At 40.8% G+C, this 72,089-nt stretch overlaps 1 protein-coding gene across 2 annotated transcripts; it reads left to right on the forward strand.

The window, feature by feature from the left end:
• The first annotated feature begins 8,536 nt into the window (after positions 1 to 8,536).
• Positions 8,537 to 44,546, forward strand: BTBD3 (BTB domain containing 3). Of its 2 annotated transcripts, XM_080813103.1 has the most exons (5): positions 8,537 to 8,679; positions 34,782 to 35,079; positions 35,597 to 35,687; positions 36,265 to 36,383; positions 40,057 to 44,546. In XM_080813103.1, the coding sequence occupies exons 2-5, from the start codon at positions 34,937 to 34,939 to the stop codon at positions 41,087 to 41,089; spliced, it is 1,386 nt and encodes a 461-aa protein (XP_080669229.1). In that variant the 5' UTR covers positions 8,537 to 8,679; positions 34,782 to 34,936; the 3' UTR covers positions 41,090 to 44,546. The 2 variants fall into 2 exon arrangements, with proteins under 2 accessions (XP_080669229.1, XP_080669228.1); XM_080813102.1 differs by lacking the exon at positions 8,537 to 8,679 and having other exon boundaries at positions 34,334 to 35,079.
• Positions 44,547 to 72,089: the final 27,543 nt, after the last annotated feature.

Raw genomic sequence — 72,089 nt, forward strand, 5'->3', positions numbered from 1 at the left:
AGACGTGGCCAAATGCCCATCAACAATCATATGGACGATTAAATTTTGAAATATTAATACAAAGGATACAATACAATGATAAGGATGAACAATCTACCACCATACTTCATAATCTGGATGGACCTCACAAACTTAATATTGAGCGAAAGAAGACACAAAAGATATATACCATATGATTCCACTTATGTAAAGTTCAAATCAGGCAAAATAAACGAATGGAATCAAAACAAAGGATAGTGTTATCCTGGGGTAAATGGGCAGTAGTGTCCATAATACGTCTGAAGTAGGCCTTTGGGATGAGGGTTTGAGTGATGGTTACATGCATATTTTAAAGTTGGGAAAATTTCCTGAGTTTCATACTAATGATTTGTATGCCTTTTTACATGTACTAGTTTGATAAAAATTTTAAATCTTGATATTAAGCATCGAGTCAAAGTAACATGATGTGATAAAAATTTAGTTTTGTTTGTTTGTTTACAAATAGCCAAAACGGTCTTCATAGCTTAATCAGTAAATTACCATCTCTGAGTTTTAGCTTCCTCCTTTTAAAAGGGGGGGGGGAATGTATCTGTTCTGTTCATAAGGTTGATTTAAAAATCAAGTGAGTTAGTGGGCATGAAAAGAAACTTTGTAAATGGTGAAACTGTGTACAAATGGAAGATATTCTTGTTGGAACAAAGCAAAACGAGGTTTTAATTCTAATTTTTAAATGATTTTACACTGTTAAAGAATAACTCCCTTTGACAAATGATAGTAATTTTAAGTGTTTTGGATCAAGTTTTAAAAAGCAGGTTTGTCAATTATATAATGGTCTTTAATGTACCCAGATTGTTGCTTTTGTTTCAGAAAACAGAAAATTACATGATAGCTTGTAAATGGCACATTCAATTTCACACACTGAGAATGTTTGAAAAGCGAAAGGTCCACATATAATGCAGGAACTCAAATTTAATGGCATCAAATGATACATAATTTGATTCGTTCAACTACATTTCCAGAAATTAATCACTGAGTGTCAGTATCCTTCCGTCCTTCATGACTTGGTTTGTCAAAAGAAAACTGCCCTTTTTGCCATAGCTCTACTAATGAGTAATAGTTGGTTCTCTGGATTTAGCATTTCAATCCTGCACTCAGCATCTGGCAACATTTTAGAAGGTCAGATTGCTACTCCCTTATTCAATTTAGTAAAGTTTCACAAAACAAAATGAGCTTCCTTTCTATGCCTCCCAACATGCTTAGCAACACCTTCAGAAATCAATGGAAACTTTGTCAGTGTAAAACTTGGGAGTAAAGATTAGAAAAGGAAATTGGAAGGCGTGACCTATAGCTTCTTTTCCCACTGATGTGGTTTCTCTAGGCCAGAATGTCTGAACAGGGTCCTAACTGAACTTTTAGGATGGCTAATTCTTTGTGGGGTGGAAGGGTATTGTTCTGTACGTGATAAGATGTTCAGCAGCATTCCTGACCTCTAACCACCTGATGCCAACAGTTCCCTCCCTCCCCCACATCGGTGACAAACAAAAACATCTCCAGCCACTGCCAAATATCTCCAAGGAGGGAAGTGGGGGGCAAATTTTCCTCCAGTGTGCTTCTGATGGATATCAACTAACACTGTAGTCTTCAGGTCCTCTCCAAGATGCCTAAACCTTTGTACAAGTTCTTCCAACCTCTCTAGAAACAGTCTAGAAGTAAAGTGCCCTGCACCAAGGGTGTGTAAATAGCCTGGTAGTTTGGCAAACCCATGTTGTCCCGTCGGCATAGCGGGTCACCGTCTGGTATGTAGATTTTTTTTTAAGGTCTATTTATTTACTTAAGAGGAAGAAGGAGAGACTCTCCAGCAGACTCCCCACTGAGTGCAGAGCCCGGTGGCCTGGGGCTCCCTCTCAGGATCCCGAGATCATGACCTGAGCCAAAACCAAGAATCCGATGCTCAACTGACTGGGCCACTCAGGAGCCCTTAGTATGTGTATCTTTAGAATATAACTTTATTGAGAGTATTGAATTCTGAGAGTATCAGAGAGGACAAGAAAATAGAAAACATGGGGAAAGAGGTATTAAAGGAAATGAAGATAAAATTCAGGTTTGCCTGGGAAGGGACTGTATGATGCCACTTTGTGTCCCTCTGTATGTGGTGCATACTGGTGCTACCCAGCTCTTATTTCCTTACATGTATTGGTTCAAATGCCTGGCTTACAACTGCCAGCAACTGATAGTTTTTGACTTTTTTCCTGGCCACAGAAACACCTTTAGTTTATAAGCAAGGGTAAATCAAAGTGTAGGGAATAGTTTCCCTGGGAGCAGCCCTCCATCTTGGATAGACTAGATGGGTGGGTAATGATTCCAGCTCTCGTGTCCCTTGATGAATGGTAGTTAGTGGATAATGATCCCAGCTCCCTGGACCCTTGACTGGAATATCCCTGAGGCATGTGCTCTGTGCTGGCTCCCAGAGTTTTCCTTGCATGATTGAACTCCAGCCTGTAACTTGGCTGCTTCCCCTTCATTGTTTTTACGTTCCCACTTCACCACCAGTGTTTCCTTGGATCACCTCCAAATAAACTACTTGCACTTGAATCCTGTTTGGAGGTTTGGTTCTAAGGAAAATCAGAGCAAGGAGGGGAGGGGGTGGGTGAGATACAGCTTTATGCTGTCATATTAAGTTCCAGGATATTCCAAATCCATAAAACTAACCTTGAGAGAATCAGAATCTATAAGGCCTCCCCTGGTCCAAGTTACTTTATTAGAAGGTATACGTTCTCCAGCTTTATGAGGAGTTATACAGTAATAACTGTTTTTAAAAGGGCAAACAGCACAACATAAGTATGTAGTGTTTTCTTAGGCTATTTTTTGTCATTTACTCATGTAGGCACAAAATGTTGCATGGCAATTCAAAGCTCTATGAACTGTAATTTACTCTTATAAGATTATAATCCAGTAACAAATAATTTATAATGCCTGTTTACAGGGAAAAAGAAAAAAGGTTTCCATAGGACTTTGAATCTCCACCAAAGAAGTAACCCCAGAGATGGAAACATAGTTGTTCCAGTTCTTAAAACATAGCTTAGTCATATACCTAATTGATGAAAAACGATGGCTTTCATCTCATGTCTAGGTTTATGAATCTCTCCATATATAACCCTTCAGCATATTTTCCTCAAAATTCAACCAGAAATGGTTTTATATGATGAACTGGGGAATGGTTTTACGTGATAAATTAAGGTATCCATTGTAAAGAAATGCAGTGGATAATGCTCGTGTTAAGAACAAATGTTAAATGGGTACTGAACAAGCAGGAAGTATTTACCAATATTATATGCATATGAACATTTTTACTTATTTAATCTTTCTGGAATATGGTTGAGAATTTAGACAAAATATAGAGCATTTAAAACCTTTTTTGGAAAAAAAAACTTTTTTGAACTCAAGATAATGTATAGTCCTTTAAACACATTATATCTGTTTACTGATTAATTGATCAAACATCCTATTTATTTACATTATTTATCCATACAATCAAATTTTAAAAAGAGGCTTCAAAAAAGTGTAAAAATGACTAAACCACAAAGAAAAGTTCTAAAAGACAGATGCTAATAAAACTTAGAGAAAGAAAGATTTCATTTACACCAGGTAGAAATATTCAACCCTGTAGCCAAGATAGATTAAAAAATTGTTGTAGAGTAAGAACTGGAAATGAAGAGAATAAAATATGATAGGACTAATCAAACAAAACACTAAACATGGCAGATTGAATGCACTAACGTCTGTATCCACATCCTTCGGGAGTGCCCTCCTGCACTGACTCTGGGCTTGCCCAGGTGGCTTGCTCTGGCCAATAAAACAGTGCCAACTTGATACAATCAGAGACTTGAAAATCTGTTCTAGCTGAGACCACCCTAGACCAACCAGCCTCAGGCACCCCATCCACTAAATGTGGTGCTTGAGAGAGCACGGACAAGATTAGCCAAGCCTGGCCCAGACACAGAACAGCCCAGACAGACCAGCAGACTTGATGGAAAAAACAAAGGTTGCTGTTTTAAAGCCAGTAAGTCTTAGAGTGGTTTGTCACTGAAAAAAGTTAGATGTACCAATATATTAGGTGCAGATGGTCAATAATTGCTGGAATAGAAAACAAGATGGGAAATACTTGTCATGAATGTGCATTAGCTCTTATATTTGCAATAGGATACTGGACACAAGAGTTAAACATATCAAATAAATGTAGGCATCATAGGAAAGTTTTAAGACCTGGTTGTCAGAGGTGGTTTCTCTATGAGGACATTCACTAAATAAACACAATGTAAAAAATCCAGACAACATATACAGAAGTGCTACTGAGACCTAGGCTGTCCCACTAAAGTAGAATATAAGGTATAGAAATAATTATTTTAATATTCATATGACTTAACAAAACCTTGCTTAATGTATGTGTTTACTTCCTTCAAAACTGGATATAATGCTCTGTAAGAGGTTCATTTTTAAAGGAAAAACTCCTCTGTAACAAAATACTGGATTTGTCATACTGTTTTTATACATTGCTTATACAAAACAATTTATATGCATTTAATTTTTATGATTATACTTAATTTGATATTTTAAATGTCACTCTGATATAAAGTTTAACATTCAATAATAAAGATATAATTAAAATGTGCAAAAGTCAGCTAATTAAAAAGTTGTGTCAATCAATCATATTTTGTCAGTGGGATAAAATATTAGAAGGAGGTAAAGCCTGTAAAGAATAACCAATATTGTGCCATGTTATTAAATTTTGATTTTTCATGATCAAACATACTTATAGGAAGAAACATTTATATTGCCAATCTCTCTACTGGGTGATCAACATTCTACTTGTGATACTGAGCAAACTGAATTCATTTGAATAGCATTACTAAAAAAATAATGGAGACTCTACATATGAATAGTGTAGAGCTAAATGTGTTTTAAGTCTAATTTTAAACCATTTAATGTTAGCACACTGGTTAAATTTTCAAGGCAACATTCCAGGGTTTGTAATTGGAAAAAAAAAAAAGATCTGGCCCAGGATGTATTTTAACTTATTTCACATCTCCTATTATCATTATTATTCATCAGATGATAATTAACATCCATGGCTGGAGGCCATTCCTTTTGATTTTTATTAAAACTCTTCCTTTTCTACTATAGGGTTTTCTTCAATCCCAGATTAATTTATTTCCCATTCACCATGGCAAAGTTCCTGAAATGAATATATTCACAAATTCTCAAAATAAAATATCCTGAGTATTAACAGTTACTAAAATGCTAGTTTATTTCCCCCAAATCACTTGCTTTTGTAAATGCTGGAGCTGGTTCACTGTCAACCATGGTGGAATATTTTGTTCTCAGCCAAAAGGAAAAAGGAGGGCACATTATGACAGCACTGGTTACAGGACAAACATGATGGTCATCTTTGTCCACCTGTGTAATGGTTTCCAACTCAAACATTCCTTGTCTTTTTATAAACCCAAACCCCCACCTTTTGTTATTTTCATTTTGGTTTTTATGTATTTTCCTAATAAATCGCCATTAGGTCAGGGAAAATTTATCTCAGTTTTTTTTTTTTTAACTCTAAAGTTACATTCTCCTTTAAAGATAACAGGCTTGATAATAAAGAGAAAATAAAGAAAACTGGAGCTTTTACATCTGAATGAATGGTAAATGTTTCCCCTACCCTGCCATCTCTTTTTCTGGTAGCTCAAAAGTGAGTCAGTGGAATGTTATTTTATTTGATATTTATCTGCTTTGCTCAAAACAGTTTTAAAAGATCCCTGCTTCTCTATGCAAAGTTGGGGGCCACAATGGAGACAGGTTTAAGAGATTGAGTCCGCAGCATCAAGTTCCTGAACAAAATGTAATTGGCCCAATCATTCACATTCTTCCAAAGGAACTTGCCACACCCTACCTTAAATTACAGTTATTCGTTTTTTCCTAGGCTCTTTGATAAATTCCCTGAGGGTAGGGATGTTGCCTAGTACATAGTAAGTGGCAATATTTGTAGATTAAATGGAATATTTTATCCATTTTTTGCATGCTCCCAGTAGCCACAGGCCTGCCCCAGAAGGAACTCAATAAATACACTGATCACTGATCTTTATCATGTACCTACTCTGAGACTGGGAATTATTTCAAAAGTAACCTCCTCTTTGGTTTCTCCTTCCAAGTAGCAAGTAGAGTGAATCAAACTGAGGCTTGAATTGGAATAAAAAGTTCAGATGTGAATTCCTATCTCTGCTTTGCATGTTTGGTGTTTTAAAAAGTACAGCTAAGGGGTGCCTGGGTGGCGCAGTCAGTGAAGCATCTGACTCTTGATTTCGGCCCAGGTCACAATCTCAGGGTCCAGAGACGGAGCCTGGGTTGGGCTCTGAGCTGGACAGGGAGCTCGCTTAAGATTTTCTCTCTTCGGATTCCCCTCCCTTCCCTACTCGTGCGTGTGTGCGCATGTGCGTGCAGATGCACGGGCGTTCTCCCTCTCTCAAATAAAGTAAAAGTAAAAGTAAAGTCTATCTTTACTTAATAGCTCATTTGGCATTTATTTGCAAATAATTAAAATATTCATATGTATCACCTTTTAGCATGTCTGAATTAGGAGGATCAAAATTTTCTGTTACTTCTTAAATTTATTAAATTTAATATTATTACTCAGTGAACTGAGAAAATGCTTTTCAGTGCCAATATCCACCTTTTCTCCTCTTTTGGTTTTGCCTTTGCTATTCATTCACAAACAACAGTAGTTGCCACTAATTCAGACCCTAACATATGCTGCCTGTTTACCTACTTTCATTTAATTTTTCATAACCTCTCAAGTTAAAGATTAGAATCTCCATGTTTCAGATTCAGATGGTAATTGACTTATGTAATTTTCATAAACTTGCAAAGTATACTAGTCATGGCTCTCCAGAAAAACAGAACCATTTGTCTGTCTACCTACCTACCTATCAAAAGAGAGAGAACTGAGAGACTTATTTCAAGGAACTGACTCACATGATTGTGGAGGCTGGCTCGGTGGAGACCCAAAGGAAGAATTGCAGTCTGCTGGCAGAATTCCTTCTTACTCAGGGAATGTCAGTACTTTTCTATTAGGGCCTTCAACTGATTGTATGATGCCTACTTACATTATGGAGGACAATATACTTCACTCAAAGGTCACTGACTGAAATGTTTTCCTTACTTTGGAAAAAATACCTTTTTGGAAACATCTAGGACATGTCTGATGAAATACCTCACGGCTGTGGCATAGCCAAATTGACATATTAAAATTAACCATCATGATTCCATTTTGCAGACGAGCACAGTAAGACTCAGAGATATTAGTCATTTGAACAATATCAGGCAGTTTGTTATGGAATATTTGGGCTTTAGAAAAGGGGTTTTGGTTTCCCAAAGCCCATGTGTCTATACACAAACACACACACAGTCTCTCAAATTTAAGTTTTTCAATTGTGGGCAAGTAAGGGCCCAACAAGGGCCCAATTCCAGTTAGAAGAAACATTTAGTGACTGCAGCTATGTATTTTAGAAGTCTAATTTATCCACTAATAAATACTTACCAAGGATGACGATCTAATCTAATGAAGTTGGTATCTTTAATAAACTGCCCTGTATATGCAAAAAGGCGGTAACAAAAGCTTAGGAATTCTCCTGTCCTTCACAATCTTTGAAAACTACTCCATGCTTTCTATGCCTGGTGCCAACACTGGAATTAGGGCCTTACCACTTCCTACTAATATACACACTGTACATCTCTAGTCTTTGTACTTCTAAATTCTGCATTTAATCAGACCTCACCTCTTCTCTCCCCACCATCTTTAGCGTTTTTCAATCACCCACTGAAAAAAGATAAGTTTGAGGTTAAGCATTAAAAAGTTTCCAGATGAGTTTCAGTGCCCTTTCAGCCATTCTATTTGCCCTTCATTATGAACAATACACTCTGGTTAAACTTGTCCCCATGGGATGTGCGTGTGTGTGTGTGTGTATGTATTTTTTGCAACTTAATTCCCTTGTGTTCACCTCTCTAGGTGAACTTCTGACGCCAGTTCTTATTCTTCCAGGCTTCTCAATGAAGTTTGCGGCATCACCCCAACCCAGCAGCAACTCTCCTTCCCCAAACCGCTTAAGAGTGTAGTATCTGTTCAAAGAGAAGGACGCAATCAGTGCAGGAAAAAGGAATTTCGAGCCAATGGTTCCTCATTATCGGAGAATGCCCTGTATCCTGAACAAAAGCTCTGCAAAAGTAGGTGCTCAATAAATGCTGAACACATTACTTGAAGGAACCAGAGAAAAAACCTGCAGTCTATGGGACAAGGGTGAACTTGCCTCTCCGGGAGGAGGAATCCTACCCCTCTTCCACTTTGCTCCCATTCCCAGTTCCAGGGTCACCGCCCTCTTCGCAACTGGACCCTAGGAAAGGACAGGTACTGCGCATGCCCCTTATCCAGGGCTGCCTCCGGGCGCGCGGCCTGCTTGGCCCCGCCCCCTCCTGGCGATCGGGCGCGCGCGCGCGCGGCCCCGCGGAGCGTGCCCTGCGTGCGGGTGCCCGCCAAAGCCCGCCGGGCGCTGGATCCCCGAGTGCCCGGGCCGGGGCCTGAGGAGTGGGCACCGGGCCGGGGCGTCGAGCGGCGAGCAGCGCAGGCGGCGGCTACGCCGCAGGTGACGAAGAGCGCGGACGGTGAGTGGAGGGCGCCGCGGGTGAGCTGGCGGGCGCCTCCGCGCGTGCGCAGCACCGGACCGCCCGGCCAGGGGCGCGCTCCCGACCCAGGGCCGAAGGTGCGGAGCGCTTCTGGGCCGGGACGGGGCCGCGGGGCAGGCACCCGGCCGGAGGTTGTGGGGGCGCCGGGATCCCCAGACTAGGCTGGAGAGACGCTGGCTGCACGAGCGGGCTTCCCGAGGGGTTTCAGGCGGGACGGTGCGGGGCCCGCGTGGGGGGTCCCGGCGCGGTGGCCCGAGGGGCAGGGCCAGCTGCAGCCAAGGGGCGCCGGGGAGGGGCGAAGCGAGCCCGGCCGGGCTCCAGCCGGCCGCACGGCCGCCCGCAGAGTGCGCGACCCGCGGACGTGGCGGAGGTCCAAGGAGGGGGCGCGGCTGGGGAGCATTGGCGCCGAGCAGGTGGCGGGGGCCGCGCCCCTGGGCCGGGGAGGCGCATGGTTGGAAACCGGAGCAAACTTCCCTGAGTAACTTTATTGAGGCGCTGCCAGCGGGGCCCGCATTGGGTTCTCCAGGGACGTACATCCCGGCCTTTCCCAGACCCGGTCGCCTCAGAACCTCGCCGAATGATGGTGGTCTTACGGGGGTTCTGTTTCCTTCTGGTGCTGGAGCTCGTCCTTCCAAGTTCTGACAGGCATTCGTGGCCCATTCGCTCGAAAAATCGGTGTAAAAGTTTGGGTCGGAAGGATGTTTGCTATCTTGGGAAGAAAAAGGTTATACTACCTAGTCCTTTTATCTCAAAGAAAGTACTGTTAGAGCATGCTGGGGATTCCTGTTTGTCAAGAAACCTATTGTCCTGTGTGTGCTTGGAGAAAGCCAGCTAATTCTATTATTAGCCTTAAAAAGACAAAGGGAGATAATTGTGCCTTTTTTCTTTCTTTTTTTTTTTTTTTTAAACACTCTACCACCTCGCCAAATCACGGACTATAGTAGTTTTCAAAATTGGCCGCAGAAGAGAATCATTGGAGAGTTTTAAAACTCTTCAGTTTAAATAGCACCCCAGACAAATTAAAACAATGTATATTTTAAAGATCCCTAGGTGTTTCTAATTTGCAACAGAGTTTGGGAAACTCTGGTTTAATAAAAGTGAAGATTTTAATTTTACGAAGTAGCATTCTGTTTGTAATTGAGATAAAAGTCTAGCTTCAATTTCCAGAGACAGGAACTGACAAAGGGTATTTTGTTTCCCACCGGGTAGGGAGGGAAGTGTCTAATGGTTCAAACTTAAGTTTTAACTATACTGTGACTCCAACGTCCAGGTCATTGTTCTCACTGCTGTTTTGAATTTCGTTTGGGGTTACGCAGCCCTCCTTCTCTGACCCTTGCAATAGCCAAGGAGTTTCATTGTCTTTTAAACTCTCAACCCCCCCCCCCTTTCTTGACCCTCTCCCCGTTCCCTTCTTTTAACCATCCCCCAACCTTTGGGAGAATTCCCCCCTCCCCCAGACTGTTCTCTGAAGGGTTACTGCGGGTTCCTATAGCAACGAGTCCTCCAGGGGAAGTGGGCGGGTCCTCCTACCTTTGGGTTTCAGAATAGGACTCTTCCTTTTCCGAAGAATTTGAATCACCCTTTTCAGTTCTTGGCCTCCGCTCAGGTAAGGGTGAGTTCATACAGTTCCAGTTTTTCTTTCTAAGTAATTACAGAATTACTAATGATGTTGTATGGGGTGATACAGCTCGCAGCTATGACGAATATTCATTATCCAAGTCTTTGCGCAGAGAACTTGTTTAACAAAGTTCTAAAATGTAGTGGAAACGGTGTTGTTTTTTTTTTTTTTAAACAGTTGTCTTTTGGGGGCACAGAAGCCTAAATATTGTATATTTAATTTCTCCAGAGTCCTAAAATATTTCAGAAATTTTAAAAGTGAAATACAATCCTACAGCCAAAAAAGTCTTCTGGTAATTTGTGGCCAAAAAAGAAGAAAGAAGTCATCATCAGCCTTAACTTGTTTTGTTCTTAGAAAGTGCTTTGCTTTGATTCTTCCCCAAAAGTTAAATGACTTGTAGTATTATACTTTAATAAAGGAAAGGTTGTTTTTTTTAATCTACAAATTCGCCCACTCCTTTCCTTCCCAATGTACACAACATCCAAAGATAATTTTTTAAAATGTTCACTCTCTTAGGCTCAAAACAGGTATTCTAATTCCAGTTTGGCTTGCAAGGAACTGTTGAAACAGCTCTGAACAAAGTAGTACAGAAATCTGTCATTTACATGTCTTAGGCTTTTGCTTTTTTAAACCTTAAAACTTAGCTGTTTAAATAATAATCAGAATTCAGTCCATCAATTCCAAAATGTTTTTAGTAGACCAGTGTTTCTGAGCATGCTTTGGAAGTTGAAGAGGTTTTCTCTTGCAACTGTCTCCTATCTTAGGTGCCAATTAAATATCCGTTAACTGGACTATCAAGCAAATTCTGAAAGGGTCATTTTTGTTCCCCATCTTACTCAAAATAATGATGGAAATCTTTCTCATTTGATGTACCTTGTAGTTCAACAGTAATGCTTTGCTGCTAAGATCATAAACTCTCACCTACTCTTTCCTTTTTTCATCACATTTCAAAATTGAGGCCTTCAAAGCACCTACATTTGAGAGAATTTGTTGGTTTTATGGCTTCTAAACATTTTGAAATAAAAAGAAATTGTCCCTGTTGTAGACATTTAGGGAATTACCCCCCCAAATTAAAATTAAAATCACATCATCAGAAATAAACTGTTCATGAGATGGTATGCTTCCACTTGTGCCTTATTTGTCTGAATATTTTAAAATTGGCAATTTTAATTTCAGCTGCAATTTTAAATACTGCCCCTTTTTTTTTAAATGATTTTATTTATTTATTTGACAGATAGAGATCACAAGTAGGCAGAGAGGCAGGCACAGAGAGAGAGAGAGAGAGAGGGGAGGTAGCAGGCTCCCCACTGAGCAGAGAGCCCCATGTGGGGCTCGATCCCAGGACCCTGGGAACATGACCTGAGCCGAAGGCAGAGGCCTTAACCCACTGAGCCACCAGGTGCCCCTACTGCCCTTTTTTTAATATACAAATCTTTGGATGTAAGACTTTTTTTTTTTTTTAAGATTTTTCTTCATTTATCCGACAGACAGAGATCACAAGTAGGCAGAGAGGTAGGCAGAGAGAGGGGGAAGCAGGCTCCCCACCGCACAGAGAGCCTGATGTGGGGCTCGATCCCAGGACCCGGAGACCACGGCCCGTGCCAAAGGCAGAGGCCCAACTCACTGAGCCACCCAGGTGCCCCTGGATGTAAGATTTTTAATGATGGATATGTCAAACTTTATTTAAGTAGTTTTCTGTTGTCTGACATATTTCATTTTTTTAGTGGTTGAAAAAATGGTATTAAATGCTGGTTGTAAATCCTACCTCAGCCACTTCAGATGTAAGTGGCCTTTATTAATTACCCAATTCTTTTATTTGGTTTGCTTTATCTGTGGAATCAGGGTAATAACGGTGCCTGTAACATAGAGTTTTGGAAAGATGGAATGAGCCAGATAGAGGAAGTCCTTCAACAGAATCTGGCAAAAGAATTAGTAGGCTCAGAAAGTTAAGAGCAGACTCACAGGCAGAGCTGGGATTAATGCCTATGCCTTAAAGTCGTGGTATCTCAGACTTGCTTGGGCTAGATTTATAGCAGAATTCCTAGGGCAGAGGTGAACTCTTTAGGACTCTTGAGGCATGTTGCCAAACTGCTTATGCCAAGACACATTGATTCCCTTATGCACCTAATGGTTTCCCCACTGTGGCGGCATTCCAGTGTTTAATCTTTCCTAATTTTCTATAAAAATGCGGTCTTAACTTACACTCTTTGATAACTAGTGAAATTAGTGATTTGCTTCTTGTTTTACCTTTGAAAGGTGTTTGTTCGGTACTTTGCCCCATTTACTCTTAACTGATGATATTAAAAATTTTGAATACCTGTTTCATATAAAGAGTATTATGCCTTTATCATATTTGCAGTGATTTATTTGTCTTTGTTATTTACTTTATGGTATTTTCCAAACGGCAAAATAGTTTTATGCAGTCAAGCTCTATCTTGTCTTTTATGATTTTTCCTTGTAAACATTTATGTTTGAAAAGTGTAAGGTGAGGTAAATGGAACAGAAATTTTGGAAATATATTAGATTTTTTTTTTAAAGATTTTTATTTATTTGCCAGAGAGAGAGAGAGAGAGAGAGTACACACAAGCAGGCAGAGAGGCAGGCAGAAGCAGCGAGAGAAGCAGGCTCCCCGCTGAGCAAGGAGCCCGATGCCTGACTCGATCCCAAGACCCTGGGATCATGACCTGAGCCGAAGGCAGCAGCTTAACCAACTGAGCCACCCAGGTGTCCCGGAAATATATTAGATTTTTACATTTAATTCTGTATTAATGTATGGATGTGAATTATCTTCTACCATCTCCTCACCAGCTGGTCAGTTCCACCAACAGCATCTGTTAAATAGTCCATCCTTTACTTGTTGGTTGTGGTTTTCCCTTTATTACATAGTAAGATATTGGCTAGCTTGGGTTTGCTTCTGTTTTAGGTCTTACTCAACTATGTGTTGATCTCTAAATTTAATGCCAATTCTTTTAAATTGTAGATTTAGAATACATAGAACCTGGTAGAGCAAGTCAGGATACTCCTTAGAAAAACAATTACATTCATCTGTCCTTGCAGATAAAGATAATTATTTTACTATCCTTAAATTAATACTTGCACATAGTTTAAGTCTAAGAGTACTAAAAGGCTTATTGTAAAATAAATGGTTCCTTGCCCCTCTCTCCCCTACCTCTCCCCCATTCCCCTGAGTCTCCCTCCCCAGTGGCAGCCTTTTGACTGTTTACTGTTTCTTCGGAATTGTTCACTGGGGCCTTTTGTAGGGTCTTTCCTCTTGGGCTGCTCAGAGAGTGTGGTCTTCCAGCATCCTGATCTGTGGAAAGGATCTAGCTGCCAGGTTCCCGGAGGCATCTGGCAGGAGTCTCAGCATTCTCTTTGTATAGAGTCATTTTGGGGGAAGGTTCCTGGGCTCTCACAGCCCAGAGACTTAACTGATTTACCTACTCTCCTATGAATCAGTCTCCAGTCTTACTGAGCTCTGGGACTGTCAGCCAGACCTTTGCAGCAAGTTAACTTGGAAGGGCATCCTGGGATGTAGGGCTCCATAAACAGCTTTTACTAACCTTATTTTAGCCTGACATCCTTTCTCCTCCAGTTTGTGAGTAAACTGGAGTACTTCTCAGTTTTCCTCACGTAAGGTATAGCATTTCATTCTTTTAGGTGGGCTAAGTTGCTGCTTGTCTTACCTGCTTTCCCCTTTCCTGGTTTTGTTGCAGTTTTCCATTACAGTAATGAGCATTCTTGTTCTTTGGCAAGGACTGTCATCTACATGTAGTCACTGTCTCTCTTAAGAGACCTAGAAGTTTATCTAGACCTTCTAGCTCTCCTAGAAGAGGTTTTGTTTTTTTGTTTTGTTTCATTTACGTCCTAACATGTCTTGTTAGGGTTCTTCTTTGGTATTTATGTTTTTGTTGCTGTTGTGATGGGTTCTTCAAATTGGCTACTGCTAGTATAAGATAGTCGTTGATTTTTGTATATTTATTTTACAACTGGCTTTTACTCTAAGAGCTTTTACTCTAAGAGCAGTTTATTCTCTTGCGTTTCCTAGTTATGTAATCAGTTGCCAATAATGACACTTGTTTCTACTTCTTTCTAATAATTATACCTTTTATTTTGGTTTTATGGCATGCTGTACTAATGTTAACATTCCTGAAACATGATAAAATGATTCTGGAAATAGGTGGTAATGTGCAAACTTGTGTTGTTCTTTATTTAATAGAAAAAACAGTAGTGTGATAGTGGCTTTTGGTTTGTCATAATTCTTCACTAGGATAAAATCTATATTTTATTTCCAATTTACCTAGAGGTTTTTTTGTTCTGTTTTGTTAAATGATATGAATTGAATTACTGATTCAGTTATTCAATTACTGACAAATTACTGATAGAATTTATCGATTATCACTTTCTTAACAGTATTTCTTAACAGATCAACCGATTTGAGTCCCAAATATTAAATTGTAGTAAATCCTTTCTTATGGGTAATTCTTTAGGAAAACATTCAGTTCATATGTAAATTGAAATGATAACATAATATTCAATCCATACATTTTCTAAACCTTTGTTTCTCATCTTCACCTATTGGCAGCATTGATATAGTTGGTTGTTCTCTTTTTTTACAGACATCACTTGATTTCAAGGACACCACATGCTGCTGCTTTTCTTTCTACGCTACTAGGCCACTGGTTTCACCTTTTCAGTCATTTTTTAAAATTTGCACTGGTTTTTTCTCACTAGCCTATTAATTTGGAATGCTTCAGGGCTCAGTTCCTGTAGGACTCTTGTCACAAACAGTTGTAAGACTTTAATAAAAAAGCATGTAGCTGCATAAGACTCCCATATGTGTATTTCCAGAAAGTGCTCTGAAACTTCTGAAGCACATGTCAACTACTTTTTTGAAATCTTGAATACATAAAAGATACCTCAGTTTTAACAGGATTAAAGCTGAGTTTTTATTTTTCTCTACAAACCTGCTCTTCTTCCAGCCTGGCCCATTTTGGTGGTTTGTAGGTTCATTTTTCAGGTTATTCAAACTAAAACCCTTGGAATCATCCTTATTCTCTTCTTTCCACATCAAGGCTGTCAGCAGATCTTGCTCCTGTATCTTCAAAATGTATCCACAATCCTGTTGTCTGCATAAATCCAGGATCTCCGCTCCTTTCCCCACCTCTATCTACTCCTCACCCCCTTGTCCAAGTTTACAGTGGCCCCTCTTTTTTCATTCCTTGGCTTCCTTTTAATATGTTATCAGCATAATAACCAGAGTAATCTTTTTAAAACAGGAGTCAGGTTAAATTAAAACCGTGCTGTGGCTTTCCACCTTACTCAGATTAAAGCCTGTTTTCTCATAAAGCTTCACAAAGCCCAATACAAATCTGCCTACCACTAACTCTGCCCTTTTTCCCACTTCTCTCCTTCTCCTTCCCTCCATTCCAGTCATCTTTACCTCCTTGTTGATCCAGAAATAGAATAGACTCTTTCCCACTTTGAGGTCTTTGTGTTGGGTTTTCCCTCTGCCTGTAATATTTTCTCCCCAAGTATATTCATGGCCAGTTTCCTCACCTCCTTCCAGACTTCACTAGAATATCACTTTGTCAGTGTGGTCTGCCCCATTTGTAAGTGCATGTTAAGCTCTGTATCTCTCTTACAGAGCTCTGCATTATTTTCTTTTTCTGTAGCATCTATTAACGTTCTAAAATACTACCTGACTGGTTAATTGATTGATGGTGAATTGTCTCTTTCTCCACCCCTGCTAGGCTGTAAGTTCTTTGTGGGCAAATATTTTATGTCTGTTCCATTAATTTGTCCCACGTGTCTGGTACGTAGGTGTTCAGTAAATATTTTTGAATGAATAAATGTAGTCTGCCTTATCTTTTTTTTTCTTTTTCAACAAATTTCTTATAAAGTAGTATAAACCTTGGCATCAGTGGGTCCAGCATTAATTATTTAACATCCCACCAGCAAGGGAGAAGTTCTAGAACGTGTGATTTACAGTGGATGTAATAATACGTAGACTGGATATGAGGATTAAGTCAGAGACTATAAAGTGCTAAATTGTGCCAGTGTGTGGGGACAAGTTGCTTAACTGTCAGAAAGGCCTAGCCCTCTGCCTTGATTCGCATTTGAATGATGTGAGTTAGGTTCTAGAACCTGCTCTCTGGATTTCAGCTTTTAACCAAGGGTACAGTGGCTTCACTTGGGAAACTTTTCAAAATCCTGTCTGAGCTCCCTGGTAAATACCAGTGATACACTGTTACTAAATTTTTTAACCACTCCCTCAAAGTGGAATGTAACCATTTGTTTTCTCTTTTTGTGCTTGCTTGCTGTTAAGGACATCCTCCATCTCTTATGTCCCCTTTAAACTTTTTTCCTCCGAGGTTGCAATAAGTTCTTTCATAAAGTGATTTTGAAAACACTCAGAGCCACAGTACATGTTCAATTATGTAATTGAACATGGTACTAAATCCACAAAATGCAGGCATCTCAGCTTCCCAGACTGCAGTCTGCTGCAGTCATTTTAGAGTTTTGCTTACACTGTGTCTAGAGTCTCCTCTTGTGTCCTTCAAATCCAGAGTATGGCAAAAACATCAGACTCCCTTCCCTTCTCTTTTGGTAGAGTAAGAGCTCTGTGTATGGTTTGTCCTGTTGTAGTTGCTGTGCAAATAAGTGATGTCAAATACAAGAAAAAGATGATTTTTTTTAAGAGATCATGTAAGCAACCAAAGAATAGACAATAAACCAAAATGTATGTAATTCTAGAAATGCGTAACCGCAACAGCTGTTACCTAAACACAAAATCTGTGAAATTTTTCTTAAGTTTGTGCTTTCTTTTCCTCGAGGCATGTCTAGTTCCTTATTTTTTACCCTCTGAATTTTTCTGTAGTAGTATATGAGCAAGAGCAATCCCCATATTCAGTTAGAGGGTGTAAGTGTTTTAGACATGATTACCGAACACATTTGGAATAGAATTTCTGAAGCATCACTGTTCTGAATGCATCTGCCTGAAAAATTTGATTTGCCTTTGAAACTCAGATTAGCATTATATCTGGATTTTGTTATTGTGAAGACTCATTCTTTTGCAAATATCACTGTTATAATTTATTTTATTTTGAACCCCAAACAGTGTTATTGGCCAAGTCAGAACAGAAAGCATTGACCTGTCTTTCTGCTGCCGAATCACAAAGTAACCCTTAGATTAGGCTATTTATTAATTGATAGCTCAGTTGGAGAATATACCTTGTTTTTATAGTTCTACACTTGGTTTGGGGACATAGATAGCAATTGTTTTCTTTGTAAAGTTTTTATTATTATTATTATTGTTATTATTACTTTTTTTTTTTTTTTAAGATTTTACTTATTTATTTGACAAACAGAGATCACAAGTAGGCAGAGAGGCAGGCAGAGGAAAGCAGGCTCCCCGCTCAGCAGAGAGCCTGATGCGGGGCTCGATCCCAGGACCCTGGGATCATGACCTGAGCCGAAGGCAGAGGCTTTAACCCACTGAGCCACCCAGGCGCCCCTTGTTATTATTTTTTAATTGCCACCTCTTTTTATATTCATCCAGTGTTTTTGGAAGTGGTAATCTTGCCTACCCAACACCAGCAAACATACCTGCTCTATAGTGAGGGACTAATTTTGGCCTTTAGGCATTATTACACTTTAGGCCTCTGGATAGACAAGGGATTACCAAGGTCCTACTTATTTTCATATCTCTGTTCATGGAAAATATAGTTTAAAAGTCAGGTATAGTAGTCGAACTACATTTAGATGTGTTACTGGGGGGCTTTTTGGGAAATGATCTACATTCCTAGAAAGTCTAGAAAATGGTAAATTTTTTTTTTAAAGATTTTATTTATTTATCCAACAGAGAGAGATCACAGGTAGGCAGAGAGGCAGGCAGAGAGAGAGAGAGGGAAGCAGGCTCCCCGCTGAACAGAAAGCCGGATGCGGGACTCGATCCCAGGAGCCTGAGACCATAACCTGAGCCAAAGGCAGTGGCTTAACCCACTGAGCCACCCAGGCGCCCCTAAAATGGTAAAATTTTTAATTAGTGTGATAGCAGGCTTCTCTTCCCGAAATAATAATATTGTCATCATTAAAAATCGTGAAAAGCTACTCAGAAGCACCTCTTGCTTAAGATTAAGTTCACGCTCCAAACAGCTGTTGCCAGCTGTTGCTTTCTCTTGTATAGCCCTTCCGCCAGGCCCTGTCCCCTCTTCCCACAGGCCGCATCCCCTCACCCCTATGTCCCCTCTCTCCCCATGTCCCCATGTCAGACACCCATTCTGGCAAGGGTGCATCCCAGAGCATCCCCGCCCTTTCCATGGTTTCTTCTCTCTCCCTTTCCTGGGGCCTTAGGAGATAGGGTAAGTAAGTACTAGAAACTGACACCTGTTTGTTGGAGAGTGGGCAGTCAGCAGTGGTAGTAAGTGTGTGGTCCAGTCATTTCTGGTCCCTTATGGTCGTTCTTCAGCAGACTCCCCACCCCTCCCCCACATGGGTTCAGCACACCTTTCAATATGTAGAATTATTTATGTGAATTAGTGGTTTTTCTAGTTAATGTAATACTGCTCAACAGTATTTCTGTGGGACCTACAGCCCATGCTTACCTGAGATTCTGGGTTACTTTATTACCTATTTTTTCTTGTCAGTGCCATGAAAGACTCCTCAAAATGCCAAATTTGATCCTGAACTCTTGCTAGCATACAGCTGCTGGCAGGTACTCAAAATCATCACAAGGCATTGATACATTCTACGAAGTGGGTGTTGGTTAGGGATGTTAATATATAATGGTGTCTGGCTTGAGTAATAGAAGAATCAGATGCTCAAGTTTGGGACAACCTGTATTTTGATTTTACTGTCTTTCTATAATAACATATAATTATTGGGTATAAAGTAATTATGAGGATTACAATTGTACCAACATACACAACCTCTAAAATCCTTTTATAAGTGAAGCTAAGAAAGTATTTGAACACCAGGTCTTCAGTAAAAGTTTTTTTTTTTTTTCTTTTTTAAAGATTTTATTTTTAAGTACTCTCTATACCCAACAAGGGGCTCAGACTCACAACCCTGACATCAGGAGTTGCATGCTCCACCAACGGAGCCAGCCAGATGCCCCAGTAAAGACTATTTTTAAATGAGAAATTACTGCTTGTAGATGAAGTATTTCCTTTGGACTTCAGCAAAGTCCTAACCTGAACTTTATTTCTAGCTAACTATTTTCTACTACTTAATATGTTACAAAGATTTTGGTTATTATATAGAACCAAATATATTGTACTGTGTGTACATAGTTCATAGGAATGTATTAAATTAGTGTGAGAGAGCCAGGTTTAACCAAATGTATGTCTCTAAATGAAGGGAGAAAGTGAACAGCAAATTCTCTTTATGTTGGCAGCCATGCTTACCTTGGGGGGACAGTAGAGGCTGCTACTTTTTCTTTTTGTATGTATGTTTGTATGTATGTATTTGTTTATGCTATGTGAGTCACCATACAGTACATCATTAGGTTTTGATGTAGTGTTCCATGATTCATTGTTTGCATAACACCCAGTGCTCCATGCAGTACGTGCCCTCCTTAATACCCATCACCAGGCTAACCCATCCCCTTACTCTCCCCATCTCTGAAACCCTCAGTTTGTTCCCCCAGAGTCCATAGTCTCTCATGGTTTGGAAATCAGAGGGGAAGATGAACCATGGGGCTGCTACTTCTAATTCTTCTAAGGAAATGTGGTATAAGAGAAAGCAGATTATCAGGGAGTAACATCTACATCTTTCTTAGTGCTAAAATTTATGTGAAATTTCTAAGGACAGTTGTCAACTCAAAATCTATTTAAATTTTTCTCTTATTTTAAGTCTTATGAGAAGGTAGCAACTGATAAATCTTTTACCTCATGCTCTGTTAATTTTGTGAGGTTGGGGCAAAGCTATTAAGGTGCCATACAGGGTCATAGAACAAATAGAATATTAGTTCTTTGACTGCTGTTGATTTTTGTGGCAGTTTGTCTTATTTTTCTTGTGTTCTCTATTCTACTTACCTAATGTGCAAAAAAATTTCTTTTTGGATTGAGTAGTTGAGAATTACGCTCTGGGAATTACTGTTTTCTAGAAGAATAAAACCAAAAGGCTGTCGTGTTAAAAGAACCTTTGTTAAAAACCCTTAAGGGCTGGGCACCTGGGTGGCTCAGTGGGTTGAGCCTCTGCCTTCGGCTCAGGTCATGATCTCAGGGTCCCTCAGGGTCCTGGGATTGAGCCCCCCAGTCGGGCTCTGCTCAGCAGGGAGCCTACTTCCACCTCTCTCTCTGCCTGCCTCTCTGCCTACTTGTGACCTCTCTCTCTTTCTGTCAAATAAGTAAATAAGATTAAAACAAAACAACACTTAAGAGCTGACCACAATTCATGCTTACAATAAAATCCAAACTCTTTATCCTTATGATGCTAGGCAGGTGTCAGTGGTTCTCATACTTTTTGGTCTCAGGATTCTTATACTCCTGTTTTGAGAAACACAGGGAAGTTTTGTTTATAGGGGTTTTCTCTCTTGTTATTTATTAGAGTAGAAATGAAAGCAAAGAAAAATTTTATGTATTATGTATTTAAAAAATAAATAAATTTGGGACTCTTGGGTGTTACAGTCGATTAAGCGTCTGCCTTCGGCTCAGGTCATGATCCCAGGGTCCTGGGATCAAGTTCTCCATCCGGGTCTCTGCTCAGTGGGGAGCCTTCTTCTCCCACTGCCGCTACCCCTGCTTGTGCGTGCTCTCTCTCTCTGACAAATAAATAAAGTCTTTTAAATAAATAAATGTATGTATGTATGTTTGTTTCGGGTCGAATCGTATGACGGAAGTCTCATCTCCGAGGCAGGTAGCTGGTAAAGGAATGATATTTTAATAGCCTTTTCAGATTATTGTGAATATTCTTTGCTGCCTTGTCAAAATTTGAATGTTAGTTTTTTTAAAGGTTAATTGCCATGTGAAATCTGAAACTATCAGTGAACTTGTACTTCTGTTACACTGAAATCCATTGGTCTGTCTTGTACTTCAAATGGACCATTTTTTTCCCCTGGGCGTGATTTTGTAATGTTGCACTGTTATTAGAAAACATTGGTTCAGTAAATTATGCAAATCTCTCAAATGTTATGTTTCATTATACAGTATTTTAAAATTACATTCATTTAATATCATCACCAATCTCATCAGAAACAGTCTTAAAGTAAGTGTTGGGAAGCTATCAAACTCAAACTCATGGTGGTATAATCAAGATTTCTGAAATTTTAATTTCCTTAAATGTTTGAATTTTATCATTGGCAGTAGTTTTTTTTTATTATTATTTGTTTTGTTTGAAGTGACACTCTCACTTTATTCATTTTTGAGAAGATGTCAGCTAGATATTTAAGTGTCATAAAGCATATTTGGCAGATTTTCTCTAGTACAACGGTATTCCATGAAGAAAGTGGCTCGTTCAGCTCTAACACAAACAATTGCATGAGTTATTTTTTTCTCAAGGCAACCATTCTATCTCTGTTTCACTATAGATGCTTTAGGGGTACTTCTAATTTCATCACAAAGAATATTAAAAAGATATGTGCTCAAGGGTCAAGGTTTAATTAAATCCAACAGTTTTTACTGCTGCATCTCCCAGAGATTCCCCCACGAAACAGTACATTGACTATGGCAAAGGAAGGAACAGTAGCTAATCTCCATTCATCGAAGCTGTTTTACCACTGTTGCTAAATCCTCCAGTTCCCCAGGTGTGGGCAGGGAGGAATGGGGAGAGAAAGGCAATTTGACTGGTCCCTCAGTGCACGTTCCCTTTGGCTATTCAGGACCCACTGGAGTGATCTTCACTTCAGGTGGCTTAGGAACCAGCAACATCAGCAGTGAAAAGAGTCTCAGTCAGGCTATGGAGCAGTTCTTTTTGAGCTTCTGGAGTGAACCCTCCCTCTTCTGATTTGGAGCAGATGGCTCCTCTCATGAGGGCTTTTGGTTATGCATCACCACTACCAGATGTTATTAGGAGGTTTCAGAGGCCTGCAGTCACTTCTACCTACTTCAGATATTTCTTAACCAGTTCATTTCAAAACTGCTTAAAATGCTTCATACCTTAAAGACATGCATAGTTTTAACAACAGGCACAGAACAACATATTTACCTTATCCCACCTTCCAAAAAAATACATTTTATAGCCATTTTAAGTTACTTGGAAATCCAAGTTATTTTTATTTTTTTTGCTAGCACACAATTCAAACCATTGCTTTATAACAGTTTGTTAACATTATCAACCCTACTTATGATTTTTAAAATCATTGCTGGTGGTAAAAGTTTCCTTTATTAACATGCAAGAGACTTTGCAGCCATGGAGTAGGTATTCTATTGATATTACCGTCTTCATTTATTCTTACTCCAATGTTGTAAGAGAATATATAGACAGAAGTTGAGAATTCTTTATTTTTGGTGGAAAAAAATCAAACACTGTTTTAGTTGTTCTTGGTAAAGGATGACGTGGAAATGCACACATGTAAAAAGTGCACTTTTCTACTTGTGCTCATGCTCTGCAGTAATCCTGTTGTGACATTGCCCATCCTGGCACTGTGGTTTGTTTGCCACGTAGGTGTGAGTTTCCAGACTGTTCATATACTGCGCCCTGTACACGCAAGCCTGTTTTATTACTTTGTTTGAAGATTGGGTGTGTCTAATGTAGTGGAAATTTATCCATTCAGTGTTAAGTACAGACAAAACGCATTTTAAAGCAAAAGTCTCTGTAATTATCTATTTTTTTAGATTATTCATATGACTGCTTTCTTCCTTTCATGTGAATTGCTGAGAATTTATTATCCCTTCCAGTTCATTAAATCACTAAAATTCTCTACTGGTGCTATAAATAAATATGCCAGACCATGAATTGAGACTAGTTGATAAAGGCAGCTTTGTCCTAGTAACTGGGTCTTGCTTGCATATTCTAACTTTGAATATGTGACTATCTGTACTACAGTAAGTTTTAGACTTCTGATGAAGCAAAGCCTTGCTTTAGACACATGTGGGGACTTGCTTTAAGTAGAGCTTTAGCATTGTCAGTTGACCTAGCTGCAAGATGAATGCAATATTACAAAACCACATTTGTGCTTAGGCATGTTCAAGAGAGCCTCAGGACACATTTACAAGATGTCTAGGTTCTTTACCATTGTACCTCACATAAACCTGCAGCTCAGGCAGCTAAAAACATCATAGACATTAGTTTCAGACCATTTTAAACCCAGAAACAGTTGCACTCCATAAATGCACTGTAGGGTTCTAGGTGGACTTGGATGTGTTGGACACGGTCCTCCCTGTTAGACAGTGATTGGAAGCCAGTTGTGGGTGTGGTGCTGTTAGCTCTTATGGGGAGATGTGGAGATGGAGCCCTCAGAGAACTCCGACTCATTAGACCACATAGGGCAGGAGGAAATGTGAGAGAGTGCTACATGGAGAGTCTTTAAGCACCAGGAAATCTTCCTTGTTGAGGGGTTTTGGCGTGCATTATGAAGGATGGGTAGGCTTCTGGTAGGTAGATTTGCCAGGAAGAAGGAGCAGGGAGAATGGCAAGAGGCAACAGGCTCATTTGCAGTATGGGAATAGTCTTGTTTGCTAGGTGAGCTCATGAAGAGGACAAGATAAAGAGCTCACAGCCAGGTCATGGCAATTAAAAATGCATTGCAAACCATGTGAGAAAGGTGAGAGAGAATTTCTTTTCTTCCTGGATGGACTCTTGGTCTGTAGTCCTATCATGCTGGTGGAGCAGGAGAGACCAACCCATCCTTGTTTCACATTGTACCTCTTCAGGAAGAGTGGCCCAGAGTAGTTGGTTAAAACTTGGCCACACACCACCTAATAAATACTCCTTTTTGTTTCCCTTTTGATGCTGTTTTTTACATTAAAAAAATTTTTTTTTAAGATTTTTTTTTAAAATTTATTTGACAGACAAAGATCACAGGTAGGCAGAGAGGCAGGCAGAGAGAGAGGAGGAAGCAGGCTCCCCGCTGAGCCGAGAGCCCATTGCGATGTGGGGCTCCATCCCAGGACGCTGGGATCATGACCTGAGCCGAAGGCAGAGGCTTTAACCCACTGAGCCACCCAGGCACCTCTGTCTTTTACATTTTATGAGAGAGTTTTACCTTGAGTGCTGATATCAACTAACTCTCCTGTACTGAATTCCTGGTGGATCCATGGCCTTGCTGTGGCAAGCTAGTAAAATGCTTATGTAGAGCTCTAACGTCTGTAAATTGTGATCACCATTTTCAGAGACTGCTTTTCCTTTGGTTCCAGTTATCATCATTACCGTAGACCTTGTATAGGTCCATGTAGCTCTCAACTATGGTGAAATGGTGGTTCTGTTATTTAAAAAAAAAAAAAAAAAAAAGTAACAGTTGAATTGCCACTCATTGAGGATATATTTAGATTTGGATATTTATTAATCTTAATCTGCTCTTTATAGTTAAGGTACACACATAAATACTGTCTGCCTGTTGTTTTATGATGCAGAAATTAGGGAAACCCGAATTTAAAAACATTTTTATGAATACTTTTGACTTTCTAAGTGAGACTCATTTGAGCATTATTTTATGAGCAATTAAATTATCTTATTCTATACCTCTGGGCAGTTCAAGTACTGACCTACTTACATAGTAGCTCTTAATTAAAAAAAGAAATGCTTGCTGAATATATATTAGAATTTGAATTTTCATTTGAAATACCTTATTTTCTTAGTTCTGGCATATGCAGTGAAACTAAGTACAGAACCATCTCAACTTTTATTCCGATGACAGCAGCATGAGGGATGGAAACAGCAAGGGAGTACTTTATCAGCGCCAAATAATTATTTTCTGCAGCAAATGGAAGCCATCTCTGAATGTTACTTGGTGTTGATAGAGTTAAGTTTTTGCCAACCTTTATAGGACAGTGTGCCTTTATATTGTGTCCTTCACAACAGTCATGGGGCATTGTATACTTTAAAGCTAATTAAAAGTAGCATAAAACCTATTTTTTAAATTTGGATTTAGAACAGATTTTACTTTGAGTTTTTGCCAGAAGTTGGTTGCTATAATAATCTTTTTGTCACAGGTTTCTAATTCTACTTGAATTTTTTGTTGGGAAACATTTTGGTGACTTAGTTTAGAACTGTATGTGCCTTTTTCATTTTCATTTGATGGTCTCTACTCCAGAAAAGTTAGGTTAGAGATTGGGTGTGAAGATGCCTTGTATAACTTCACATGTATTTGTGTTTTCCCATAGCACGATTTCTCTCAGTGGAGCGGATTTCTTATTTTTAGATCTTGCACTGTTTGCTTAATATAACTATATTTCATGCTAGTCACGTACACTGTAAAAGGGAAAGAAAGCATTTCATTATTAGAGATCCTTGTGGATATGTTTATTATGATGACCAAATCGTAAAATTGGTAACTATTTTTTTCCTACATGATTTTGTTAAAATAAGAAATAAAAGCTCCCACCCCCACCTCCCCGGCCTTGCCTTTACCAAACCTATCCTGTTCTCTACAGTGATAAAAAATTTTAACCTAAGATAATGCATATCATTACTTAAGATGTTTTAGGACGGAGTTGGTGCATTGATAGGAGAGCAGTATTCATTTCTAAGCATTCTGTAGTGATAAAGAGCACAACATATATATTTAGATGACTTGTGTTTGGTAAACTTTTTTTCTTTAATCTTATAGAGCTTTTTAAATAAGAGTTGTGGATGTTGGGAGGAATCGATCTGTGACATTTATGCCATTTATACACTGTCTGGTGGTTTGAGCACATTTCCCATTGACCCATTCCATGTGTTTGTTGGAAAAGGATGACTTGCCCAAATAGAGCAAGGGATTCTTTAATTAAGTTTAGTTAACCCTTAATGAAGGGCTTTGGCTTTTATCTTAATGATCTGATTGTGGAAATGTTTTTGGGTATTCCTAATACCGAGGGAAAAAACACCTGCTCAAGTTAAAAAAAAAAAAAAATCAGTGAAAAAAATGTTTTTCTTTGACTAGCACACAGTTTTCTTCTGTCAACTGAAGCCAACACCCAGCCTGGAGAAGGCAACAGCAAAGTTACTACATTCTAGCATTTCCAGTGGAATTAATGTCCCTTGTTGGATCAGTACAGTCTCCCTTCTAGCCTTCTTAGAAGTGACTTTCTGAAGCCTGATTTTAGTTTTCTTTGGAAAAATTGTTTTTTAGGTACCTAGGTGAAAGTCATACATGTAATGGGATCATTGTATTATGGTAATAATATTTCTGCCTCTTAAACTGACATTTTAATATAGATTCTATTTGTTTAAAAATGATTTCTAAGGAGTCATTTAGCTCCAGGTTTAATCTATATATAGTGTTGTTATAAGTTAATCTTTGATTGACTGATAAAATATCCTTAGTGAGTATTACCCAGAGAATTAATAGGCTTCTGTTAGTCAAGTTAATGTACATGTATAGTTGTGTGCCATGAGAAAATGTTAGAAATGCATTGTATTAATACTGGAACTCTTACCAATGGAAATTCTCATTTTGGAATTTCCATCTAGACTTTCTACCGTATCATCGGTTGTTGTCGTAGCAGTCTCAATTGAGAACTATGATTATATACTTTATCAAATGACTATTTGATAAAAGCTCAATTATTCTAATGTAGTTGAGCCAGAATTCTGAGCTGCCATCTTGCCTGATTAAGGGAGTAATTAACCAATCTAAAGAAGAGAGCCCTTTCTTTCTGTTGAATTATATATCTTCGACCTTATGTCACTAACCGTAAGGAGCCATCAGTTGTAAGACATGCTATTATTTATGTACCAAGAAGAAAGGGAAGAAAAGGTCCTAGTACTTATACTCATGAGATGCCATCAATTATAAGATAAACCCAATTTCAGAGATATTAAAATGGGGGAGAGGGTAATAATTAAATATGGCACATTTGTATATACATAGTTTTTGTTGGGTATTGGTTATAATCATAATACAAAAATGTAAAGAAAACTATGTTAAATAAATCGGTATTCCTGCAACAGACACAGATTCTTTAATCCTAGAAAACTAGAATTGGAAAAAAAGAGATTATGTAGTCAACACTTTTACACAAGAGGAAATTTACTAGGAGATCATCTAGAGCATATAAAAATTAGCAATTTTTGTTTAGTATCCCATACAAGTGCATGTGACAAGTGCATATGACAGAACTTATAAGCATCAAATATCATGTTAAATACCATACAGAATTTTTTAAAGAATCATTTTTCCTGCCTTCAGAGAATAGTCACATTCTACCTTTGGGCGTATTTCCCAAGTTTAAAGTACAGTTTAATGTTAATGGGAACTCTGTGTGATGAAAAGGAAATGACTTAGTCAAACTGTCCATGAGCCTCAACCTTCCAGCCAGCACTGAGGTATGCCAGGCCCAGTTACTTGTTTTGCTTATCACCCTTGGTGCCACAATTAAAACTAGGTCATTGTTGAGAGAGGCCAAGTTGACTTGATAGTGTAGACGTTACTCCGTGCTCCGTAGATGGACAAAGCTTACAGCTTTGGGCTCTCAGAAAGTGGGTACAGCAGAGCATCTGCTCTCAGTTTCAGTCAAGCAGACAACGCCTAGAGTAGGGGTTTCAGGTGCAGGTTTGCGCATCAGGTGGGGGGACCTGATCACAGTATGCGACACACATCGTTGTGATTGGACCTCACCTGCAGAATTCCAGCAAGATCCTCAGCAACCTCTTGGCCTGTGAGTAAGGCCAGAGCAAGCCTGCAGATGGGATGAAATGTCAGTAGTTTCAAAGCCTGAAAGATTATAAAGGCAGGGAGCCAGTTTAATCTTTGGGTTTCGTTGTTTTAGAAGATTGTATCACAAATATTTCCCGCTTTGGGTACAATTGTTACTAATAGTGAAAGCTTACCTTTGCGAAGTGTTTTCAACTTTTATCAAAATGTTTTCAAAAACATGTAATCTTGCCTTCACAGTAAACCTGAGAGAGTTGAATGGGTATAATTATCCCATTTGGCAGATGAAAAAAACAAGGCTCATGAATATTAAATAACCTCTTAAGGTCACTTTTTGTTGGCTGTTGGTCTTTTTCACTATACCATGCTGCCAATGCTTGACTCCATATTTATTTCTAAATTTAGAAAGCATATAGCCTATTTTCCAGCAGCTCTTGCTATATTAAGAACTGCCAACATTTTGTTGCTTACCTTTTTTACTTCCTTAATCACAAACATAACTTCTGCTCAGTATTGAAAAGTAAACAAAAACAAAACACTATTCCATCGTGATTACCAGGTTAAATTAAAATTACTCTCCTCTCTGATGGTCTGTTAGTAATTTTTGGAAGTGATAACTCATTTCCACAGTCTACCCTGACTTGTTTAAACCTCAGTTAACCTCGCTCTGTAGTTGTTCAGGTATCTTGTGGTAAACCATATACAGGTCCACACAAGAACTTCAAAATCAGAGCAAGTTAAACAAGACTTGCCAGCATTGTGAGTTGTTGACATAGGATTTGTTAGTGTAAATCACAAGTGCCCGGTTTTTCCAACTTTGGTTTTACCTGGCAAGCCCCTTCTGTTCTTGAGCAGCTTCCTCATGGCTGTTCGGCATTTACGTTCCTTGCTGTTATAGTTCCTCTCTATGTCTTTCCAGAAAGTGTCCTAGAATTCTTCCTGCAGGGTGCAGAGTATATATGTTCACGGTTTTCTTATCTGTACATTTTGCATATTTTTTTTCTTCTAAAGTAGATCAGAAGTATGAAGATAAAGCATTATGTAAAAATGTGGGGTAATTAACTGTGGATGGAAATTAGAGTCAGTGGAACAGACGAAATTAGGCAGCCAATCTGGAAATCTGCGTTCTAGTCCAGACATCGCCCCACTGCTTAACCATTCACAAATCCCTTCTGGACACCTAGTCGCTTTATCTGTTGACAGAGTTGTATTAAATAATTTCGAGATTCCCTTTCTGTTCCAAACCTCATTCAAGTCCCCGCGCTGAATATACAGGATTCTACTAAATAAAGAGGGATTCCTGGCAGACCTTCCAGTGGTGAAAAAGATGATCTAAGTGAGCTCAGATTCAGCGGATAATCTTATTATTGGAAATTGAATGAAAAGAGATAAAGGTGGTTGAACTTTCTGACAATTGTAGAAATCATCAGAAACCCACAGTGACTAGCTAACCTCTTAAGTTGGGTTCTTGGTCTTGCTCACTATTGTATGCCAGTCACCAGCACGCTGTAAGATCATCATGTTGAATTTTAAGTACAGGTTTCCCCTACTATCCAAAGTACAGTGTACCTGTGAAACCTTTTGTAAGCCAAAATGGCATAAAGAAGCAATTACCATTAGTTTATAAGGGAAAAATTTTGAGTTTTCCCAGACCCGAAAATAGCCTCTCTTTGGCTTTTCTGATACTTTAGGACCTATCTTCCTAATGGGTGCACAAAGTAAACCAAGGTAAAGCATAGCTGCTATGGTAATGGTATGGTAGCTTGATGCTGAGTGTAGTTCCTGGGAAAGGAGCTTGGTGGTGCCACTTTTCTCGGGATGTGTGCTGCCTCTAATGGCTCACTGTAAAACACGCTGAATGCTATTTTTGCTTTTTCCTTTTTTTCATGAAAGCAAAAATTCTTTGGGTTTCCTTTAGCTAGTGAAAACAGATATTAATGTAGGTCTTTCATAAAAGCAAAGTGCATAACATGAACTTTCAGAAAGTGAGGGATACATACGTACTTTCATAAAAGATCAATGGGCTTCTTGACCAATTTACTTCATTAGGGCAGATTAACCATGTCTCATAACAGCTTTAAAATTCAAGAAGTCTGGGACGGGACGCCTGGGAGGCCCAGTCAGTCAGGCGTCTCTTTCAGCTCAGGTCATGATCTCAGGGTCCTGAGATAGAGTCCCTCATCCATCCTCCTTGCTCAGAGAGGAGTCTGCTTCTACCTGTCCCTCTCCTTCTTCCCCTGCTTGTGCTGTCTCGCTCGCTCTCTCTCAGGCAATAAATAAAATCTAAAAAAAATTCAGGAGGCATAAGAAAGAGTGATACAATGCTAGTTGAAAAGAATTATTAGAATGAAATACATTTTGGATTGGTATCCTTTATTTATCCACCCTTCAACCTAATGGGGGATGTTTTTGCGTTGCAGATTCAATAGATGGAATTTTAACTCTATGTTTAATTTCAGGGAGGGAAAGAAACCATAATTTGTGTTTAATGAAATAGCCTATAGATACGTAAGCAGAGAGGAAAGTGATATAAATATTTTGTGTATCCAAATCAATCATAAATTTTCATAGTATTTCATTATGTTCTGGGTCATGGATTACCCTGAAAGACAGATGATAACTGTGGCTCTTCTTCCCAGAAAAATAAATGCACACTCCCAGTTGTGTCTGCCATTTGTTGATGCAACCATTGCCTTCTTCCCCTTAGTCCCAAGTTCTTGATAGAAAAATTACCCTGGAATGTTAAACCTTGAAAACTATTAGAAATCATCTAAACTAGTACTACTTAAACTGTACTTGTGAAATCAGTGGAATGAGTCAAGACCAACATTAAAAAGAAAAGAGAAAAATAAGATAGAAAATATCTGTGCTATCATAACACGCTAAGAGTTCTGTCTTGTGAACCATCTTTCCATTTATGGGCGCGTATGGTGGTGTGCATGTGCGCTACTACTGAGTCCAGATATAAAATGCGTTTCTTAACTGAGGATTGAAGGTAAAGATTGAGAAACACTCAGCTGTTCTAGAGAACCTGTTCATATTATAGCTGAGGAACTTGATGCCCTTAAAGGCTAAATGATTTGTCAGACTCCCCTCCCCTTCAGCACATACATACAATCAATTTTTGGTGGTTGAGCCAGTACTGAACCACATTACTCGATTGCTAGTTTTGCTGTTCCACAACACTAAGTTTTTGAAATAGAATTGTGAAGTAGATTATTTCAAAATATTAAGTGGTCATCTGTTTCACACTTGGCATTCTTTAATCCTTTATTTTTCCCACTAAGATGACCTCTGTCGTTGTCCTATAAAATAATCATGAGCATGAGCTGCTTTTCCAGAATTTGAAAAATATTTCGAGGCCTTTCTGTTGGCTGTTCACACACCTGAATCCTAGAATTTTGACACTTAGGGCCTACTCAGAAGAATTTTAGAATAAGACACCAAGGTTAAGTTTTATAACCAAACCAAATTAATCATTTTGAATTATTTCTACATTCAATTGATAACTAAATGCAAAATGTGGCTCCAGCTTTTGATACTGGATCACTGGGATACCTTGTATCCTTTTTTATTTTAATCTGACAGGAGGCTTTCTCAAACTTGAATGTCATACAGATTGCCTAGAGGGTCTTGTTAAAATGCTCTTCTTGGGGTGTGGAGGGGGTGCTCAGTGGGTTAAAACCTCTGCCTTCAGCTCAGGTCATGATCCCAGGGTCCTGGGATCGAGCCCCGAGTTGGGCTCTCCGCTTGGCAAGAAGACTGCTTCTTCCTCTCTCTTTCTCTTCCTGCCTCTCTGCCTACTTATGATCTCTGTCAAATAAGTAAATAAAATCTTAAAAAAAAAAAAATGCATTTCTGATCTAGAATCTGGAGGAGTTTCTGGATTTCTAACAGACTGTCTGGAGGGGCCGCTGTTTCTAGTAGCAAGGGCTTGATGTTACCTTTTAAACCATGGTAGGAAAATAAAGCTTTCAAGAAGCTTTCCATGTCTGGATTTTTATTAACATTTTCATGCTTTTCGTATGGGCTACAAAAATTAAAATGTCATTTAAATTGTAATTGTATTACTTTTTGTATTTAAGAACATATCTTTAAAAGAGCCATACTCATCAACCCTCACATTTCATGAGTGACAGTGGCCCTCTTTGCAGCGTTGTTCTAGGGGATTCAGAATGAGCAGTGCTTCATGTAACTAGAATGTTCAAGCTTTTCCACAGAACTTAATTTTCCAAATACCCAAAACCTTGAATTTCAGGAAGAACATTTTCTAAAATATTATATAATTTTTTCAGCTATTGTGTGCACTTGTTGTTCTAATGATGTAAGAGCAGTGGTTGTTCAAGGCTTTCTTGGAAAAAGGTGTTGAACTGCATGTGAAATGAATAAAAGCCACAACGCCGCCTTAAGTTCTTGCATCTGCTTTTTGTGCTTTGACTGTTTTGTCTGTCCAGATGACAATTATTAGTAGTAAAGCAGCTCATTTCCCTTTGCAATCTAATTGGTCGCTATCTGACCTGAAAGCCAGGTATGTTTGGACTAATCCTGGTCAGAAGGACCTCCCTGTTGTGGGGGCTTTCTAAGGAGTTAGGTGTCTGGAAGTTCAGTAGCATTTGAGCAGGAGAGAAATCTTTTGGCTTTATCCATATCCTGGGTAGTTAGCTCAAATTGAACACATGTGCTCCTTCTTTATACCTTTCACTGCATGCTTTTTAAAAACTGGTCTCTAGATCTCTCTCTCTGTAACATTGTGTGATTTGAAAGGAGGTGTAGCCCTGTGATTGGGAACACACAATAATTGTAATAAGTAAGGAGCACTTCAGGGTCCTTCTAAAATGGGGATGAATAACCTTGTGGAAAAGACCGTTGGTTCTCTTACACAGTCAGTCTTGTCCTGGCTTTGCAGTTTTAAGAGTGATAATGAAGACAATAAAGAGGATATTCCTTGGCTCAGTGTTATGATTTAGGGTCCAGGGATTAAAAGTTTGATTTCAGTGTGTTCTCTTCAGCAGATGATTAGTTATAATAACCATCACAGTGCATTCATAGAGCCCTCACTTGGTCAGGCACTCATTATTCTGACGACTCGTGTGCTTACAAGCAGGACTGTGGCCCTGAAGACTGCCTTAGGTGAAGCGTTGGGGGGGCGGGGAGCAAATGGCTGCTGCACTTGAAACAAATGAGAGTAATCCAGATAGATAGGGGTGAGATTCAGTCTCCTCATTAGTCCATCTTTAGAAATAAATAAGCAGGTGTTTTGTTTTTTCTTGCTCATCAAAGGCTAAAGATTGTTGGGGGATTCACATGCATGAAAACCGCATACGTAGTAGTATATATTCTTCTGATTCAAAGGAGGGAGAACCTGTTTGCATTTTTAACTAAGCAGTGTCAGAACATTTATCATTTTGAATAGCCTTATTACTGGTTTTGTGTTAGAAGTTGTGGATTATATTCTTTAAAATTATGACAAGTTAAATGTAGCCATAACATTTAGGCTGGATTTTGAGATCCTGAGCAGGGCCCATCTGACCTATTTTTAGTGAATTATAATTTTAAATGCCGATTAGCAGATTTGTGTAATTTGAATCTTACTTTTTATGTCTAAAATCTGTCTGTTTCAGTGCGGCTAAACCTACTGGTATAATCTTAGTCTAATTTAAAAGTATTTTCTGGTCTGGGACTCCTGTCAAAGATCATCATAGGAACTAGAAAATGTTGGGAGGTAAAACGAACACATGACCTCATCTCTCTTATTTTGCACTGGACTATAACTTGCATTCAAAGAGACTGCAAAAAGAAAAACAACATTCCTTTCCATTAAGCTGTAGTAAGTGTGTTATTTAGTATGGTTTTGCTATAATCCTTTTAGAGGGAAGAAAGGAGGATTTTGTTTGAAGTATTTGAAACTAAATGCTGCCGAGATAAAGATTTTACTAGAAATACAGAGTAGATCTCAGTCCCTACCCTTTGTTAATTGATCCTGCTTGTTTAACTGGGGAAATAAAAAATGTACATCTACTGAAGAGAAGTCTGTGAGCACAAACTGTTCCTTTCCTGTTTGCAGATCTATTTCATAGGTTGTTTATTTTATTTAAATATACAATAATACAGGAGACAACAGAATGCAACTGCTGTTCCTTTAATATCAGAGCTATGCACGTTACAATAGGTGTCACTGTTTTGCTTGGTCCAATCATAATTGGTGACTTCAGCTATTGGCTCCGAACACTGGCTGTCTGACTCCATCTGCAGGGCTGTAATACCTACTCTCCTCCGATCCATTCACCACACAACTTCAGCCGGCTGAACAGACTCGCACGGCTCCAGCACATCTTGCTAACCTAATTCAGAAAACAAGCGCTACGGCTCTCTGCCTGTCATCTTCGCTCAGTCTAGCATTTTTCAGGTGATCTAGGAAACTGGGTTATTTTTATGAGCAAATAAGAGAAATAGGAATCATGATGGAGATGTATTTTGCAGACCCAGTACTGGATAAAACTTAAAGCCAGTTTCTGTTCAACATAGTGAAAAGGTCACCTTGTCCGGCTGAGAAAAGAAGCAAAATAGCAGCTTGTTGGTTTCTGTTAACATCTTGGCTCGTGCCAGCCTCTTTCCCTTGATGTTTGCACCAGTTTGGGATATCTAGCTATAAAGAGAGACATACTGTACTCATGGTAGATGACAAGGAAAAGAACATGAAATGTCTCACCTTCTTCTTGATGCTTCCAGAGACGGTAAAGAATAGGTCCAAGAAAAGCTCAAAGAAGACAAATAGCGGCGGCGGTGGCGGTGGCGGCGGCGGCAGCAGCAGCAGCAGCAGCAACAGCAAGTTGCCCCCAGTTTGTTATGAAATAATTACCTTGAAGACTAAAAAGAAGAAGAAGATGGCTGCTGATATATTCCCTCGTAAAAAACCAGCCAACTCCAGCAGCACCACTGTCCAGCAGTACCACCAGCAGAATCTCAGTAACAACAATCTCATTCCAGCCCCAAACTGGCAGGGTCTCTATCCCACCATTCGAGAAAGGTAAGTTCCCAGCCAGCATATTTACTTTAAAAGTTTTCCTGTGTTGAAGTTTCTGCTTTTGCACAACCTGTAATGTATTTTAACATAAATCTGTGTTTCCTCTTTTCCCAGAAGCTTTATTGGTAATGGAAAACTGCCTTGTATCTTTTCCAAAACAGTACAGCTGTTTTCCTCTTAGATAAAAATGTTTTTGCAAGCTGTAACATTTAAGTGACAGGCTTGTGTCGACGGACCATGGAAGGTTTGAAGATAGAAGCCTCTTATTTGTCCTTAGTCTAATGAAAAGTTTGGATTACTTTTTGGGTTTTTGTTTTGTTTTGTTTTGTTTTAACCTAGTTACTTCCCATGTGTTTGCAATGATCACAAACAGTTGTTTAGTTGAAATCTTTATTTGTAGTTTAACCCTGAAGTTACTAAACTGTTGCTTAGCTTGTGATTCTTTCATGGGTTTTGTATGTTGGGGAGGGGTATTAAAAATGCTGGCTGCTGTACATTAATGAATTGCCTCTGTTTGTAGAAATGCGGTGATGTTCAATAATGATTTGATGGCAGATGTACATTTTGTGGTTGGGCCACCAGGTGGGACTCAGCGGTTGCCAGGACACAAAGTAAGCAACAGCTGCATTACTGGTTTAGTCCTGAGATTTACAAAGAGGGACCCTCTCCATAAGCCTGATACTTGGTTGGGGTGGGCAGCTTGCCGATGGCAGGCAGTGCGCGTTTCAGCCATCACAGAGAAGGCACAGCCTCTCCAAAGGGTCTTGGCCACGCTTAATTTTTTTTTTCTTTGTTTCTTTCTACCCTGCTTTACATCCCACACAAAAACATGCCCTCTCAACTCTCCAGTCCTGGGAAGTTGTTGCGACAGGTTAGGAAAGTCATGTTTACTCTTCCCCTAGAAATTGGTTCGGTAAGCTTTTATTTGATTTATTTATTTTGTAATGAGGGAACTTAGACATTAATCTCTTAAAGCCTTGAGGTAATTAGCAGCATAAAGACTGGCTTGCATGAGCATCTACTACTGCTTTCATAGCAAGATACACACTGTACCTTGGCTTTGAAGAAAGAGCAGGTGTAGGTGCTCCATGTCCACCAAACCTGATTGCTCAGAGTTGTTTTTCTGGACTGATTTGCTGAAAATGCTTTCAGTTTAGTGCATGAAATAAGATTTCCCTTTCTCCACAGTATGTTTTAGCTGTTGGGAGCTCTGTGTTCCATGCAATGTTTTACGGAGAACTTGCTGAGGACAAAGATGAAATCCGTATACCAGATGTCGAACCTGCTGCTTTTCTCGCTATGCTGAAGTAAGCATCGTTCATTTGTTTAGAAAGAGTTTGTTTATGCTGTGTTTGTACTCTGCTGGTTTCTCAGTTAAATATAAGAAAGGGAGACCGATGAAGAAAGAGGGTGCTGCTTACCTTGTAAATGTTTTTGGAGAAAACTCCTGTGCATCTTTCAGGGGAAAGCATGTGGAATGGTGCAGGCATCTATAATACACCTTGGCATGGGATTTGGGAGCAAGTGGCATGGATAGTGATTTGATTTTTAACGACTCACAGTCAAAGAAAAATCACTTTCTCGTGTAGGATTATCTGATTGCGCATGTTCTCTCTGACAGCATTGTGTATGAAGAAGTCTCCAAAGACATAAATTATATTTTTGTTTCACAATTTGAGCAATTATATACCTCGTTGAAGTACCACTAATTAAGAGATTTCTCAGTTTTTTAGGAGTTCCTGTTTCCTCTCAGTAAATGTAAAACTTACTGTGTTAAAATAATCTGATCTTTGCCCATATGTACATGTGCATACCCTTATATAAAATCAGATACCATTTCTCAAGGATAAAGCATTTGCATTTGATAGTAGAGGAGACATTTTTGAGAGAGATGAGTAGTTTTCTATAGTTTTATATGTATTTTTACAGGAAAACTTTAATTAATTATATACAAATGTGAAGCTGTAAGGTATATGCTTATTTAAAAAATAGTTTTCTGTCTCATGGGTCTTTTTTAAACTCCAGTACATGTTGACTAGCTAAATAGAGTCCACTCCTCTGATGTGCACTGCTGCTGGACAGTGATAGTCTACTCTGTGATTAATCTGCAGTGATTATTTTAAATAACGTTTTATGATTTTTGTTAAATCCTCCTTCTAGCACACCAAGTATATCCAGAGTTCAAGGTTGTCTACTGCTGTGGGATTTAGGTTCCCTGGAAAAAACATCTTTGTTTAAAAAAAGTCATTCTGTGTGTCAGCAAGTTGGACGATAATTGGACGATAACCCCGCAAATGGTTAAAAGGTTGCAAGATATTTATTGTCTGCTCCTACTGAAAAATACGTACTGCAGTTAGCCGTAGAACTTAAAAGTACTCAATTCTTTATTTATGTTGTAGTTTTGAAATCTAATTGCTTCTGACTGAAACTTTCACAGTGGGAAATAGGGAAATTAAAGATAAGTGAGCATGTGAAGTACCAAAAGGTAAACTAACTCACCACTTTTAAGCAACCAACACTCGGTGACCTTTCTAATCTTTTAGAGATAAATGTACAGAAACCAGTTTTAGCTTTGTTTTTTGTTTTTTGTTTTGTTTTGTTTTGTTTTGTTTTCTTTCCCGATCACATCAGCTTTGCGTACTTGACATTGTCAGTCTCAGAGGAGAACGCTAACACTAGTTCAGCATTGGGACTGCACTGCAGTCCAGTGGAGTGTTACTTTGTTTCAGCCAGAGAGATTCATAGTGAGGAAACATGAGTAAGAATTACAGAACTACATTTCACCCGAGTCATTTGATTCGCATCTTTTCTTACAAATATATCACCTAGAATATATCTCAATACAGCTTTTTAAAATTATACATGTAACCCACCAGCAGTGGTAAGAATCAGAAATGTAGTAAGGTGCCGTTTGCTGTCGGGCCGTAGTTGATCAGGACTGCACTGTTGCCAGGGCTGGTGGAGGCCAGGTTTTCCAGACAGCTGTGTTGTCTGGCTGAGGAGCCGGTATTCCTAGAAAGGGAGTCATCAAGAGAAAGGGAAGACCGCTCACTTGACAGTTCCAGGGTCAGAGCAGCACTGAGCTTCCAGTATTTTGTGAGTGCGTCTTGGCCTGTCGTATATGGTTCAGCCTATCAGAAGAGAAAGAGCTTCCTGGGAGCAAAAATGAAAGTTTCATTTGTGATTGTGGACATTTTTCTTCTTGTCATCACTGTGGGCTTTTTAACTTTCTTTGCAAAAGCCATTGCTAATCTTTTGTTACATGTGTTTTACTGAGCTAAAATATAGTAACTAAAGTAAAACTTAACAGCAAGTAGCTAAACACCTTAGCTTTGAATGGAAAAAATTAAAAGTTAAGTTTTATCACTATGTATTTTTCACTCATATGTAGTTCTCACTGAACTCTTGTACTCATCCATGGCTATCTAAAAGAAGCAGATGATTTTTGCTTTTATATACCACCTTGGGAGACTGCCACCATCTCCCCAAATCACCCAGGAGTGTTTTCTCTCCTGACATAGAGATACTTCACAGAATCATAAAAATAGTGCATATTTGGGCTTTCTTGCTTTTGTCTTTTAATTAAATATATTCAGAAATAATACATTCTTTAATTCTGAAGGTAGAAGAAATGTATGGGGGAGAGAAGAAAGAATTTAGAGTTTAAAAAAAAAATCCAGATACAAAGCCTATGTTGGATTCTGTGTAAAGGCAACTGGAAGATAATGTTGAAATCCATATATGATAGTCTATTTAGAACTACTTGAAAAATATCTTTCTTTTTTTTTTTTAAGATTTTATTTATTTATTTGACAGAGATCACAAGTAGGCAGAGAGGCAGGCAGAGAGAGAGAGAGGAGGAAGCAGGCTCCCTGCTGAGCAGAGAGCCCGATGCAGGGCTCGATCCCAGGACCTGGAGATCATGACCTGAGCCGAAGGCAGAGGCTTAACCCACTGAGCCACCCAGGTGCCCCGAAAAATATCTTAATCTCAGGTTTTATTTTGTGTTTAGGAAAAATTCAGGTCTTACTTGGTTAAAAGAATCAAGATGTAAATCATTGCTAACATGGTATTAAAGGCATTTGTTCCTTTTTTTTTTTTTAAGAGTTTATTTATTTATTTGACAAATCACAAGGAGGCAGAGAGGCAGGCGGTGGGGGTGGGGGGAGCAGGCTCCCCGCTGAGCACAGAGCCCCATGCAGGCCTCAATCCCAGGACCCTGGGATCATGACCTGAGCTGAAGGCAGAGGCTTTAACCCACTGAGCCACCCGGGTACCCCTAAAGGCATTTGTTTCTATCTGAATGTATGAAAAATTTTAAAATAAAACTATGTATATGTATTTATGTATATAGAAAGAGAGCTTTTGAAACATAAGATTATTCTTTTTTAAAAGATTTTATTTATTTGAATGAGAGAGAGAGCATGAGGAGGGTAGGGAGAGACAGACTCCCTTCTCAACAGGGAGCCAGGACATGGGGCTCTCCAGGCTCAATCTCAGGACTCCTGGATCACGACCCGAGCCAAAGACAGATGTTTGACTGAGCCACCCAGGCACTCCAGAGATTATTCTTTGATTAAATATAATATGGTGTATTTAATAGAAATTTTGCCCCCCTTTTTTGTTTGTTTTTTGCTAATACTAACTCTGATACAGTTTTTTTTTTGTGTTTTTTTTTTTTTTCCCCAAACAGTTCTAGTATCTTCTCTTTTTTGAGAAGACATTGAATGCAGGTTATAAAATAAAAGCTAGAATGGTAACACAAAGTAAATGTCTTTAATTATACAAACTTACTGCTGAGTTGAAATATTAATAATTTATGAACATACTTCAGATGTTTCTTTAATCCCTAATCATTTTTGTAATAACTGTCACATAAGATGATTTTCTTGGAACTAACTTGAAAGTAGTTGCCTCTTTTCTTGCTAGACACGCTCATTTTGTGAAAGTTCCATTTATATGCTGGGTGCTCTCTTTCAGATATATCTATTGTGATGAAATTGACTTGGCTGCTGACACAGTGCTGGCCACTCTTTACGCTGCCAAAAAGTACATTGTCCCTCACCTCGCCAGAGCCTGCGTTAATTTCCTGGAGACCAGCCTGAGCGCCAAGAACGCCTGTGTGCTCCTCTCCCAGAGCTGTCTGTTTGAGGAGCCAGACCTGACCCAGCGTTGCTGGGAGGTGATCGATGCCCAGGCCGAGTTAGCTCTCAAGTCTGAGGGATTCTGCGATATCGACTTCCAAACTCTAGAAAGTATCCTCCGCAGGGAAACTCTGAATGCCAAAGAAATTGTGGTTTTTGAGGCAGCGCTCAACTGGGCTGAAGTGGAATGCCAGCGACAAGATCTGGCTCTGAGCATTGAGAATAAGCGCAAGGTCCTTGGAAAGGCACTCTACTTGATCCGCATCCCCACGATGGCCCTGGATGATTTTGCAAATGGTGCTGCCCAGTCTGGAGTTCTGACTCTCAATGAGACCAACGACATTTTCCTCTGGTACACTGCAGCCAAAAAACCGGAGCTGCAGTTTGTGAGTAAAGCTCGCAAGGGCCTCGTCCCCCAACGCTGTCACCGTTTCCAGTCCTGTGCCTATCGGAGCAACCAGTGGCGTTACCGGGGCCGCTGTGACAGTATCCAGTTTGCGGTTGATAAGAGAGTGTTCATCGCCGGCTTTGGGCTCTACGGCTCCAGCTGCGGCTCTGCGGAGTACAGCGCCAAGATCGAACTCAAGCGGCAGGGTGTCGTTCTGGGGCAGAACTTGAGCAAGTACTTCTCAGACGGCTCCAGCAACACCTTCCCCGTGTGGTTCGAGTACCCGGTGCAGATTGAGCCGGACACCTTCTACACAGCCAGCGTGATACTGGATGGCAATGAACTCAGCTACTTCGGACAGGAAGGCATGACGGAAGTTCAGTGTGGCAAGGTGACTGTCCAGTTCCAGTGCTCCTCGGATAGCACCAATGGCACTGGGGTACAGGGCGGGCAGATCCCTGAACTCATATTCTATGCTTGAAAACCCCTCCCGAAGCGGTGTGAGCTCTGAGGTGCACATCTGGTTCCCACTTGCTTGATGCTTAGCTCATCTGCAGAGATGTGATCAGCGCAGGTAATTCGTAATGAATGAAGCTATAGGCAGTTTCTCATTTCTTTCAACCTTTTAATTATGTACAGGCAAAAACGCAGCATTCAGCTTCTAACTATATGCTTAAAAGAGCCAAGTTCTTATCAAGGCTTTGTGGTTTTTAGAGTTACGTCTATACACCTGGGGAGAATTTGTGCTCTTTTCCAACTGCCCCACTGACCTCCCAGTTTTGTCCGTCTTAAAACTTTCTAGATCACCTTGAATTTCCTTTAGGGTTTTATTTTGACAAATAGAAATAAAGACTTTAAAATAATAATGAAAAGAGTTATTTTTAAAGAGAACCCCCGCCACCACCCCCCCAAATTACAGGTAAACCTCAGTGCACAATTTTAAAAGAAGTTTGCCTTCGTAATAATTTAGAAAGTAGGCAATAGTTATGTTTAGCTCTTATTTTACTTCATTTTAAATATTTTACTCTGGGCATTATTTTTTCTTAAATCCTAAATTCATAAGATTGTTAAACGTTAAACACGGCAAAGTATCCATGTAAAATAGGAGAACAGGAAATTGGATGTTTGCTTAGGCCATGACTTCTACTACAAACAGTTTTTTATTTTTTTAGTTTAGAAGACAAACTTGCAGTACAGACACGTCTTTTAGAACTAACTAAATTACACATTTTTATTGTCAATAGGGAAAAATCACAGGCCTATTAATTTAAACTAAAACAGCTTAAAAGGAAACCTAAAAAAGTCCCATTCTACCAATAGTTTATTTAACGGCATAATAGAATACACCGTTTGAAAAAGCCAGTCTTTTCCCCACTTTGCTTCTGATTCCCCACTGTTTGCTTGTTTTTATGTTATACTGTATGGAATTTTTAATCCCTTTTTCCCATGAAAAGAGGACCAAACAATTCTTCAGATGTATGGAATAACCACTAGTTTTGTAGCACTACATGTTAATATAATAAGATACTTTTATTCATTGATTTTTCTTTTTTTTTATTCCAAAATACACTTTACCTGATCTGCTTTGACCACGTACTATCTTCTTTGTTAATTATAGTTATGTCCTGTTCCTAGACTGCTAGAATTTGGCCTTTGGCCATCGTAAAGTGCCAATATACGCCTTCAGGGTTTAAAAAAAAAAGGTGTGGAGCGATACACTTGATGGTACCTAATATTCACTGCATCAGCATCACATCCAGCCCTCTTATTTGTACATGGTTAATGCAAACAAAGGAGGGAAAAACTCATCTCAAAATTCTCCTTCAGTGATGGCTTGTGATGGTTTAGTGCCTGTGACCCTGGTAGTGTCCGATTTGTTCACTTCCAGTTGAAGTATCCATGTGTTTCTGGGCAGTTTTTCTGCTCAGTGTGATCCTGAGATGGCTTCCCCCACCACCCAGAGTGTGGTCCCTGGCCACCTCCTTCTCCTGCTCTGTAGGTCCCTAGCTGACTTGTCTGGAGCCAGGGGTTAGTCCTGGGGTGGGCGGGTGTGTGCGCGTTGTGGGCGTCTGTGTGCGTCCATGTGCATGCAAGTGTGTTTGCCGACTCAGGAATTGTCTCCTCCCTGCCTGGCCAGCAAGAGGTGGGACAGAAATGGTTCCCCTGCTGGCCCTAGCAAGGCCCCGGGAAGTGACTACCCTTATCTGATTCACTGTGCTTCTGGGCCACCTTTTCCCCCCATAGATGTGGGCTTGTTGCTTTTGGCCAGCTTCCCTGGTGGAGGAGAACACTGGATTATGGGAAATGTTTTAATCATGTTTGCCATTACCTATGGTTGTTAGCATAGGTGATCAAAAGCTGTTACTGGTGATTATAGATGAGTACTCCCAGGACAACTTTCCAGAATTACCTAACAATTATTTTTTATTAGGAAGATGACAGAGAGTAGTTTTGGCAAAGTATCTGTGAAATAAAGGTTATGTTTTCAATTTAAAAAATACTTCTATAAAGGATTTTGCTTTTAAATTATGATTAAACATTTCAGTAACTCATAGCTACCATGCAAATTGGTAGGCTGTATACCTGGTTAGAAGGCACTCATTTTTAAGCCAGAGGAGAAGAAACTTGATTTAGCACTAATGTCATCATCTCAGATTGTTGAGGTGGGTGTGATAACCTTAGAGTGAAGATTGTTCATCCGGTAACATTCACTGTCAGTGTTCTTGTTAGCAAGATGCCCTCCACGTGGGTAGGGAACTGCTTTGGGGGGAAGCTGAGGGAGATCCTGTACACTGGGGGTTTGAGAGCTTGGTTTTATGTTAATTACCATTCGCTAAAAAAGGAAAGACACATCCACCACCTGATTGGCTGGTGCTGAGAGCCATGGGTTAAATTTGAAAACTGTATTTAGAATAAGAAATTCTGTATTTTAAATCCTATTCTCCCTTTTGCATTTTCAACAACATGGAATGAAAGCTAACGTGCTTGCTTTATTTTCTTCGGTAATCTCGAATTTTGTAGCTTTTAAAACTAGAAACCATTGTTCTGACGAGGCAGGCATCTCTAGTGTATAAACACAACTTTATTAAACAAAATATTCTGTAGATGCTTTTCCCAATATATCTGGCAGTCTTTGTCGTTGTTCATACTGGGGATAAAGGGGAACTAGGCTAGTGGTTCTAATGTAACATTCTTTAAGCATATCTTAATATAGTATTTAAGTAAATGGTCTAATTTCTACATAATTATTGCACTGAACTGTCTTTTTTTGTTTTTTTTTTAAGGTGTTTAAATAAGCTCAGCTAATTCAAGACACTGGCCACTTGTGCATCAGAGTGCTTGAATTTAGTAGCTTACAGCATTATTTATGAAGGAAAAATATATAAATATGAAGTACCTCATGTTGAATGTTATTGTACTGTATTTTTAATGTAACAGTGCAGATCTTGTTAGACACATGAATGTGTATAATCATGTTAAAGGCAAATAAAAATAAAATTGGTTCATAGATTTGTTTTCCTTAGCATTTTTGTAGGTCCCTTGAAACAGTAAAAAATCCATTCTGGCACTTTTGGTGCCACTACCTTTTACAGAGATGGTTTTGCAGGAGTATTTGTTTGCTAAGTATTCACATATCTTTGATCCCTAAAGATGTAAAAATTTGAGGCAAAAGCATACGAGAACAATGAATATGTTAATCAATTGCATTGTTCAAAGCCTGACTGTGACGTTAATGAGAGGAAGTGAATGGGTGCATTTATATTCCCTATATGGAACCCGTGCTTTGCTGGCATTCTGATGCTATAGTTGCTCACATGTCTGTGGATCTGGCTGTACTAAGGGGGTGTGGATACATCCAGCTTTAGATGTAACCCGTGCTGCTTGTTCCTGCTGTGTTATAATAGCTTAAGTCTCTGAATGAAAAAAATAAATATGGGAATTTTAAATATAATTTTTACGTGCTCAACGAGTTTTCCATTATATTTTTCCATATTGAGTAATATATACACACACATGCACACACACTTGTACATAAATCATATACATGTACATATATTTTTTTTCTCTGCAGTTTTCTGTTGGTTTTATACTAGAGTTTCTCATGAAACCCTATATATTTGTTTAATCACTTTATCTGCTCAGCTTCTGTAGCATACCTGCTCAGAGGATTTTTGGAATTATTCCAGAGAATAAAAAAACTGGAAATTTCTTTCTAATCAGCTTAATTACAGATACAACCTAAATTGCAAAGGTCTTTAATCCAGGAAAGTCAGCTGTTTTCTCTGTTGCTAGTTAAACTTAATCCCCATATGCTTGTTTTCAATATCCCAAAACAGTTGGAGATGATACTCTTCCTTTGTTGGCATCCAGGATCAACATGTCATGGAAATTTTATTCTTCTCCCTGTGGACTCTGGCTTGGCTACAAAAGCCATGAACTTAAACTTAGGAAGAAACAGAAACTGAGGAACTAAATCATGAAATGTGGAGGCCAAAACAAGCAAGTGGCCCTGAAAACCTGTGCTTATCCTAAGTGTTGATTAGAGTAGGACTCTGGACGCCTTTGAGATGTGTCAGTGAAAGTTGACTACACTTTCGATTTCCAGTTAATACACTTCAACATTTTTTTTCTGAGCCACTTACATTTGTTGACCAGCTACTCCCTTTAGTAAACACTTCATTGAGTGTTACCCTCCATTTTTTAAAAATATATCATCTAACTAAAAACTGGGGAAATGTTTCTAAAATAAAATTTCCTCACTTATGTCTATAACCACTGTAAGTGCTGGTGAAAAGACCTTCTCTATCAAGATACTGTCCTAAGGGTGAGATGGAAGTACTTGTGAGGAAAGGTTGAAGACGGTGGTTGTGCCTGTCACACACCAAGCCACATAAATCATTGCTGAAGAACCTTTGGGTGCAGTTTTCACTTGGGCATCTCTCCTCTGCTGCCTCTTTTAAGTCTTTTTAAGGAGGGAGTGTGGCAGGGGAGGTGTAATTGCCACCAATGCCAACCCTAACTATCCTTATGACCCTTGTTTTCTATTTGCTCATTCATGCTGATGTCTATCGGATGGCAGTTTTACTAGCAGATGCTATTTTATACTCTGCCATCTATAGAGTCCTTAACCTCAAGATAAATAGTTAAACAAAACACCTGCTCTTTACTTTGTTTAACCTATACTTTAAACAATTCTGTGTACTGGATAGGATTCAAGTTATCTATTCAACTACCAACCCTTTGGTACTCATTTATCCCAGCTGATTTCTCTTTAAGGTGGTTTTGGTAGTAATGAGTCCAACTGCTATGAAGGAAGGAGGGCCTGTGTGTTAGACTTCAAGAACGGTGTCCTTATTTTTTCCCTTTGTGGAACAACAGTACTGAAAATTATTTCAAAATTCAGGAATTTTTTGTTGTTGTTTATTTATGATGGTGAGCAGTTTATGTTTAACAAGCTATGTCTTACATCAGTTTGTTTTAGAGGAGTAAAATTACACCTGAAAAAAGCTGAAAAACAAGTCCTACTAGTAGCCTTCTTAATTTTAGCATGAAGTGCTGCAAGAAAGCTTTCCAAGCAGCAGATAGCATAAAGATTGTTGCGAGAAACCAGAGAATGAGATATTTTGATATGTAGCAGTCTTTACCGTAGCTGTGCAATTTGCATTTTTCTTCCTAAACTACTATATTCAAAAAATAGTCAAAGAGGACAATTTAAGGAAAGCTACAAATAATCTTTCAGAGCTTGAAGCAGAGGGTACCACCTTCTGCTGTACAGTAGAATACGTAAAAATGTACTTTTGAGAGATACTCTGTTCATTTTTGTGCTTCTCTTGATCAGCCCTAAACTTCAAATTTTAAACTTTAAACATTTCAGTGCCCCTTAGAATAGTGCCAAAACAAACAGTACACCTGAGCCCTAGGCAATTGAAAATTAAAGACAAATTCCAATTCTAAGAATACTTGGAGGCGTTGGTGGACTCAGGGTTTCCTAGATGAAAGACCTAAGGTTTAATGAGTCAATGGATTAACCCAATGTTTGTTCACCCATTGACCATTTATTGATCCTTTGCTTTATCCCAGTCAGCAAAAGAGATCCTGGGGAGTCAGAGACCCAGTAACGTGGTATGTGCTCTCAAAAGATCCAGGGCAGTGCTGTTCTGCCCTTAGCATGCAGAAAAATCATGATTTGCCAAGCTCTGTCTCCAGAAATTCTGATTGGGTGGGTCTGAGGTGGAGCCTGAGAAACTGCACATCAATAGGCTTCCGTAGGCTGCTGCCGCCATCTGTCCTTCCCATTTTGAGGGGCCCATACGGGGTAGGAGAGGAATACTTTGGCTCCTCCTAGTGCAAGCATGGCAGAGGGCATCCAGATCAGTGGAAGAAGAGGTAATGTTGAGATGGGTTTTGAAGGATGCATTAGAGTTATCTAGTGAAGAGGTTGGTGATGCCAATTGAGGGAGCAGGGAGGAGCGAAGGGAATTCCAGAAGAGAAACAGCAGAGCAGCAAACAGCTCAGCGTGGCTTAAGCAAAGGGACACGTGGAGGAACGAGGCCACCTACTCTGTGCCAACTGTGGAGCCAGCTAACGAACTGGACCACCAGTACACAAAGCACATCATCTGCTAGGCTAAATTATCTGGCTTTTATCACAGAATGAGCCAGTGACATTAAAGAGATTTGAGATAGACCAGAAAACGGCTTTGTGTTACAGGAACATCTTTCTGAACTCTGGGAAGTATAAACTGGGTCAGAAGTAATTAGGGCTGGGCTGTGAGTAATGCAAATGAAGACCAAAGGGGGCCAGGGAATGTTTTTTTGTTTTGTTTTTAGTATGTTATGTTAGTTACCACACAGTACATCATTAGTTTTTGATGTGTTTCATAATTTTATTGTTTGCGTATAACACCCAGTGCTCCGTGCAATCCGTACCCTCCTTAATTCCCATCACTAGGCTCATCCATCCCCCCACCTCCCTCCCCTCTGAAACCCTCAGTTTGTTTCTTGGAGTCCACCATCTCTCATGGTTCATCTTCCCCTCCAATTTCTTCCCTTCTTTTTCCCTTCCTCCTCTTAATGTCCTCCATGCTATTCCTTATGTTCCGCAAATAAGTGAAACCATATGATAATTGACTTTCTCTGCTTGACTTATTTCACTTAGCATAATCTCCTCCAGTTCTGTCCATGTTGATACAAAAGTTGGGTATTCAACCTTTCTGATGGCTGAGTAATACTCCATTGTGTATATGGAGCATATCTTCTTGATCCATTCGTCTGTTGAAGGGCATCTTGGTTCTTTCCATAGTTTGGCGACGGTGGCCATTGCTGCTATGAATTGGGATATAGATGGCCCTTCTTTTCACTACATCTGTATCTTTGGGGTAAATACCCAGTAGTGCAATTGCCGGGTCATAGGGTAGCTCTGTTTTTAATTTTTTGAGGAACCTCCCCATTGTTTTCCAAAGTGGCTGCACCAACTTGCATTCCCACCAACAGTGGGGCCAGGGAATGGAGAGAATGGCGAAGATTCTAGAAATGTGGAAGGGTGGTCCCCAGTGCGCATTGGTTGTAGCATTCAGTTAAAAGAGGGCTTGGTGAAGAAGGAATGCCTTGCCTTGCATTTATCCTAAAGGAGAACAAAAGTTTGCTTTGTTTTGTTTTGTTTTGCTCTACCTTCCTCTGTAGAGAATTGGTCTATAGATAACCACCCTTGATTCTAAGATTCTTTTAGGTAGAAGGGAAAAACAGCAAACATTGTATACTGGTTAAGAATACTGCTGAGCAAGACGACAGGGCTCTGGCTGTGTGTGACTCCAAGCAAGTCACTTAACCTCTCTGAACCTCAGTTTGCTCAAGAAAAAAGGCAGTAATAACAGGGCCTTCCTCAGACGGTTATTATGATGATGAAAGAAATTAAAATTTCAAAGGCACTTACAACAGCACCTGGCAAACAGGAAGTGCCATGTAAGTGTTAAGTAAAACCAAATGCGAAAGGCCACAAATTAAGTGTATGCCATCTTCCTCATCTATGCCCTTATGAGAACAAGCTTACTTGCAGTTGGCACAGACTTAACAAGTCGCCAGTGCAGACAATTCAAAAGCATTGCATTGTTACTCCTCTTTTAAGTCACTAGTCAAGACCTATGGAACATAAAGAGTTTTCAAAGAGTTGTATTATTGAGGAATTCTCTCCTAGTTTAACCAGATTTCTTATAAGTATTTCTGTTTGGCCATGATAATGAAAGATAAATGATGTGGTGGATTCTAGCCCCTTGGCTAGAATCCTGTAAAATCTGTAAAATCTGACTGTAAGTACGTTCGTTACACGTGTGTTTGACACCCTTTGAAGACATTTTCCAATAGGAGTCTATCTGCAGGTAAAAGAAAAAATACCCCTCTACAGGTTCTGCTAGAGTAAAAAATAAGCTCTTTATTCTTAGCTGATAGTCTTAGACAATTTTGGGTATCACCCCTTCTCCAGATGTTTGGGAATTAAAATCAGTTTAAGTATTGACATTATTTGTTGTATGTTGAAAGCAGGTTTGACCTTTGTTTTGAGGGATGTGAACATCCCAGGGGGCAATTGAATGGCTAATTGTCTTTATTGAAGTAAGCACAGGTGTCCCCCAAGCCCTGGCAGCTCTGAGTTTACTTGTTCTTGCTGGCTCTTCAGCTCCTTTCCACTGCCTTCCCCTCTGCAGACTCACCTCCTGAGTCAAAGCTACAGCCTCCATGGACAAGGGCCTTGATATCATCTAATTTCTCATCCCTTGTTCAAGGCTGGATTCTCTGTTTTGCAAAATAAGCCGTTAGGAGCCTCACACCCCGGAGATTCTCATTCTGGGGCCACTTCTATCTGAAGCTCAGGACAGGTGTGTGGAGATACTGATTCACATGACAGGTTGGGAATCCCTGGTATAGACACGCCTCCCGGAACCTTTCCTCACATCCTCGTGGATACCTAGCTTCAGCACCTTGGTCCTTGCTGGCGATCCTGGCAACTTGCACTCTCAGAAATCAGTCTCATGCTTATGCCTGAACACATGAAGCTTGGAACTGGCCCCAAGCAAAACCAGGGTCAGAATTAGTGGATGAGATAAACCAAGGATTCTGATTCTCTGACTTCTTGACCCTGACCTCTGCTTGTTATTCTTGCTCTGGTCAGCCTCCCTGTGTCCCCCTAGCCCTCCGTCTGCACCTCGAAAGCCCAGAGATCCATTTTGTTAAGTGGTGCCCTGCTGCCAACTCCAATCCAGTTGACCATGTCACCTGCCAGCGTTCTGATCACCATTATTAACCGGTCTTGGTGCCTGGATGTGTTTGGGATCCCAGTTCTGAGCCCCATCTCTGTAACCATTTCACTTCCTTCAGACATGTGCTGGCCTATGTATTCAACCTGCAGGGTCTCCTCTCCCAGGTGGATACTCCTAACCAGCTCTTTGATTGCCCCCACTGTCAGTTCTTTTCTGACCTTTGTGGCAGCTTTCCATTGCTCGGGTAATGCTTAACAAACACAAAAACTCAGGAGCACACAGCAATACATTTAGGCACTGGTGTCTAAGAACAGCTGTGGGTTGTCTTGGCAGCTCTGCATACCGGATCGGGCTCACTCACGTGTGGCTGTTGGCTGCCCTTCACTGTGGCAACTTTGATCTGATGGTCTCTCATCCTCCAGCAAGCTAGTCTGGGCAAGGTTTCATGGCAGTGTCGAGGGCACAAGAAAATCACCTGCAACGGGAAGAACCATGCCTGGCCTCTTGAGCCTTGGGCTCAGAACTTGTGCCCCATCACTTCTGCATTCTGTTGGCCAGAAGCAGTACCAAGACCAGCCAGAAGCAAGTGGTGGTCATTTAAGAGTTTACCTCTTTACTGAGAAGAGCTTCAAAGTCACATAGGAAGGGATGTGAATAAAAAGAAGAGTATCGTATGGGACCAGTCATGTCATCAGTGTTGGAGGTGCCCACGTGTAGTGTAGACCCTGTGCTCCTTTGTAACCAGAGTCAGTGCCCCTCGAAGTTACCCACAAAGAATCTGCAAGCCCCCAAAGCATTAATTAACATGAAGGTTTTATAGGGGAGAGGAGGAAGAATCTTTCTCATACTCATAGCATAAACTTCCCAAGTATCCATTTGGCAAATGCCCTCACCACATAGTTGGTTGGTTCTGCTAACAAGTTGCTTCTTGGTCCCAAACCTCCAGGCACAACTATATCTTTTCACCCCCTAGCTTTAGCTCCTCAAAGCAGAGCCTTCACTTGGAGTACTGGACAACTTGTTAGATGTGATGTTGTCTCCTAAGTCACCTCCACTCTCATATACCTCCCCACTGGCATTGCTGTACAATTTAACTTAGAACACCAGGCCCTAGTAAAGCAGCAGTAGACAGTGGAGATGGATAGGAAGGAGCATTTCCCTTATGTGTTTCTTCATTATCATTAACAGCAGCACTCCTAGGAAATTTTACATGGTCCATGGGCTTCTTCCAGGTACAGGAAGATGGGGAGAGACTGTGTCGGCCCTCAGAGGGTCAGGAAGGAAAGTGAAGTTGTAGGTTGATACAACAGCTTAGCCATCCCTTGGGGCCAGGAGGGACTGGAGAAAGAGGTTTGGATGGAACACAAAGAAAAGATGAGGTCTCAGGTAAGCAGGAAGAAGTCTCCCCCGCTTTTCTACCTGGAGCCTCTCTCCCATTTCTCATCTCTTTGGGAATCCCAGACCTGGGACCTACCCGCAGTGTTTGATCTGGGAACGTTCAGCAGGTAGGACAGTTGAGGGTGAGTCCACCAGCCAGAAGGTTGGGCATATCACTTATACTCCTCTAATACCTCTTTGCCAAGGGCTTGCTTAATCTCTCTGTACATTGTGACTATATCACCAAGGCCTCATCAATGGAACCAGTTGCTTATGTGACCTTCCCAGCACTGCTTTGTCACCTCACGTGCACATTCGTAAGTCAGCTGTTTGCTGCCACTGGTCTTTGGGGGAATACGACCAGTGCCCTTCCCTGATGCCACTTCCATTCCTTTCTTCTCTGAAGAATGCCTTCCTCACTAGTGCTCCTAGAGGAAGCCCTGGCCACTTTGTCTCTGTGTCTGTTCCACAGTACAGAAAGTTTTAACTACCAAAGGGTCCCAGATCTTTCCATACTGAGGCGACGTGCTTGGTTACCACTAGTGACCACTCAGAATATTGACTGCTGAAAGATTTGCTGAATCCGTCCACTCCTTCCCCAAATTTCAGATTTACTTGCCAAATAGGTTTATCAGGAAGCAAGAGAGAAGCAGCTCATGCCATTCTATTTGTTTAGGCTTCCAGCATTTACTTACCTTATATAAAGAATTGCTGAAATAGGACAATTGTGATAGGCTTTAAATATTTTCATATCCACCCATAATGGGTATTGTTACCCCTTATAAAAATTCCATGACCATAGGCATAATTTGGGCAAGAGGTGACATTCAGTGTGAATGGGAGTCCTGTCACATGGTGGCATGCTATGCCCCCCGCCCACACACACAGGCTGGGTGAAGTCTGTCCCGTGTGGGTAGGTGCTCTTAGCTTGCATGCATTCCTCCTTCCTTTTCTATCCTTCTTGTCTCACTGGCCTCATTCCTTGCTGCTCCCTGGATTCTAGCTATAGCTTTTGAATGTGAACAATCCATCCCATTTCCTGCCCACCATCCCCATATTCATTGCTGAAGATGTTAAAAGGCAAGGGAATTTTCTCTTCCAGAACTGCGTTCACCTCTCCCAGCTAAAAGACCACTTCACAAGAGGTGGGAGAATAGGTAGGGAGAAGGCCAGTGGAAGAGCCCCAAGGTGCCATGTTGTCACGGTAATGAAAATGGGTGGGAACAAAGAGGTGAACGCCACCAGACACCTGATCCCTGACCCATGGACGAGAAAAGACAAGTGGCTCCTTACCACCTAAATAAATAAAATGTGCCAGTGGTCAGGTTTTGCATTGTGTCTGCCATTTACACACGGGTTGTGCAGTCTTCCCAAACTCCCCCTAAGATGTCCTGGTTAGAAAAACAAATTGCTGCGTGCGTCCAGAATACAGTCTTTCATAGGTCATTATCAGAGCGGGTCTCTTGTCAATACCATGCCTGATTGGGAGCAGCTCTCAGAATCATTTAGTTTCTCTTGTCAAGGGAAGCTTTTTAACTGCTTCCTGCTGTCCTGTCATTTTGTGCTAACCCCAAAAGGCAGTGTTAAATTGATGTCATCTTTCCAATTTCTTCCAAGAAGCATTTTCCTTTCTGGTTAACAATGGAAACATTTGTGCAATAATCAAGGGAGAAAAGTGGCCAAACATGAATGCTGCGAAAACCCCTAAATGGGTTGAATGCATTTATTTATCTGTGCATCCCATCGTTTGGGATGACACAAAGAAGGATGAATCTCATTCAGGTAGTAAGATAAGTAAAGAAAAATAAAGAAGTAAAATAAAAGCAAGTCCAAACTAAGAAGAAACCCATTGCCATCAGTCAAGAGAAGCATTCGATTTGAGGCTATTGTAGAATTACCACCAAACTAAAAATTGAGGGGAATGTTGATAATCATTGACCTGGCTGAGGCATACGTGGGTTTCACTTTACAATCTATATTTGTGTAGGTTTAAAAATTCCCACAATAAAAAATTATTTTAATTGTGATCAGAATTGGATCAGTGAGCTCATACATGTCAGGTAGGTCCTGGACAGAGGCCATTTCCTCCTATATTTATATTTGCAGTGCTGGTGGGGCCCATTCCCATAACTTATAGTTGAAAGCATGTTTGAAAGTAAACTTTGTTTGAGACATACACGTGGACAAAGGGTTCTCTGTGATCGACCAACCTCTGGATTTGTATAAACATAGACTAAGGTTTTCACAAATGCTGGACGTCTGAATTTTAGAATTTAAATTATGCATCTGCTTAAATGCAGGGATTGACAGGTATGCTTAGTTGCTTAAATCAAGACTCCTACTTCATACGATTCCTAATTAAATGGGAAAGGCATTCTAAATTTTTGATCTTTGTTAATCATATCTGGGAGAAGCCTGGAAGTTTAGATCATGAATTAATTAGGGCATTCTTACAGTTCCCCTGGTGGCAACATAATCTAATTTTAGCAAATTTTAATTGCAAGTGCAGAAAGGGTTTATGTGGATTGGAGTTGAGTCTGAGATATTCTAGCTTCTGGAAGTAACACCAACATCCCCTCTATCTCAGACCCTCTAATTTAGCCATGCCTGACCCTAACAGTTATAGGGCCCAGGGCAATGGTACAAATGGTGACCTATATATTATGTGTCTAAATTTTAAAAGTTATGTATCAAGCTAACAAATGCTAAATAAAATGTGTTCTAGCATTCTATTTTTTTTTTTTTTAAAGAGAGAGCAAGGTGGGTGAGACAGAGAAAGAAGGAGAGAGAGAATCTTAAGTAGGTTCAGGACCCAGCATGAAGCCTAACATGGGGTCAATCTCACAACCCTAAGATTATGACCTGAGCTGAAATCAAGAGTCTGACACTTAAACAAATGAGCCACCCAGGCACCCCCCTAGCATTGTATCTTGACAAATATGACTCCAAAGGAACGTGGAAGGCCAAGTTCAGATTTCAAACTCTTGGCTTCTTAGAGTTCTCTACTAGGGAATGTTGGTGATTGAGAGGACTCTAACTTGTGGGTCCCTATCTGTAGTTCATATCCTTTCCTTGATTTTTTGTCTCCTTAGCCCATACATTCAACTTTCTTCATCCCAATCCAGCAGCAAAGAGCTATGCCTTGGCCACACTTGGAGCCTACCACACACTGGTGGTATGTCTGTCCTCATGAGGAAAGATCCTTGAAGGTCACCAGGACAGAGAATTCCAGGATCCCAGATACTGCATGATGCAGAGATTGAGGCATTGGTTCTAGACAAGCATGTCCCCTTGACTGATTTGCAATGCTAATGAAATCCATGGGAAAGAACTTTGTCTGCTTCTCCTCCATCAGGCCCTAAATGTTGGCTCAGTAATCTTTCCTCTCACACCCAGGGCTCAGAAATCTTTCCTTTCATACTTTCTTCCTGAATGATCTCATTGTTTCCATGACTTTATATCCCTCATTCATTCATCCAACAAACATCACATTTCTAGGTACTAGGGATACAGTAGTATATAAAACAGAAGACAAAAATCTGTGTCACAGAGCCCACTTTCTAGTGAGTGATGATAAGGAAGATGTAGCAGTTTTAATTATGATCCTAAATTCTTTGGTATTCCATCTAATGCAAAGTGGAGTCAAAGTCTACTATTTTGAACTTGGGTGGGTCATAGAGCCTAATGAAATGATGCTGTGTGACTTCCAAGGCTAGGTCATCAAAGGCCCTGACACTGGTCCCTGGAAATGCCCACTCCTGGAGCTCTGCATGGTCACATAGGGATTAGACTACCCTGAGACCACCATGCTGGAGAGGTCACATGTTGGTATTCTGGTCGACATTCCTAGCTGAGTCAGTCCTTCAACCCAGGCATGAGACGGGAGAGGGAATCTACCTTGGAAGTAGATCCTCCCAGCCCAGCTGTCTCTGTCTCAGCCATTTACATCACTCCCAACTGAGGCCCTGTTTGAGAACAGGGAGGTTCTGTCCTCACTGTGCATTTTCCAAAACTCATCCATGATATCTGTGAACAGAATAAAGTGGTTATTGTTCACTCCACTAAGATTTGGGTCAAGATGTACAGTGACTTCTGAATGTATGTCTCCAGCCCAGACCTGAGTTCTAGGTTTGCATGTTCATCTGCCTTCTCACAACTCCACTTGGATTTCTAAGTGGGCATCTGAAAATGTCCACTTCCAAAATGAAAGTTTTCATTGCTGCCACTCCCTCTCAACAACAAACAAACAAAAACAACTCATTCATCTTCCTAGTCTTAGTAAAAGTCATGACCTCCAATCCGAATACTTAAGACATGGTCATCCTGGATTCTTTTTCCATCATTTCCCACATCGAATCCGTTAGCAAATCCTGCTGCTTCGATGTTGAAAATAGATCTCTCATCTGTCTATTTCCCCTCAACTCTGCTGCCTGTATGCTAGCCCTGATCACCATTTTCTCTCACCTGAAATAGCCTTCTACCACATTCCCGGCATCCAAACCTAGCCATTCTAGTCTGTTTTCCGAACAGCAGCCGGGGAGATCTTCAAAAACATAAATTGGGGTTTCCAGGCCAGGATGGTGCAGTGAGTGATGACCTCAGTTCTTTCTAACCACCACGCCTCACCCCTACCACCCAATTCTCTAAACAATAATGAGAATGTTATCTATTCCAAGTGAAAAATGGAAACAACAAAACTAGGATTAAATACAGAATAAGTCCAGGAAAAGGAAATGGAATGACACACACAATCACACGCATACACACCCACACAGTGAATGGGATGGGAGCTCCAGCCTTACAGACTTCAAGTCTCAAAGCAAGCAGGAGGTCCTGGAAAGGCACACGTGCTCCATGACATATTTCTTCTAAGGAGATCCCTGCTTTAAGTATAGGCTGGACGTGGTCTTCCAAAGTCCTAAAATGAGGTGGAAAAGGACCACCCCACTACTGCCTCTGATTATAGGTCCCGACAAATAAAGTCATGGGGGAGAGGATGACACAGATACCTCCTGGAGATCAAAAGCTGAGCCAAGCCACCGCTGGCTCTGCACCACCATTTGAGATGGAGTTCTGACTTGTGGGAGTGGAGATCCAGGTGGAGGCAACTGTAGTGTAGACAGTGAGAGTTACACACGAAAGGAAAAATGCATGTGTTGAGGGAGAATCTCCCATTTTAAATAAGCCTGTAAACCAAAAGTCCCCTATCCAAGAAATAATCCAGGGCTAAGAAGAACAATAAAATAAGACATTAGAATATAAACTCATTCTTAGGAGATGTGTGTTAGTTCAGTTATTGCTATGTAAAAATAAAACAAACAAACAAAAACAAAACAAACAAAAAAAACCCCAAACTCAATTGCTTTAAACAATTTTATAAAATATTCCCCAAAGAACTTTCAGTATTAAGATCTCTCTATCAAATAGATAGATCTACTTGCACTAGAAAGAGAATAAGAATTTATGAGCCACAATTAAGTTCAAACATACAAAGATACATTTGATAGACCTGAAGGGTAGCACGCTTGAAGTCAGATTGTAGGAAGTGGCATTGGGGTCAAGAGGGAAAACAAAATCACTGTAAGTAACGAAGGTTAGTAGTGGTCAGTAGTGGGAATGGGCTGGGAGAGGGGACCAAAAGTGTTACATTAGTATGAAAGTTCCAACTGGTGAGGGTTCCTTTGCACCATGGTAAGGAGGGAGATTTAGCCTAAAATGGGAAAATACATTTCACTAAGGGACTGCGCATCTTCATCCACTTGTAAGCACAGACACACCCATGCATGCATGCACACATGTGAGCAGAAAGAGAATTCCTTCCAATTAGCTGGAGAGGTCAACACCCAAATTCATGGAGTGTGTGGTACTTCTGGGAAGGCTCTTCAACACCAGGGCATCTGGAGGCATCTGGGGGTAGAGTTTCAGATGCAGTAACATCAACAGCAGTAGATTCAGATAGGAAAGGTGCCCAGGAGAGGTTCCCATAGAAATATCTGTGTGGACTAGTGAACTAGGAGAGGTAAAACTGTAGGCTATGGAAATGGAGGTTACAAGGAATTAAACATGAGACAAATAAAACCAGCCTCTGCCAACCCTGGTGACTGTTAGAGAAATACAAGGAAAGGGGTAGGCTGAGATCCTGCCATTTGGCTGTGGTAGTCAATGAACCTATGGACGTTAGGAGAAACCACTGAAGTAGCATTCCCTGGGAGCAGCAAGCTGGGGGGGCAGGAGGAAATTCAGATGATATAAAAGACTGATCTGGAAGAAAATAGTTCTCTGAGCACTAACTTGTAGATCTGAATCTGCAAAATTATTTGTGGCAGTCAGCCTCCAAGTTGGCTTCCATTGATCCCCAGGTGCCGCTATCCACAGCACTGTGGGGTTCTGCACACATTGCATAGGCTGTCCTGTGAAACCAATAGGCCGTCACACAGATAATGGTGCTGCTAGGTAATAATCTTAGCTGCTAGGTCATAAAATGCGTCATAGCTTCTGGGATACTTTTTTGGATCATTCACACTATGCCCAGCCATGGGTCATGTGATAACGACACTCGAGCCATCCCATGGAGATTCCCAAATGGTGTGGAATCGAAGGGTCTTGACAATAGCCGTGTCATCTTGAAGCAGACCCCCCAGCGCCCATCAGGCTTTTAGCTGACTACAGCCTCAGTCCACATCTTGACTTCAACCAGTTTAGAGACCCCAGACCAGACCCGCCCTGTTAAGCTGCACTGAGACTTCTGACCCACAAAAATTGCACAGGATAATAAATGCTTATAGTTCTTTAAGCCTTCACATTTTAGGGTAATTTGTTATGCCCCGAGAGATAGCAAATACAGATTTGGCACCAGAAATGAAGTCAGACAACAGATCGTTGAAAGATTTTAAGAATGTGTCTTCTCAGAGATTCTATGGCTCTAGTATTCTCATGGGTTCCGTCCCCTCTAGACTGCTTGACTTAGCCAAGCTTCACATGGCTGACGAAGGCTGGCCTGGGCTTGTAAACAGGAGGGTGACAGGAATCCAAGAGAGAAAGAAAAAACACACAAGCATTTTTCAAGCCTGGACTTGAGTCAAATTTGCTACTGTCCTGTTGGCCAAAGAGAATCACATGTCTAAGCACAGAATCACCTGGGAGGCTGATACTTAAGGGCATGGGTGAGGTAGTTCTGATAACCTGGGGCTCTTCATACAGTTAATGTACCACAACAATCCACAAAGGTTGCTTTAAATATGTCAAGTTATAGGAATATTTTCAAGATGACGGCCCCCTTAGTCACATGCCCCTGTTTTCCACAGCTCTTTAATCTAACCCAATTTTCCTTGAGTTTTAACGAATGGTTTCTTAAATGTACACAAAATTTTCAGTGTTAACGTCTCCTCAGTGTATATGGCTGGTTTTCACACAAAAAATCTCTTGTTTGCAGTTATACCTTCTTTTATTGGTTGCCAGAGGCTTCCCCTAAGCTTTGATAGGCTATCTAATAATAAAAACCTGACGGCTTACAAATACTATTTTTTAAGTGTCGTTAAAATTGGGGTTTTACTACACTTGATCTTAGCCAAAAGGCCGAGAAGCGATAAAATTGGGGTTTTTAAGAACTGCAGATCACTTCACCATGCACATATATATTCCTTGGCTCTTTTCCTTACAAAAACAGAAGGGAGATTCAAAAAAAAAAAAAGAAGAAGAAGAAGAAGAAAGAAAAATGCAGGGGCGCCTGGGTGGCTCAGTCAGCTAAGCAGCTGCCTTCAGTTCTGGTCATGATCCCAGGGTCCTGGGATCGAGCCCCAAGTCGGGCTTCCTGCTTGGCAGGGAGTCTGCTTCTCCCTCTCTCTCCTCTCCCTTGAGCCCGCTTATGCTCTCTCTCTCTCTCATTCATTCTCTCTCAAATAAATAATAATAATAAAATGCAGAGCATGGGATGTTTGTTAGCAGAAACCCATGATTGTCTCTACCCCTGATTGAATACTCCCTTTCCCTTAGTAGTAGCTCTTTGCTCTTTGAAGTCTAACTGCCATTAATGATTTATATTTGATGGTTCTTTTGCAATATTTCTACCTGTTGGTTAGTATGTTTCTACTGCATAAGGTTTTTCTTATTTCTTTTTTTAAAGGATGATTTTCATCCCTTTCCAGTTGCATTTCAAAAAGACTTTAGACCATGAAATTTTAAAGGCATTTTTAAGCAAAACTTGGTGTACTAACTTTCCTCCAAACAGAGTTACAAAGTGGTTTCATTACCCTGTGTGTATTGTAGGAGGAATCCCTTGTTGTAGAAAGCACCTGGAGAAAAAGCTGTACGAGTTATGGGCCTGCAGTGGATACTCATGGGAAAATGTGCCCTACTTAGTGCTGTCAGCTCTCTTCTTTGAAGGCTTTCTGAGCTTAAAAGCGTGGGATTTAATCTATTAATATATTTCACATGGAGTGCGAGAGACCATTAGTACTTAACACATTGACTTTGGTGGATTTGACATTGTGGTTTTAAGAATTTTAAGGAAATTTCAGGGAAGTTAGTGATTTGTAATTTTGTTGTGGCAGGACGTTTAATCTGAATGTGCCGTGAAGGGTAAGAGGCTCCACCCAGGGGGGCCACCTCATCATCCTCATCTCATTCCACCATAACCCAGCTGGGAATTTTTTTGCAGTGATGCTAGCAGATATGTTGTTTGCTCATAATGCATTCACCCCACCTTTTACTTCTCCACTTCCTAATAGTTCATGTGTTCTGTCAAGTTTCTCCTTCTTCTTCCCCATGACAACTCAATGTGGGCCTTGATTGGATTAGAGCCAACCATTGTCATTGGTTTAGGAATGACCATGTGGCTTAAAACAATGTAATCAAGCCGTAATCTGGGCACCGTTTAGCTCTTGCTATGTAACACCCACCTCCAAAATTCAGAGTTGCTTTTAGCTCTACAAGTCAGCTGTGTGGTTTCTCTGATCTCATTTGGGCTTATCTCTGTGTCTGTGGCCTGCTTCAGGTCTGCACGTGGCTTTGCTACTCCAGGGTGGGCTCTCCCATGTGTGTGGAGTTAGGCTGGCTGAGATTAATGTAGGTCAGGCTCAACCGAGATTGCTTGTTCCTGCTCCATGTGGTCTTTCATCGCCCACCAGGATAGCCAAAGTTTGTTCTTAGAGCAGGATTCCAAGTGAGAGTGAAAATATGCTAGTCTTTTGAGGCCCAAGCCCCAAACTGGCACTTTGTTAATTCTACCTTATTCTATTGGCAAAAGAGCCATGAGACCAGCCCACGTTCAGCGGGTGGAGACACAGACTCCATGCTGAGGGGAAATGTAAGCTCACAGTTGACAAAGGCATGGTTTCTGGGAGGTGGAGAACTGGGGCCATTTTTACTGTCCATCTCCCAGGGTCACGGTGAAATGTCAAGACCAAGACTCTCTTTGTCTCACTTCTGGATACGAACAAGGAATGGTTGGAAGCCCCTAGAGCTACTTGCAGCCTTCTTGTTATCACGAGAGAAGCCATTGTGAGGATGAGGACAGCATACAAGGGAAGACAGAACCAGAAGAATTGCAGAAGAAATGTGTCCCTGCTCTCATGATCCTGTGGACATCTGGATCAATCCACCACTCCCTGAACTTTAGAGATGCATAAGCCAGTAAATGCTGATGTCATTCCAGCCTGTGTGATTGGAATTTTCTTGTTGGAGAAATTCAACTGCAATTCAACAGAACAATACTTTGCTTCTCCTTTAAAATTGTACCTCCTCCCCAAAATTCAGCTGCTAGTGCTTCGATGAAAAGAATGCATAGATATGTAGGAGACAGTTCTTAGTCAGAAAATCAAAGTTAACTATAAATTAAAGAGCAAAATATCTTACTCAACAGAAGTTCACATCTATAACTTTAATCCTATATTTATGGAATACTCAGGAGTCTGAATTGGTCACTTAAAATTTTCAGTTATAATTTACTGTCTCTCATGGAAAAAATTACATGTTTTAGTAGACAGTTACTCAGGCTGTCTTTTTTTTTTTTTAATTATGTCTTTTGAAATGCTCTTTCAGTTTATTTTCTATTTCTGCCACAGTTTTCTTGACCTTTGTGTTCTATGGCTTATGTTAAAAATACTATTGGTACGTTGAATATGCTTTTCTTAAGCTAAACACAATCCTTCATGATTCCAACAAAAATGTTTAAGGGGTATTGAACTCACATCCTCCTTAGCCAATTTGAGAATTAATAGCTTTAATAGCATTTGAAGATTGGTAGATTCATGAAGGGCCTTGGGACATATCTCACTCAAGTGTCAAATGTCTATTTACCATTCATTTAAACAGTAAGTGGATATATAAAGCTTAGTGTGGTCACCACTGGCTAGATGATGTATTAGTAATTTTGAGTTCCAGGGGAAAGAACCCTGAGAAGAAGCCCAGGGATATAGCTTCTGGACCCAGTTGTGCTCCTGAATGGCCATGAAGCATTAGGCAAGTCACATAAGGACTTCCTAGGAGAGATCCCTTGTTGATTAAATCAAAAGAACTCTTCACCTTCATTTACAGGTCATATCCAGACTTCAGCAAATTCAAGTGAAGAATAAGAAGGAACATATTTGATTGACTTGAACTCAAGATGCAAGAGGTTGAGAGTACGGGAGTAGTATTAACAAAAGCATGAAATCCTGTGATCCAACTCGGAAGGTGCAGGGTGTCATTTTCATTCCACTGTGATGGGAAATCAAACGTGGATGGAAATATTCTCAAAGAGCATGGGAAATCATACAGAAACTCAGATCGGCCCTACTTCTCAGGAGGAAAAATTAGTTTGATCAAAAAACTATCCCAAATGTTGCATTCAGTTTGTGTTAAGCACCGTCGAGAAAGTTGCCAATGTTTCAAAGACAAAGGACTAAGAACAAATAATGTCTGATAATTTCCACATTAGCTTAATAATTTACAAGTGTCTACCTAAGCAGGCTGACCATGTACAGCTGTGTAGCTTGTAAACTGCACATCCGAGATCACTGATCACATAGTCTATGGTATAAATGGCTTTCTCTGGCCAGGCACAATATACACCTTTATATGTGGCATCCCTGCACTTAATTCCTTTGTGTCATTTGTTAATTGGGTTGATACAAGTTCTATCCAATTTCAGAAGCTGTGTATCTACTTTCTCAGGCTGTTTAGTCTTCTAGGGTAAGCTTTCCTTATTAAGGAAAAAGTGGTCCTGGAATATCATTACCCCTTAGTTGCCTCCAAGCCTAAGGACTGAATTCCTGAAGTCTCTTTCCATCAAGCCTCTCCTGGGGACATGACAATAAAAAGGGAAGGATCAGCATCTGTCTCAGATCGACCAGTCAGCCATTCCTTCCCTAGGCTGCCATCAGCAAATGCATGTGATTCCTCTCCTCCCTGAAAGTGTCTCTTCATCCCAGTAAAGACTGTTGGCTTACATAGTCATCAAGTTCTTCTCACTGTCAGTGAATCTGCTCCATTAATACTTGTCAATGCTAATAAGGTCTCCTTGCCATGCTCTTTTTTCATTCCATCCACTTTTTTTTTTTAAATTTTTAAGATTTTATTTATTTGTTTGTGAGACAGTGAAAGTGAGAGGGAGAGGGAGAAGCAGACTTGCTGCTGAGCAGAGGACCCAATGCAGGACTCGATCCCAGGACCCTGAGATCATGACCTGAGCTGAAGGCAGATGCTTAACCGACTGAGCCACCCAGGTGCCCCCATACCATCCACTCTTAAGAAATATTTGTGTTGTCTTCCCAGATAGTAATAATGGGAAATACAATCACTTACTGAGTACTTACTGAGTGCCTGCCATTATGCTTTTCTTCCCTTTTGTAGTAGAGGGACTTGAACTTGAAGACACTAAGTAGGTCAGGTCAGAACTGGCATAGGATCCAGGGTTTTTCATCTACAAGGCCTTTGCTCTCAGGCATGCCACAGGGGATTTCATGACTCTGGCCTGGGCAGAGGACAGCGAGCTCTGGACCAAGACACGTGGACACTAGGGCCAGCTCTTAATGTCTTTCCTTCAATGTGATATTCTGCAAATATGGGGTCACCATCAAGAGTCTGTTTAACAGATAATCAAGTCGAAAAATGGGCAGAAGACCTGAACAGACACTTCTCCAAAGAAGATATACAAGTGACTAACAGACACATGAAAAAATGTTCATCATCATTAGCCATCGGGGAGATTCAAATCAAAACCACATTGAGATAACACCTTAACACCAGTTAGAATGGCCAAAATCAACAAGACAGCAAACAACATGTGTTGGAGAGGATGTGGAGAAAGGGGAACCCTCTTACATTGTTGGTGGGGCTGCAAGTTGATGCAGCCACTTTGGAAAACAGTGTGGAGATTCCTTAAGAAATTGAAAATAGAGCTACCCTATGACCTGGCAATTGCACTACTGGGTATTTACCCAAAGATACAGATGTTGTGAAAAGAAGGGCCATCTGTACCCCAGTGTTCATAGCAGCAAGGGCCACAGTCATCAAACCGCAGAAAGAGCCAAGATGCCCTTCAACAGATGAATGGATAGAGAAGATATGGTCCATATATACAATGGAATATTATGCCTCCATCAGAAACAATGAATATCCAACTTTTGTATCAACATGAACAGAACTGGAGGAGATTATGCTGAGTGAAATAAGTCAAGCAGAGAGAGTCAGTTATCATATGGTTTCACTTACTTGTGGAGCATAAGGAATAACATGGAGGACATTGGGAGAAGGAGTGGAGAAGGGAGTTGGGGGAAATCAGAGGGAGAAATGAACCACGAGACACTGTGGACTCTGAGAAAGAAACTGACGGTTTTGGAGGGGAGAGCGGTGGGGTTTGGGTGAGCCAGATAGTGGGTATTAAGGAGGGCACCTCTTTCATAGAGCACTGGGTTTGGTGCATAAACAATGAATCCCAGAACACTGAAAAAATGAAATAAAGTTAAAAAAGAAAAAAAAGGAAAAAAAGAGTCTGTTTAAGGAAGAAGAGAGAGTGGGAACCCACTGGTGAAGGTTCTTAATCTCTTCTTGGTTGTCATGAGTTCTTCACTGTAAGCCCCAGCTGCCTCCCCACTCAACAAAATGAAAGCCCTGTGGTTAACAAGTCCTCCTGCCTTTGGCGGGCAGGTCAGTGGCAGGAATATCTTGATTCCAGTAAGCGTCCACACTGGCTCTGCCCTCAACCATGTGCTCTGCTTTGGCCAAGGGGATGGTAGCACATGAGACACAAGCAGGGACTTGAAAAGCACATGCATATTTCTCCTCCTGTTCTTAATCCCTGCTACTGCTGGGACAAGTCCAGACTAACCAGCTGGAGGCACGTGAGAAACAAGTGGAACAGAAGCAAGTCATTCCAGCTGAGGCCATCCTAAAGCAGCCAGTCCCCAGATGACCGGTTACCAGACAGTGGACACATGAGCAAGCCAGTCCAAGATAAGCCAAGCCCAGCCCCAGATCAGCAGATCCACTCATAAACTCGTGAAAACAATAAGCGGCTATTTTAATCCACAAGTTTTCAGACTGGCTATATAGCACGAGATAACCAGATACAGTGGTTTGCTACTGGACTTTGGGCATCAAAGTCTTTTCTCTAAGTGGCCCTTGGATGCGCAGATGTTCTTCTGGAACAAGCTACATATAACTATCAGCATCCACCTAAGGCCACCCATGCAGCCCTACCTTTCTTGAGACTTTTCCCTGCAGAGTCCAGGATAGTATTTGCTTCTTAGGCCCCTGACAGTTGGCTGGTCCTTGGTGTGCACTTGGCCTATGATTAAGGTGAAAGTCTTGTGAGGCTGGAACCTTTGGCTTAAAGCCACCTGCCTGGATCATAGCACTTAGGGACCGATCACAGAATAGTAAAACCAAGCTCCAGGGCCAACATAAGCATCTGCAATTTGCTGTGTTCACAATCCCATGCCTGTGTTTAAGACCCATCCTAGGCATCTCCATTTTACTCCTTTGACATGGCTCCAGTTTTCTGGACCAGTTCTCCAGTTACTACAGGTTTTTTTTGGGGGGGTTGGGGGTTGGCACTAAAGAGAAGCTCCCCTTGTCGCCTACTTCTGAACCAACTGACAAGCAAGAGTTAAAATATGGCAGATGGAGATGGATGTTCTAAAATAACGTTGGTGATAGAGACTTTGTCTTATATCTGTGGGAAGGTGAGTTTCTGAACACTGAGCCTCCAACTTAGGCAACTTGGTGCCCCTGATGTGGTAGAATTCACTCCGTGGGCTCCCTACTCAGGGGGCTGGACAAAACGCTTGTATTTCCTCTGGCTGGTGTATCTGCAAGGCATTTTCCCATGCCATTGTATGGATGGCTTTCTTTTCACTTCTGTCTTAGGCCCAAACAGACCTTCTGTAAGTGTACTTCTCTGATTCCTTGGTCACTATCTATCATGTGTGACAGTTCTATGATACGTCTACAAATTCTTTGACATTCCTCTCATCTGAGATAGGACTTAAGTCCCCACCCCTTGAATCTGGGCCAACCTCAAAGACTCTGTTAAAACCAACAGAAGGTAGCAGAAATGACACTGCATAACTCACTTAACTTCTGGGGGGTCAAGTGATTAACGGTGATCGAGTTTCTGCAATGTCTGCTGGGACACTTGCTTTTGGAGCTCTGAGCCAGCAGGAATGAAGGCCAGCTACCCTGCGGCTGCCATGCTGGGAAGAAGCCTGAGCCACATAAAAAGGCTGTGGGCCAGGGTTCCAGTTGGCACTCACAGTCCGTGTCCCAGGGCACCACCAGCATCAGCCACCAGACAGTCACACGAGATGCCTTCAGAGGACATCAACCTGCAGCAGCCAAGCACCCCAGTCTTAGAATCTTCCCACATGAGATCCTACATATCATGACAGAAATAATCTATCTGCACTTTGTCCTATTAAATGACTGAACTACCAAATCTATGAGCATAATCAAATGGTTTAGCGATTCCCATTCATTTTGGGGGTGATTTGTTATGATGCAGTAGTAATTGGAACACCTGTTTCATATCTTTTTCACAGCAGTACTTATCAGGGTCAGAAATTACATTTTTTATTTACAGATTTATTTACCTGACAGCCTCCCATTCCTACAGAGATGTAGATTAGCTCTGCTAGTCAGGGGCTTCTCTGTCTTAGACCTAGAACAGCGTCCACACATAGCAGGCAGTCAATAAATATTTGTTGAATGAATGAATGAATAAATATCTTTTCCCTTATAGAAGAGAAGGAAGAGTTTCTGGGAGAGTGTTTTAATCCTTTAATTCTTCATCTCCGAGCCCTAGGCAACAAAACCGAGGCTGTTTGTGTGAAATACAAAGTATACTGTTCTTTTTATAATATCCAGGCAAACTGTCCTGTCAAACATTCAATTATTCGTTCAATGCCATGAGCTGAGCACCTGCTCTCGCCCCACAAGCCAGCCACTGTAATTCTCACGAGGGTCAGTGAGGTAGATAAAACCTGGGCGGTCGGGGTGCCTGGGTGGCTCAGTGAGTTAAAGCCTCTGCCTTCAGCTCAGGTCATGATCCTGGGGTCTTGGAATCGAGCCCCGCATCAGGTTCTCTGCTTCACGGGGGCCTGCTTCCTCCTCTCTCTCTGTGCCTGCCTCTCTGCCTACTTGTGATCTCTGTCTGTCAAATGAATAAATAAAATCTTAAAAAACAAAACAAAACAAAAGAAAAAACCTGGGTGGTCTTCAAGGAGTCATTGTCTAGGAAGGGCATGGACAAATTAAAGGATGGAGAAGTGTCCTTAGCAGAACGCAGCTTCAGTGGCAAGCCCCTTAAAAGTCAGGGGCAGTGACTGCTGTCTACACACCACTATATCCCCAGAGCCCTGCTCAGAGCCTGGCACATAACAGGTGCTCAGAAATCTTTGTTGACTGCTGAGTGGAGGAAACAGAGATTGTTCTGAGCCAGGCCCAAAGTAAAGGCGTCCATAAGAAGGGAAGGCTAAGTCAGTATGAGAAAAGGAATATTTGGTTCTCAACTGGCTTATTCCGCCATCATAAAGCGTCATCACAGAAGCCAATTTAAAATACCAAGACCCTGGCACAAACATGCCACTGTTTTCTTAAAGCAAGTCTATTAAGATGACATGAAGAAATAATGGCATCTGCTTTGAGTTTCTGCTTGGAGATGGATTCATGCAATCTCTGCATTTTATCCTGAGGAGCTCCCCTGAGAAGATGCACTGGGGAAGCAATTTGTATCTCTTTTAACTAAGACAGGAAGCCTTGAAATCTGTGGGTTGTCCATTTCTGTAAGACTCCAATCCAGTGGCGGGGATCTTGTGTGCTGTTAACACATGCAGTTCTTTCCCCCTGGTATTTACATCCAAGGCAATGCAAAGCCTTCGATTTTATGCCAAGTTAGGATGCTGAGAATATTCCTGAGTACAATGTGTCTGAAATTAATTAAGAGATGCAGAAAATTTGGGCACATCACCAGGAACAGAGGATATATTGAATTATTATTTGTTGAATGAATGAATGAGGATGACTCGTAAGATTGCTTTATGCTATCTACAGTTTTACACACATCAATGCAGTCTCATCCAGCTAGACTTCACCACGACAGTTTCATAGAGGAATAAAGGGAGTTTAAAAAACAAACAAACAAACAAACAAACAATAGCAAGAGTAGTCACTCAGTGCAGAGTAACAATGTATCAGTTACTGACTCACTGAGTCCTTACATGTGGAGTATTTTTAGCTCAGTTTTTGTTGTTGTTGTTGTTTTTTAGTTTGTTCAGTTTTTTGTTTGTTTGTTTTGCCACCTTGCACTTTGGTGGTTACATGGACCTTACTGGACCTCTCTGTCCCCCTAAGTAGCATCATCAGAGAAGTCAAGGATGGGGCCCAGCCTCAACACAGACAGAAGTAGATAAATCTGTGGGCAGCCTTGCAAGGAGAAAGTGTGAATATCAAAATAATTAGTGATCGCTGAATATGGTCAGCCTTCCAGCATTGCTCTCTCATGCCATTTAATCCTCAAGCACTTTCCTGAAAGTTCTTGTGTGCATGCCTTATGCGCCTTTTAGGGAAAGTGGTAGGAACATCTTGGAAGGATGTATAACATCTAGGAAGTGGTATAACATCTTGGGGACAACACAGTTGTTTAAGTCAGAAAGTTCTATGTTCCCAGACTATGTAAGCCTCAGGTAACTCAGTTCTAGGTCAGGAACTATCATACCTATATTGTAGTAAGTGTGAGGATCACATATTATGATGTGTGTAATATAACTTATACATGGTCTGCCACATAGTCAGGCAAACAAATGGTAGTAGCCTGTCCTTATTTTTAAGCCAGCATATAAAATCCTTGAAGGCAGAATGCTGGCATGGTACCTTAGGTATGAGAAGATTTTATGAATATTTATTGAATGAGTGAATGCATGAATAACCATGGGATGAAATAGTGTATTAATCAGGGTGACTCTAGCAGCAGAAATAAATATATTTCAGTGGCTTATCAGAATAGAATGTTATTGCTTACTCACCTAAGACTCCAATTTGCATGTTCTAATCAGCAATTGGCTTTCTAGCACATACGGACTCATGGACCCAGGCTTGGGCCTTGGAGTCTCTGTAGACCACCTCCAGCTGTTTCTTAACCCCAGGTGTGTAAAGGAAGGGACACTCACCACCTTCTGCTCACATTCAAGTGGAGAAACCTGGTCATATGGCCGCACTTGGTCCCAAGGGAGGCCAGGAAGTAAGATCCCTCATTAGGCATGGTGTGCCTTTCAACTATGCGCTGTACGAGGGTCCCAATTGTTACTGTCAAAATAGCTTAAAAAAAAAAAAAAAAGCCAGAAACTTAGAGATGAGTGAATACGTAACAATAATTTGAGTAAAAGGTATTCCCATAACATGATTTATAAGAGATAATAATTTAATAATTATTAAATAATATTAATCATAATTGGTCACATTGGCAGGTGCCCATGGGAAAAAGGCAACTAGTAAGTCAAGTGTAGGACAACAGGATAAAGAGGCAACTGTGGCTAATTGGGGAGTTCTCACCATTCTCAGGCTTCCAAAGCAGAGAGTTAAATTCATCTTCTGCTGTCATAGGCCTGGACTGAACAACAGCCCTATTTTACCTTACTTCACTTTATTTTGATTTTTTAAAAAATATTTTATTTATTTATTTGAGACAGAGAGAAAAAACATGAGCAGGGGAAGGGGCAGAGGGAGAGAGAGAAAATCTACAGCAGATCCTGCATTGAGCATAGAGCCTGACTCGATCTCACAACCCTGAAATCCATGACCTGAGCAGAAACCAAGAGTTGGTCATTTAACTAACTGAGCCACCCAGGAACCCCTTCATTTTGACTTTCAATGAAAATATAACATATCTACAGAAAAGACTAATATCTACATGTACAGCTCGATTCGTTCTTATAAACTAAACAGCTACAGTGCGATCAGCACCCACATCGAGAAAGAGAACGTCCTCAGCATCCCAGAAGGCCTCCTCATGCTCCCTTCCGGTCTGCTCTTCTAATATTTCAAAATAAGCCAAAAGTCTGAAATTTATTTATTTATTTTTGAAGATTTTATTTATTTCTTTGACAGAGAGAGTAAGAGAGCACAAGCAGAGGGAGCGGTAGGCAGAGGGAGAAGCAGGCTTCCCGCTGAGCAAGGAGCCCGATGCAGGACTCCCTCCCAGGACCCTGGGATCATGACCTGAGCTGAAGGCAGGCGCTTAATGACTGAGCCCCCCAGGTGCCCCAGAAGTCTGAAATTTAAAGTAAAATTTCCTCTGAGTTTTAATGTATTGTGTGGTGGCCATGTAAGAGACATGTGCAGACTGGACCTGGTTGAAAGTAACCAGGCCACCAAACACCCTCCCTCCTCTCAGTGTGGGCATCTGTTATCCACTGGGTCTAACAGACCACCCCAAAATGTACTGCTTTAACACGAGAGACATGCGTTATTTCTCACAAGTCTGGCTAGGCTCCCGCAAGCATGTGCAGACATCTGGACTGTCATCTGGAGGCTAACTTGTCCTGGGTGACGTTGGGTGGGATCAGCTTATCTCCTCTCCATGGGGCATCCCGTTCCCCAGCTCGCTAGCCTAGGATTGTTCACATGGTGGCTGGGCAGAGTTCGAAGAGAAATAGTAAAGTAGGAGGAAGGAAGGAGGGCCCGACTCAGAGGAGATGGGATGACAGAAGCAGAGGTTGGATTGATATGGTCATGAACCAAGGCATATGGGCGGCTTCTAGAATCAGGAAAAGGCAAGGAATGGATTCTCCCTTTGAGCCTGCAGGAAGGACACAGCCTTTGCTTTTAGCCCAGTAACACCCATTTCAGACTTGGAACTTCCCAGAGCTGTCATATAAATTTGTGTTGCTTTAAGCCGCTACGTCTGTGATAATTTGTTACAACAGCAATAGCAAACTGAGACACCATGCTTTTGCTGCAATGTAGACTCTGCCTTTCAGAAGTCCCCGGATGACTGTGGATATTCTTGCATGGCCAAGAACATTATCACTCAAGAGCCAGACAACCAGGCCCTGCTGTGGACCCTGTGCTTCAGAGAAAGCCCATCTCTGGCCTTCCTCCAGCTGTGCCCATCCCCAGGGAGCCAGGCATCTTGTAGGCCCACGCACGCTACACCAACTGGGGCTTCGCAACAGCAATGGCGGCCTCCCAGAGGCATCTGTTAGGTGCGCCAATTCATGAGTCTTACCCCAGACTTACTGGAGCAGAACCCCCGGGGACTGAGGCCCCGTCATTTGCATTTTAACAAGCCCTCCAGCGATTCTGAAGTAGGTTTAGGATTGAGGACCATTGTCACCCAGGGTGTGTGTGTTGGGTGGGGTGGGGTGTGGGGGGGTCTTTTCCTAGGGTCGATCCTTCCCAGGGTAACCATGCTAGAATGTATGCCTCCTGGGGCCCAGGAGATGGCAGTCTGGAAGAGGGTTGAGAGGCTGACTGAGTTTTATGGCCTGAGGTATCTGTATGAGTGCATGGGAGGTCCTGGTTTTGCTGGAAGTAGCGGGGGGAGGGAGGAGAAGAGGGAATAGACTGGAGTTCTCATTTAATCTCTTATTCCCAGGAGCATCTGGTCATAACAATGAACCAAAAGAGGGGAAAAGCAAAGTGCTTTGGAAAGTGCTGATTTGTATGTACTTAGAGAAATCGTGTTTTAGGGTTTGAATGTGATAATAAAACTAGTAACAATGACAGTAAAAATAAATAGTGATGTAGTTTTGGAATGTTGGTGAGGTCCACAGGGGATGGACAAGAAAGAATTCTTGAGAGGTCTTTAGTGCAAAAAGGTGATTGTATTAAAGTACAGGGACAGGAAGGGGGGGCGCAGAAAGCTGTTGTACTGGGATTGTGAGGAGGAGCTGATTATACACTTGAGAGGTCAGGACAAAGGGCTTTCATATGCTAAGAAAGGCTCTCAGGATACTGGAGGCCTTGCTATTGTCAAGCTGAGGTCGTTTTCCCCTCTAGCAAAGCATTAACACTGGGAGTTGCGAGTTTCCTGGAGGAGTGTTACACTGTGCCCGCCTGAAGTATTTGTCAAGGGGCTACAGGTTATTAAGGAAATTTTATTTTATTTACATTCTCTTCAACCTTTGTTTCCCACATCACTATGGAGGGAAGGGTGATGTTAGGGCTCCAGGAAATTGAGTTAATGGGTCTCTGAAAGTAAGGCTATTGATAAGAATGCTTTCTCCTTGTAAAGCGCGAAGACATTGCTGGCATGGAGACTCACGTCTGGCAGGACTGTGCTCTCTCTTAGTTTTTCCCTTCCCTTAGTTTTAAGGCAGCAGCCAGGAGTTCCTGAGGAAGGTCACACATAACTCCCAGTGGGGGTAGGGTTTGGGGGCG

This window comes from Martes martes (genome assembly GCF_963455335.1).
Source record: "Martes martes genome assembly, chromosome: 9".
NCBI classification, from domain to species: domain Eukaryota; kingdom Metazoa; phylum Chordata; class Mammalia; order Carnivora; family Mustelidae; genus Martes; species Martes martes.

What these genes read in the sequence shown, in the direction of transcription:
- BTBD3 (XM_080813102.1), top strand. Translation starts at nt 34,724, where the DNA reads ATGGTAGATGACAAGGAAAAGAACATGAAATGTCTCACCTTCTTCTTG. An exon ending in TATCCCACCATTCGAGAAAG is followed by an intron (nt 35,080 to 35,596) that starts GTAAGTTCCCAG and finishes CTCTGTTTGTAG; the next exon opens with AAATGCGGTGATGTTCAATA. An exon ending in AGCGGTTGCCAGGACACAAA is followed by an intron (nt 35,688 to 36,264) that starts GTAAGCAACAGC and finishes CTTTCTCCACAG; the next exon opens with TATGTTTTAGCTGTTGGGAG.